Here is a 72,089-nt window from a genome sequence, read left to right as displayed (position 1 = left end):
CCAACCCGCCCACTTCGTTCTGCATCAGCCAAACTGCTGGCTGCTCCCTCACAGCGAGGGAGAACTAATCACTCAACGAAATCCCGACTGTTCACTGTCCTGGCTCCCAAATGGTGGAACGAGCTCCCCATCGATATTAGGATGGCCGAAAGCCTACACATCTTCCGCCGAAGGCTAAAAACGCATCTCTTCAGACTACACCTCGGATAAAAAAAAAATAAATAAATCTTGAACTTGCACTTTCGAACCTGCACTTTCATTTGTCTCTTTGTAGCTTTGCCTATTTAAAGCTACTGTATTTGCACTTACTACTTGTTGTCTGGAGTTTGAACCTTCACAGTTGAAAGCACTTAATTGTAAGTCGCTTTGGATAAAAGCGCCAGCTAAATGACATGTAATGTAATGTAATGTAATGGTTTTGCACAGTTTATATAAATAAAGGAATATTTTTCAGTCATTTCATTCTGTTAAAGAAAATCGTGAAAAAATCATATTGTGAACTTAAAATTGTGAATCGTGAGTTGAGTGTATCGTTACATCCCTAGTAACCAGCATTATCATTCTAAATGGTGCAAAAGGTAGTGACAATTAGAGTTCCAGACTTGAAGAGGACCCCAATGGACTCAGCCCACAAGTCTAGCTAACCCAGTTCCCCTTAAAGGGTACTGTAACTTCATTTTTCTATGTTTTTGTGTCCAAGTGAATGATCCAAACAACAATCTTTGAAATTGGTCCAGTAATAAGCAAGATCGCAGCGAAACAAGCTACAATGTAAGTTATTGGGCAATTGTGCACCTTCAATTTACGTCCACTAAAAGGGCTTGTTTTGCCACTGATAGGCTCAGATTATTGTTCCAAGTGTCTGACAACATTATGGAAAGGATCCCTACAGAGCTCGACCTGTTGTTAAAGAGTAAGATCCTTTTTGTTTAACATGAAACATCCCCGAAATCACTATCACCAAACCCACCAGACTCCATTTAAATAAAACTGTAATTTTATCATCATAAAACACACTTCATTCAAAGTTGGAAGAAACAAAATAAAGCAATATTCATCTTGGTTTGTCTTTCCACTGTTTTAACAATCACCACTCATTTACATGTGAAAATATGCTGGCTCTATACACGCTAAAAGTATTGTTGATTGATTATTTAAATGAAATTTGGTGATGGAGATTTCGGAGCTGTTTCTGGTTAAACAAAAAGGATCTTACTCTTTAACAAAAAGGTCTATCTCTGTAGGGATCCTATCTATATATAATCTTGTCCAACACATTCTCACTCCCATCGCGTCAAATATGGACGCTTGGCCATGTGCCTTTGGCGTTTGTTATTGACGCTAAAAGTCTCCTTTAGTGTCATATTTAGACATGCTTGATCGGGACTTTTGGCGTCACTTTTTGAGGCTCTGGGTCGGGACGTAAGTTTAACTGACACGCAGGACAAGAACGGGATACAAACCCCGGTCTCCTGGGTGAAAGTCCTGTATTGTTTGACCCATCTACCCTCCCAACCTTCCTCCTTACGAGGATTTTCAGTCTTTCATATACTACTTGCTACCGTTGTCGCTCTTAATACTACGTCCTCTTACAGCGCCGCGGTTGAGCTGTTGCTATACCCGGTGCGTTCCATACAGACGCTAAAGGGTGATTTTTGCGTTGGTATCTGACGCTGAGAGCCACTGACCAAGCGTCCGTATTTGACGAGTTGGGAGTGAGAACAGGTTGTGTTGTCAGATGCTTTTAGTGGACGGAAATTGACGATGCGCATTTGCCCTATATGATTACATTGCAGCCCATTTCACAGCTACTGATTACAGCGTTCTCACTCAATACTGGATCAATTAGTCACTTAGACACAAATGCATGGAAAAATAGGTTCCAGGTTGAAAAACAAAAACAAAAAATTGCCCTTTAAAGGTACCCTGTGGATTTTTTTTGTAAACAAATAAAAGTTATGTTTACAGTCAGTGTTACAAACCAAAACCCATTGTGTGTATCCTTGAGTGGTGTTGAATGCATTTCCTTCCTCATAAAACATGTTCAAAGCCAACTTTTCCTAAAATTTTGAATCCTGCATTGTTTAAAGCTTTAGTGAGTAACTTTTTGATATTAATGAATCCACACAACTCTCTATGTATGAACTGAAAATCAATGAGAATCAAATGACACCCACAATGCTTTGCGACTCAGTTGCCACTCGCCAGTTTGTGCTGCCCTTAAGAGACACCTCATGAATCCACAGAGATATGTCTTGTTTATGAGAACCAATAAAAAATCTTGCAAAGTATCTGGCAAAATACTGCACCATGATACAGCACAATGAATGGACATTTCCCACACTGGGTACAACCTGCTCACAGGTTACATTTATCACTCTTGTTTTGTTTGCCATTCTGGAAGCCTTTTCCATTTTATGGGAATGTTTAGCTACCCTTCAGTACAGTGACTACATTACATTACAGTACAGGAGGCCCCTGAGGGATATTAAGCCCTGATCCTGGCAGTGTTTGTGTCCTGCCCTTCCCACTGAAGTATGAAAAAGCATCTACTTTCATGATGGTAATGCACAGTATTAATTATTGATTGACTGATTGATTGATTGATTGGTTAGTTGATTGTCTTGACATTTGAGTCTCCAGGAATGCCAATCTAGGCAGGTGAGAGCTGCTGAGTTAGAATCTGTGAGAGCAGCATCCGGCAAATATTAATTTCCCTTAACCTGGATATGTCTGAGTTAACTTGATTAGAGATGGACTGGGGACTCTCTCTCTCGCTCTGTCTTCATTGCAGGTGCAGACGTGTGTGTGTGTGTGTGTGTGTGTGTGTGTGTGTGTGTGTGTGTCAGTGATGGATGTATTGCAGATGGTCTCAGCTCCATCTAATTATGCTGTGGACACTGGAGAAAGTCCTGCACAGAGGTCACTTAGGACACACACACACACACACACACACACACACACACACACAGAAAGAGAGAATCAGAGAGTGAATGTGCTCGAGGTGCTTCTTTTTAATTTACCTTTTCTTAAACAGAGTCTGCAGTAGTTGGAAATGTCAGTGCGATCTACACACACATATATATTGTATCAAGGTTACCCCCCCCCCCCACACACACACACACACACACACACACACACACACCTTTTACTCCTATTGACTCATTCGCTGGGAATTTGGAAATGTCCAAATTCTTCAACATTGTCGTGTGCTTTGTCTGCACTGTAACTGTTAGACAACAGCTGTGGTGACCAGAGTCAATGCACCTACATGTTAAAGGGATACATCAGAGATTTAGCATTAAGCTTTGTATCAGTAGAAACACGGTAGTATTTTTGAATGACCGTGCTTCTCTCCCTCATGTCCCCCTGAGAGGAGAGATATCTGTATTGTAGATAGATTTATTCATCCCGAAGGAAATTTTAGAACAACAATTATGTGCATTCAAACTACCGCACACATGTACCACCAGGATACATTGGTACAGATCGGAGAATATGCAGGACACTTTATTACAGACAGAATACTCAACACAGCTTCGCCCGCCTGCTATGGAGACCAGCAGTGTTGCTCGATGCCTCTGGCCGGTAAAGGGACATCATCAGCGGGGAACGTTGAACGAATGTGCCGGTGCAAAACTAACACTAGCCAGCCACCTGTTCCATCAATCCTGCTTGCAAGTGTCCGCTCATTAGACAACAAACTGGACTACATCCAACTTCAACGAAACTCCCAAAGCGAGTTCAGAGACTGCTGTGTTTTTGTTGTTGTGGAAACATTGCTGAATAACAGCTATCCAGCTACCAGGCTGGCTGCTCTGTCGCCGGGTAAGACTAGTGGAGGAGGGCTGTGTTAACATGGACTGGTGCTTATATCCAACTAAGTGCTAACTGCTGGTGGAGTTTGTGACTGTTAAATGCCGACCATTCTACATTCCACGCAAACATATAAGTTTATACTCAGTGTTTAAAGCCCACCAAGCGCTAATGCTAGTAGCTATGTGTCTGAACTTTACGGAGCATATGTGTGTGCACTAAATGTAGCCTGTTTCGTATGTCATTTTTATACAATGTCGTTTTTATATATTTTAAATGTGTAACACCACTTGAGCCACGGTGAAACGTTGAAATGACAATAAAACACACATGAATTGATTGCTGCCTCACTGTCTGTCTGTAAACGGTAGACGTGGCTTGGGAGTAGACGCTAAAGCAGCGAAGCAAGTGCATTCTGGGATTTGGTGTCTTTCATCCTTATGAGCCAAAAACACATTTTCTGGCTTTTCTCGGCCTAGAAGCCACCAATTTCTAAATGAAATTCACATTTCTACTACATAAGTGATCCAATTTAAAGATATATTCATCTTTCCAACGGTGAAATATCCCTTTAACATGGCAGAGTTGCAGATTGAATGCTTGGAGATTATGAGGGTGATAATTTACCCCTTCACTGCCCAAAATAAACATAAAGCTGCTCTCAAATACAATAAGCATTGCAGTGTACATGTCTAGGCTCTACATCTTAAGTAGGTTGCATCATAATAACATCATTCATCCTTGAAGTCCAAATGTTGTGACTATTTATGAGAATACTCTGTTCGGCTACAGTGAACCATCTGCTCAACAGCCTCCAGCTCTACTAAATGGACTAAAGGAGTCCAAGTTAAATGATTTTCAACCATAACAGGAAAGTAATGGGACTGTATCTACAGTATACCGCCTTCAGTGCCTTGACTCAATGAAAATGTTGTTGTGCTGCAGCTTAAAATCACAGTGGACTGAATTGAGATAGATTTTTGTCCAGGCATAAATAGATTTTAAGATTTTAATCTAATCTCAATCAACCAATACTTTCACTTACACCACTCACTGATATAAAAATCCATTTTGACTTTATTCTGTAGATTATTGTGATACAAAGCTACCCGCTGTAATAGAAAAATAAACAATAGATCCAATATGAGTTCATGTGAAACACTATCCATCTTAAAGCTGTAGTGCGTAGTTTCTGCCGCCCCCATGAGGAATTCTAAGTAATGACAACAAAACTGTCGCTGCGTCCACATGATACAAGCCTTACGTGACCGCGCACCGGCCTTCTGAGGAACATGAATATTGGTATCAGAGTTTTTGCATATCATTCAAGTCAATGAGATATTTCACTTGATTAGTAAATATTTTAACCTGCTGGTGGAGCAAGATGAAAACTCAGGGCATGACCATGTCAGTATCATTCATCTGGGGACCATGTATTTCTGTTTCATGTCAACTACTGCAGTGCCCGTTCAACAGTGCCTGTTTGGACAACCCGTTCTCACTTCCAACTTGTAAAACACTGACGCTTGGGCAGTGGCTCTGAGCGGCAGATACAACGCAAAAAGCACCCTTCAGCGTATGTATGGAATGCAATGGGCAGTGCAGCAGCTAGACCGTGGCACTTTAAGATGTCGTAGTATTAAGAGCAACAGTGGTAGCAAGTAGTATGAAAGCCTGAAATGCCGCGTAGGGAGGTTGGTTTAGGTGGTGAATGGTTCAAACAACACATGACTTTCCCCAGAGGAGACCAGGGTTTGTGTCCTGTTGTTGTCCCCTGTGTCACTGAAACATACATTTTATAACCCCACCCATGATCTTTTCCTAAACCTAACTGTCCTATTCTTGTGCCGCATGTCAGTTAAATGTATGTCCCGACCCCGTCCATATTTTACACGATGGGAGTGAGAATGTGTTGGTTCTGAATAAACAACACACTCGACACTGCGCATCCTTTGGTCCTGAGCACCTGGCATGACATAGTTGCGTCAGCTAGTAATGCTAGAGTATACGCGTCATTTGCTAACAGCTAGCTATTTGGGAACAGGCTATTTCCGGGAACAAAAGCATTAATTCTGAAAGTTACGTCTGTTAAATGTTTGAGTTTGCTACCATGTAACATATCTCAGGTCTGTCTCTCTTTTTCTGCGAGCCTTTTTCTGCGAGCCGTTCTGAGAAATGCCTGAGAAATGCCTCCTTGCCCTGTGCGTACTCTTCCCCTACCGCGAACAAGCCGGAGCTCAATGCGTGTTGTCGCTGTCAGAGTTACCGCAAGTCTATTGAAGAATGGAGGAGAAAACTCAAACGCAAATGTTGCCACTTGGAACCGCCCGCCCGCCCTGCTCAAAAGGCAAAGAAAAGAAAGGAGGGCCTATCTTGCACCCGGCACAGCGCGGCGCAAGGCCCGACGCAAGTGTCTTTGCTAATTTAAGACCGACGCAGTTGTCAATTTCCTGTCCAGCGCCTGTGTTGTTTATATAGCAAATGCACCTGTGCCCATCTTTGCGCCCATGGGCGTGCTGGTCTTACAGGGAGGTGTGTGCATTCTTGGCATATTGCTATCTTGAGGCAGCGGGAAGTGATCGCACCATTGACCAACAAAAACTTGGTCTAAAGTCAATAGCATAGCATTTCATTGTTATTTTAACAGCACACACAGGAAGCGCAGAAGCACACAAACATGCAAAAGATTACAAATAAAAAGATTACAAATAAAAATATTACGGTGCAAATCCGGCATCATAATAGCAATGCGCCAAGGTACAAACGCGCCTGGCTTTTAAAGGGAATGGGAGATGACAGTCTGATTGGTTTATTGCATGTTACGCCCAAAACACACCTATGAATTCATGAAGACACTAAGTACAACCCTTTTGAACCATGCGCCCGGCGCATGGACCCTTTTTTCTGCCGTCAAACTAGCTAAAGTGGATTTGGACACGCCCTAAACACACCTGTGCCATGTGCTTCACGCCGTGCGCTTAGATTGTTAAATCTAAGCGCACCTGCCCTGAAGCTGAAAAAGCGGCGATGCAGCAGTGCTGGGGCACGTTTGTGTGTGTGCCCCGAGGGCAGGGGTTAGACGGAGCCCCAAGGAGATGCTACTTTCAAATCTTGCTAGCTTTTCAACACTACCAACCCTGCCTTTCAGCGCCAGAGGAAAAAGCAGAGACCATCAAAGTCAGTCCATCTATCCTCAGGGCACTATGAATGTCTGTAGAACATTTCATGACAATCTAGCTTTCCTTCTCACTTACTGCTGGCTTTGCCCTTACCACCATGGTTGTTTGCATCAGTCCATGATAGCGCGAGCAGGTTGAGTTATTCGACATTTTACTGTAGGAACACTTTGCAGCCAAATATATCTTTTAAAGTGTTGAAACAAGGGAGAAATAAACGTGGCGTTCTAATCCGTTACCGATACATTTATCCTCATGGTCACCCAACATCGCACCTTGTGTCAAGGTAATGGGAGTGTCAGTCAGTGTAACATTGAAAATATCCTGTAGGGATGCATCATTTCTCCAGGTTTCATCATAATCTAATCAGTGGCGTCTGACAGATCCTTCATGCATGACATCCACATCCAGCTTCTTAGAAATAACACTGATTTTCATTGGGAACAAGCGAAATACTCTCACCCCTTTGAAGATTTGTTCACAGAAAAACAAATATTGATGACTAAGTGCAGACAAAATGAGTTAAGATGGATAGTTGTTCTTGTCTGCTTAATTTATCTTTAATAAGGAAGGAAGTGTTTCCCACAGGTTGAGAATTTACTTACTACATTTTGTTCCCACCAGGAATCAAAATAATTCAGCAGAGGCAGGGATTTATAGACCAAAAAGGGGGAAATCCCACACATCCCTCTCGGCAAATCGCACCCTGGGTATGGGCTCGGAGAACGGGAGCTCAATTAGCAACCATTAGCTCCCGGTTAGCGTTTAGCTTCGGTCAGCTCTATTATAAAGATATGGAGTGGAGCAGACAAACTCTGATAAATGAGGTTCGGGGAGCCTTCACAGCGGCGTGGCCGCGGTATTTCTGCGGTTTATTAGAACAGTTAATCCCACGGCAAGACCACCAGCAGCATGCTACTGCTAACGATAGCCTCTGAGCCTGAAGTGAAGTGTTGACGCTGTGTCATGCACGCGCGAGACTTCACGAGGGGGAGGGGCTGGTTATTTCCCTGAGTAAAAGTAATTTGATCTATACCCAAGTACATTTACAGCGTAAACTCTCCAGGAACATTTGGGATTAGATGGTCATAAGAAATTCAACTCTCCAACTTTTTAAATTCAAGTTAAGTGATTCTCAAGTGTAGCCTAGAGAGCAATTGCCCCAATTTTTTTTCTCTCCAGCAAAGCTAAAGCCAAACTATTAATGGCTTAGCACAGATAAGCTCAAACGGCGTTAATAAAAGATTGGATAATGATCTTTAAAGAAAGGAGAGGGGACAGCGCATAGGGCAGAAATAATTAATCACCGTGAATGGAGCAAGAGGAAAAAAAGAGATGCAGAGCAGAGAGAGAGGGGGAGATGCAGAAAAGGCAAGAGAGGAAAGGAAGTGAGAGGAGAGGAAAAGATGAAAATGACACAAGAGGAGTAAAGGGAAGGAAGGGCAAGAGGTTAGGAGAAGAGAGCGATGAGAGGGGGGGGAAGATAATGCTAATATAAAAGGAGCAGCAATAATTAATCACCAGGAGTGGATGGAAAGATGAGGAAAAAGTACAAGCGAGAGAGGAAGGTAAAAAGATGGGGGAGAACAGGAAAGGTGAAGGAAGTTAGAGAGTGAAGGAAGAAAAAAAGTGTCTTTTTTGTCAAGAGTAATTCACAGTATAAACTCAAAGTTCAACATCACCAAAATTACAACTATCCAAAAATAAAGGTTATGATGGTCTGGACCTCGGTGCCCAGACAGTACTCCTGTGACTGTATGATCATGGTAATTAGACTGAGAGCAGCAAAGGGAGTGTGATTTAGAGGGGAGAAGGTGATGCAAGCACACCACTATACTTAATAAAAGTACAACACGATAAAAATTGCATAGAGTCTGCTGTTCTGGCTCGAGGGGGAAATGTCATTCCAGCAGAGCAGTTCAGTGTCTGATTTCACCCGTTGAACGCACCTCTGCAAAATGTATCGTGATCATGCTTTAATTAGATCTAATATATAATGTATATTAACCCTCCTGTTGTCCTCGGGTCAAATTTCACCCGTTTTCAAAGTTTCTAAATCAGAAATGTGGGGTTTCTTTCAGCCAAATTTCTCAAAAATAAACTGAATGAAGTTGGCTAGAACCCCAGATGTAACACAGAATTGGAAAATTGAAAAGACAATACAAGGGTTAAATATAATTATATCCAATAACGCCTCTTGTGGCCTACATCTACCGTAGCTGCTGTAGACCTGATGGGTACCCCTTAACAAATAACTTTCAAATCCACCTACATTTATATATATATATAGCTAGATATGCCGTATATATAATAGGATGAAGCGATAGGGCAAATTAATGTAAGACCATAAAGTTGGGGTTATAAACAGAATAGACTATTTCAGTTTACAACGCTGATTTACACATCAATCATAAAGCTATTTCAATATGGAATAAAAGCATAAAGTATTTGTTTGTTCATGGCATGCGGCTTTATGCAGTCTTCTTGATTTGTATGCATACGCGTTGTTTTCTTGAGTCCCACTGTGGGAAAACAAACAAGTTATTACTCCTGCTGCTTTCCCTCTCTGTACCACATATATTCAAACAAATAGCAGATGGAAAATTAGATTTTATGCAGCAATCTTTTATTTACACAAATGTACACATAAACACTCACTCAGCTACACATTTCTATTTGAATGATAAATGTTCCCAGAGACTCCCGAGTTTTCAGGCCTCGGTGCTGTTACATCTGAAAGCACAGAGGCAGCATGTTGGCCTGTAGTGATTAGAGTGTCAGCACTAAAACTGGAAGGTTAAAAGTCCAGCCCTCCATGACCCTCCCAGTCTGCAGACATATCTTTGGCCATCTAACATACAGTAGCAGTGGCAGTTTCCGTAATGGCCAGAGGAGCAAGCTTTTCCTTCTCTGAGAAAATCTTTGCGGTAGAAGTGGACAGTGCTTAGTGGCCAACGTGTAAAAAGATAGTGACTGTACTGGGCAGATTCCAAGTGTAAAAGTGTGTATGGCACACGATATGAGGCAGGACATTGCTGAAAGCATTCAGGGAATCATAACAAGTAGTTCCTGACTAACCCTGATTCAAGGATTATGTATAGGGTAATAACTAGTTTGCAAAGAACAAAACCTGTTTAATTAGTTTCTTATAAAATGATACTGTGTTGTTAGGACTATGGTTAACTGCTCCTCAGATCTCTCCAGGGTAATGCTCTGCAAAATAGCCTCGGGAAGAAACTTGTGTGTACGTTCAAAAGTTGTTTAATCGTGCAACAGAAAACTCAGATTGGACTGATAGTCTAACTAGCTGTCTGAATTTACCCTGCATAGATCTGAGGAGCAGTTAACCATTAGTCCTCATGAATGGACCGGAGTTTAGAATGCCAACACAAAGGAAGTAAAAGGCAACGGACATCCGGCGGAATTTCCGGCAGCAACGGAGCAATCCCAGAAGTTAAATTTGGCACCTGCGGGAGGGTTTCAACAAACAGCTTATGTCACAGAATTTATTTTTTCCCGTATCTTGTTCATTTCATATCCTGCTCATTTCACAATCATTTTGTGACCCCTTTTTGATGGTAAATGCTAGATCAGATCTGCTAGACTTGTCGACGTAGTTAGGTTTAGGCATGAGCAGTGGGGATTGGTTAGGGTTAGGGTAAGAATAACAGGGTAAGCCAATCAGAGGCAGAATAAGGCAAAAATAAGGCGGGCCATGAAACACGTCCTGTGACAGCGACACGTCTAGCGGATCCGATCGAGCAGCTACACCTTTTTGACCCCGGCCTAAATGAGGGACATCACACGGAATTTCCAGCAGCACCGGAGCAATCCCGGAAGTGGAACGTTGTGTATATATACTATATTAAGAGTGACGGAACATCTTAAGTCAGACTGAATAAAGCAATCAGGCAACTGATTATCTGATGTCACCATACTGATATTACACGCAGGGCTATGACAACTTTTATTTTATACAGCAGTTATTAAATGTGTGTTAAGACTAATCAGAGTTGACATGTATTTTAACAAAAATGTTATACCTTGATTTTCTTTTGAAAAATGAAAAAGATTTGTTTCAAGATTGCATTACTTAGTAAATAAGTTGTCAGTGTCGACAGCTATGCTAGCACCTATGTGATGTTTAGCAGGCATAATGTTTTCTTTAAAAATAAAGGTAGGCTCTTCAGGAAAAGATATCAAATCACTTTCCTCCTCATGTTTCTTATTGACATTGTCATGATGTCATCATGGCAGCCCGTGCTTCTCCTTGTTCTGTGTGTTTTTGTTTGTTTCCCCCTTAGTTAAGTTAGTTAAGTTAGTTAAGTTAGTTTCAGGAAGGCGGTTTAACAAACTCGGTTTAACAAACTCTGTGTCTAACCCTGATCTCTGAGTTGATTTACCCTGAGATGGGAAACTCTGAGTTTTCGGTTTCAGAACAGCTGATTTGAGTTGGTTCAGTCAACTCGGAGTAGGTTCACTCAGGGTTACGCGCGTGCATCACCACTATAAAAAGACAGCATGAATGGAGCCATGATACTACGATTCACCATGGCAACCAACAAAACTCGGTCGGCATACTTCACGCCCCTGGAACTCAAAGTACTCATGCAAGCCTACAGTGAGTATGAACCCGTATTACGCAAAAAGAGCAACACAGCTGCAGCAGCAAAAGAGAGAGAAACGGCGTGGGAGAAAATTGCTGCTCGGGTCAACGGATAAGTTCCAATATAGTGTTGTCATTTCATATTTAATTTACACAATCATTTTAATTCATACTTTTTATTAATTCCCAGTGGGGAAATTACATTTTTTACACTGTTTGTTAGAACACACACTACACACGGGCCTGAAATACACACCCATGCTCATATTTAATCACAAATATAACATTATTGGTAAAAACTGGTGGAATGGTATTGAACCTATAATCTATTTCATTTAGGTGCAACCCTGCGGGTGAAAAACGCTCGTGGAAGCAACTGAAAATGAAGTACAAGAACATACTTCAAACCAGTAAGACTTAAGTGTAGTAGGATCATGGCTGCACTTAATTTTAATCACATTTTAAATATGAGAGGAAATATTCATTGGCAATTCGAATGTGCTGTAGTTTATCCCCAACTAATGTTCACATACATAGATGTCCTCTCGCCCATCCTCATTTGTTAATTAAAAGGGCCCATTTTAAATTAACATTTGACGTCTACTAAGCCAACAGAAAGAAGGCAGAGGCCCGCAAAACCGGTGGAGGATCAGCACCACCACCTCTGACAGAGGCAGAGGAGCTGGCCCTGAGCCAGAATGAAGGCCAGTGGCAGAAGGAATCCCTGGGGGGAGCTCCTCCTCTGAGCCAGCCACAGCACAGGACACAAGTGCCTTCATAAGATGTAATAGGCTTATATTTATCTTCTTTTATGCCTATTTATATTTTAGAGATATATTATTCCCCCTTCATGGGTTTGTCATTTATTCCAACAGATTCGGATGGTGTTCTCACACTTGTGGACCCTCATGCAACAGCAGAACTCCTTGCTGTAAGTAGACAACTAAATACTCCAGACATGATGCAAGTAGTTTAATGATGCAAGTAGTTTAAAGTCTAATGAAACAATACTCATCTTCACAGGAGGTAACAGATGAAGAGGACACATTGTCTGCTGCCACAGAGAGGGATCCAGAGAGGCCTACAGAAGTAGGATATCACCACTATGTTACTGATAGTCATCTCCACATTCACAATTCTTAACACTGCTGTGTGGTATCAACCCAGTATCACGTGTGACATGTATGACTGGATATTCTACTTTTTAACAGAACATGGCTGGGCAACAGGAGGGTCCATCAACTTCAACAGCACAGATGAACACAGTGAGATGTGCAGCAACTGCCAGACGTTCTTTCTGTGGAATGAATGTTCATTCTGTATGATTTCCTTTTTAATGTCATGATTTTATGTATTCCCAGTTACCTGTGAAGGACCTGTATAGAATGCATCTGGTCAAAGAAATGCAGAAAACGGACCTAGAAATAGTATTGTTGGGCCGCCAGATCATAAAAACAGATCTGGAAATCAAAAGAAGACAAAATCTGCAGGGTGGATGGGGTCCTCATCAGGGTCCTCTATTTGTAGGGCAGGGTGCTGCTTTCCTATAATTGTGGCAGTATTATGGAGAACAACACAAGCCACAATAATGTCACAGGCCCTCTCAGGGGTTACCCTGAGGTGATGTAGGCACTGGAAACGAGCTTTCAGCAGGTCTATCATCTCCACCCGGGCTCTAGTCCTGCAGTGGGCCACATTGAAGTTGTGTTGGGGGCCTGGCTCAGGGTCAGGGTAAGGGGTGAGCAGAGTGGGCTGGCATGGGTAACCCCTGTTACCCAGCAGAAGGCCTTCAAACTCTCCTGCAATGTATAGTGGATACATTTGAGTGTATTTAAGGAGACAGGTGAATAATACTGTACAAAGCTTTAGGCTGCTTACCACATTCCAGTCTGTTGCTCAGGGCAGACTCACGATATATCCGTGAGTCATGCAGAGACCCAGGCCATTTGACCTCCACATTGGTTATGAGATATGCAGCATCACATATGATCTTGACAGTGCAGAGAATGACAGATGTTACTTGCAGTATTGTGATACAGTTTTGTGAGAGTGGTCAATTTACCTGCACATTAATGCTGTGAATGGACTTCCTATTCACGTAGTCAGCTTCATTTGCTGATGGAGCAGTGATTGGGATTTGTGTGCCATCCATGCAGCCAATCACATTGGGAAATCCTAAAAGAAATTCAAATTACTTATTCTGATCTTGCAGCACCATGTCATTATCCAAATTATAATTAATGATTATTCATTGTAAGGGTTTAACATTATTCACCTGCAATCCTATGGAACTCTTCTTTAATGGCTCTCACTGGTTTGTGTCCAGGGAACACCACAAACATGTTTAACAAACGTTTCAGAGCGAGGCACACTTTTCTGATGGCTCTGCATACAGAGGCTTTACTAATATGCTCGGCATCACCAATGTTGTAAAGAAAACTGCCGTTTGCAAAAAAACGTAATGCAACACAAAGAATCTGCTGGGATGTAAGAGCATGTCCACGATGGGTGACGTTGGTGATATGAGGACGGATAAGGTTATGCACATATCTGATGGACTGTGAAGAAAAACGATAACGCTCAAATAGGTAGTTATCTGGAAATAAATATACATCTAGTCGGGGCCTCAATATCCCTGCGAATACCCTGCGAAGTAATACAGCTTCGTCATCAACGGGATCCTCGACAAAAGGACATACCATGTTCGAGAACAAACCTTTAGTCTACCTAACTGAGTTAATGAAACAACCTATTTTATTGATGCAGATGACAGAACTGCGCTAAAATGCGCCGGATACAGACTGAATGAATGAATGAGGAAATGAGACACCCCGAGAGGGAGAAGACTGAGAGAAACTCAAGGTTTCTTGAAGAAAACCTGCTCCTGACCAGGTTAGGTTCACAGACTCAGTTACCATAGTAACTGACTCTGAGGTTAAGTTACCTCTCTTTCTGAAACAGAAAACCCAGAGTTTCCCTCATCTCAGGGTTAACAAACTCAGAGTTTTCACTAAACCTGCTTTCTGAAACAGACCCCTGTGCTGATGATGTAGTATATGATTTACTTACACACATGGTTCAATTTGGCTAAAACAAATGGTTAGAGGTCACCTTCTAGAGGAAGTGACTTTGCTGGAGCAAATGGGGGCCACTGACTGATTGGCCCCAGCACTGGACTGACATACCCCCATCACCACGTCTCATGTTACACAGGACAGTACTTAACCTCATGTTTGAAGAGAAAATCTTCAGAGTGACCATTTTGAGAATTGAGAACTGTCCTCTCCGGGTTCTGCAGAGCCCGTCATGATGCTGAATCTTTGATGTAATAAACCTTTTTATTATCAAGATCAGTGTTGGCGAATACTTCTTCCATACAGCATCACAGCAACGAAACTAAAGATACCACAATGACTGTGAGCTGTGGGCGCGGCTTAGCTGGCAGGTGGTGCCAGGTGAAGCTCATTCCCTAATCACCCTCCTGCAGTATTTAAGGCTGGCTCTGTGATCCACTCATCGCCAGATCGTGCAGTCTACTAGCGTGGTATAGACTATGTTTACACGTGGCCGGCTATTTTCATAAACGGACATTTAGAACCTCTATGTTTTCAGAAAAGTGTTCGTTTACATGTACCCGTGTATATATGCTGTCAATGTTGTCAAGAGCATGCCACACCTGTAGGTGGCATTGTAACAAGAAGCTCAAGCCCACGTTAGCCAATCACAATCCCGAAAATAGCAACAACAGCAACGACTCACTTCCTCTTTCTCTCTCTCGGCTGCCTAAACCTCCGTTTGTCTCAGTTTACATGCAAACGTGCAAACAAAGTTTTCCAAAATCTCCACTTTGGCCGGAGTTTTTAGAAATAATCGTTTTCTGTGATAAAAACGGGGTTTTCGTGTAAATGAGAAGCCAAACCGCAGGAAAATATCTGCGTCTTCCCTTCGTGTAAACGGGGCTATAGTTGCACTCCTGGCTCCCTGTGTGTACACAACCCCCCTTTACCACCAGCACAATTATTGTATATATATTCACGCATTAAATCACTTAATCTTATTCTTTGTGTTCGTCGTCTGCTTTTGGGTCCAACCTCCAGTGCCGTTCCGTAACAGATATGTCTTTATAAATGTTTTATAGGCGTTTTGGTTATGGTCCAGAGAGCAATACTAACTGTCTTTGTTAGTCATCATTTAGTTCTTGATAGAAGCTGACAGCTCTGTGCTCTGTTGTGTTTTTTTTATGTAAAATGTCTTTTGGTATCAATACTTCACAAATGTTGGACTCCCCCTGCCCCCGAGTGATTATATTTACAGTTCAGCTGTGCCAAATTTCAGTTCAGTTTTTACTGAACACAAATACCCTTTAACTAAATGTAGATTGTTTTAAATACAGCAGCTATTCCCAAATCATGTTGTCTTACGGCGTTTTCACACCTACCTCATTTGGTCCGGACTTTCAGACTTTTCAGTTTGATCCGGACCAAAATTACAGGTGTGAAACCTCCCCCGGACCACGATCCGGATCAAAAGATCAAATTTTGGTCCGATAAAAAGAGGTGGTCTCGGTCCGGACCAAACTGAACCAACATGGTCCGGTTCGTTTATAGTGTGAAAGCATTTTTTGGATGGTTCGAACTTTTCGAACAGTTTTAACTGCTCTTATTTTAACATAAATGCCAATAAAAATGATTATTTTTAATAGAACATTTATTGTAAAAGAACCTTATTAGAACATTAACATCTACAACGTGTGTGTGTGTGTGTGTGTGTGTGAGAGTGAGAGTGTACATGTGTGTGTCTGTGTATGTGTGTGGGTGGGTGTGTTTCTGTGTGTGCGTGCATGCATGTGTGTGCGAACATTGGTGGTTCACATGCACAAGTGGCAACATGACAACATGAACTGACAACATGAAGTATTGCGTGTGTGAGAGTGGGTGTGTGTGCGAGTGGGTGTGTATGTGTGTCTGTTTGTGTGTCTGTGGGTGTGTGTGTTTCTGTGTGTGCGTGCATGCATGTGTGTGCGAACATTGGTGGTTGACACGCACAAATGGTAAATTGCAGTCATGGTGCAGTGTTCCTTGCAAATGGAAGCTTTGCACCTGTGAATGGGTACACAAGCACAGGAAGGTTGTAGGAGTGTGTGTATGGAGATGTCTTTTATCTCCTGGATGAAAAGTATACTCTTTCCCATTCATTTCCTATGGCGGTCATTTTTGACCGTAAACAAAAGAAGTGTGACTAAGTTGAATAAATCACTCAAAATTCACAATGAATGTTATGTGTTCAAATGCCTTTTGTGAAGGATATCATAAGGTCTTGAGGCAATCTGATGAAAAATGCCATATTTATGGTACAGGGAATGTGTAAATCGGGTCATTTTTGACCAGAACAGTGTTAGGTTAATCGCGATTAATCGCTGAATTTCTATAGTTAATCGCGATTAATCACGTTTTATCACATGATTCAAATTCTATTATTTTGCATTTCAGAACTGTTTGTAAGTACATATTAACAATGGAAAGCAATTCTTACCAGTGTATCTTGATTGGGAATCAAATTAATGCAAAGAAAGTTGCTTTATGAACTTGAAAGATTTGAAGAAGATTTGTGTTTTATTATTTATTTACTGTAAACAAAAGAAAAATGTGTGAATCTGTCATTGCACAATTCAGAACATGCCAACTGTAGTACGTCTTAAAGACCCGAGACTTCTACGATGCTGACAGGTCTGCAGTTAGTTGCCACCCATTTTGCAAGAACTGTAGTAATTTTTTGGGATTTCGTTTCATCCACAGGTTGGCAAGTAGCACTCTCCAAAATAGCGCTTTGTCTGAGCCCTCTAGCATCAACCTGAGTCACGTTAACTGTACTATGCTTAGCTTGTATAGGTGGTAGCTCGTGCTTCGGTGATATTTTAATTCGGCTTTACACAATGTGCATATTGCTTTCAACTTGTCTACTGAGCCATCCGGGAGTTTTGGAAAATAAAAAGCGCCATTGAGAATTGTGTTGCTGCTGTCTTTCTCCATCATGCCTGCAGCCTGCAGCAGCAGGGTGTGTGTTACGAGGAAGTATGGCAGCTTGATGATAAGTAAAGGTGCGGCAAAGGGTCAAAATAGTATCCTAGCTAGATTCTAGTGATTTTTAGAACAGCTAAGGGGCGTTGTTAGGCACGACGCAAAGCCAAGTGAAGTGTAAAATAAATTAATAAATGGCGGCATGCGATTAAAAAAAATTAACGCGTTAATGCTGACAGCCCTACTGATAATACATTGTTATGCTCTAGGTTACAGAAGCATCCAGCTCTGTAGCGATGGAGGTCATGGGGTTCCAGAGGGGGCTGAAACACCTGCTGTATATAGGAGTGGATGTTATGACAACAGGCAGATCTCCAGCCATCCGGAAAATCATGAGGGATACCTACACCAAGATCCACCATGAATTTGAGCCCTGGCATGTCAGCAAGAGTAAGTAACATATCTAGAATACCAACATGTTTGACATTACCCAGGAATAATGCACAACAGCTTTTTTATGAATTGATTTTATGTATATTGAGTACATTTACATGCACACTAATATCCCACTATTATTATTTAGAGGGATTCTTTGGACATGTATACAGCGCATTTGGAATATGCGTCTCAATCGGGGGTTTTACCGCAGTTTGCAACAGTTTATGGCTTAGTCAGCACTGTGCGTTGCTATTGTTGTTGTACACAATCCAACTAGCCAATAGCTTGCAAGGCTGCGGTAGAGAGCCATGGCCAAAAGAAAAGAAGCAAAAACACACCTACTTTTAAACATTATGAAAGACATGGATATCAAGGTTTTTGGATATGCAGCAACCTGTTTCAAGAAGGTGGTTGAAGGAATGAAAGAGGGACATTGTATTTGTATGGTCTAACAAGTCCGCCACCGGTGGAAAACTTTGAAAAAAATCCTATTTTGCACGGCTGCATGTAAACGGGAATATTAGAGGACTATTTACTTTTTTTTTTTTATCAGCCATGTAAACAGTCAGAATATTGTCTTTTTTGGATTAAGGGCAATCAGAATAGTCATTGTTGCATACAACATCTTATTCTAACTTGACCTTGATATTTTGTTTGATGATTGTGTTGTTGTAGTTTTACTTAGGTGTGAAGAAAAAATGTGTGGCTGCATCAAAAAAGATTTCCAACCATGGCTGAAATCAATCTCCAATCACTTGTATTGATCATGTATCTTATGTGAAGGTGATCAGGAGGTAATAACGAGATTATTTAGTAATTGAAATACACTACAACTGACCACATACAATCTTTGTAATATACATAATAAAAAAAGATTGATGGGATACTATAACAAATGGTATCCAGATTGTTTTTACACTAGTATAATCCAAGAGGCCCACATTATTTATAGGCTGCTGTCCCAGATCAATAACAATCAATTAACATTTATTTATGTAGCCCTTTACACTCAAGTTCAAGACAGGAGCGTTTAACATGCAGGAATTACCAAAGAAAATTAAGGAAGTTTTGTCACAGCCACAGCTTAATATCATTAATACAATTTAAGCAGAGAGCTAAGTGCATCACTGTCATTTAGCTTCATAGGCAGATCAAATTGCAAATGAAACGACAAGTTGTGCTTGCCTATTAATAATAAACAATATAATGCAATATAATGAAAAGAGACTGGGGCCAAGAATGGATCCCTGTGGTACCCCGCAAGAGAGAGGAGCAGGTGATGAGGAGAGGTCACCGATGAGAATAGAGAAGCTCCTGATGGCCAAATAGGAGATAAACCATTCAACCTTATTAAGGTGAGAGAGGTGGACTGCATGGTCTACCGTATCAAAAGTACCAGCAGGATTCCTGGCATCTACAGACAAAGCAATTTCATTGTGGGCTCTAAACAGTGCTGACTCAGTGCTGTGACGTGATCTAAAACTATATTGCAACTTTTCAAAGACAGACCTTTTCTGTTGTAAAAAGGTTTGTAATTGTATAAAAACAACTTTTTCCAAAACCGCCGCTCCCCTGCTTGTAAGCCCAGTGTTTTTTGTTTTTTTTCTCTTTGTATGTTACTATTTTTACTTATTTGGACTTTGTAATGTTTTTTATTTGGTCAATTGTATTGAGTTAATCAAATATAAGAGAAAGAGCAATGATTTACACCTGTGCTCAGTCAGACCTCCACTCTCTGGCTCATCATTGATTGGTCTCACCTGTGCAGAGTATAAAGGGAGCACAGTAAGTGCAGGAGAAGGGGAATGAGGAGAATAGAGACTTACGTATTTTATTTCTCTTTTGCTTGCTCAGTTTACTGTTTGGGTCTTTAACAATTAAAGGTGTTATATCAAATAAACTTATTATTATTATTATTATTACTACATTTAGTGTACCAGTTTGAAGCTGGATAACTGCACTGCCTCAGGACAAACTTGAGACAAATTTCCGTTTATTAAATTTAAGATAATGAATAAGGATATGCACATATGCATTAATACATACACAGACCCGTGTAGGCAAATCACTCAAGATGCAAAGAAATCTGCAGGATCAAAAATAATGCACACAGGCTCAGAGAATAAATAATAATAGAATCAAAGTAACTGACAACATGTATCCAGCAGGGTTGTTACTTTAGGTGGCCCTATTTTCAAACCAACATCATTAAACCTCTGATCATTACAGTCAAGAGAAAAGAAAAGGAGAAAAACACATCGACAAAATGTGTAACCCTCTACCCCAACAACAAATGGGTACAAGCATTTGTCGATATTTTTAATCCTAATCTAAATTAGCAACTGCTAAAATGCATGGTGCTTTTATACCCAAAATTGGACTCAGATAATTCTGACCCATACTACAACCGCAGTAAAATAATGTGTATATATATTTGAAAGATCTTACAAAACTGGAAACATTATTGGGAAGCTGCCATCGTACCTTACAGAACTTCTTTGTTACTTAACCCTTGTATTGTCTTCCCATCGACCAAAATTGACCTGGTTTGGTTTGCCTGTTTATAAAGCATAAAGTAGCCTGTAAAGTCTCCCCCAGGTCTGTCTTACATCTTCTTAGCCAACTTGATTCCAACTTATTACCACTCGTTTTACATTTCTGTTTGGAATTTATGGTCACTGCACCTCATTTACATGAAATTATGCCTTTTATTTGTTTTATTTTAGTTTTAGTGCACCCGACTCCTGGAACAAATTACAGCACTTTCTTAAAATCAACTCAATTGTGCTTTGGACAATTTAGAAATCTGGTTTTAAACCTGCAAACTTCTACTTGTAACTGCAGTCATATTAATACTCATATTCCTCTAGCCGGAGGGGGGAGTTGCAGTCCTCTTTGACTCAAGCCTGTTAATTAATCCTAAACCTAAACTAAATTATAACTTGTTTGAAAACCTTGTTCTTTATCTGTCACATCCAACTTGGAAAACATTACAGCCAATTCTATTCGTTGTTGTTTACCATGCTCCGGGTCTGTATTCTGAATTTTTATCTGAATTCTGAGTTTTTATCAAGTCTAGTCCTTAAATCAGACAAAGTAATTATTGTAGTTGATTTTAATATCCATGTGGACCGTGATCACGACAGCTTTAGTATTGCGTTTATTTCACTACTAGATTAATTTGGTTTCAGAGTGTGCATAAGGTCACTCACTGTTTTAACCAAACCCTCAACCTTGTGCTGGCATATGGCATCACATTTGAAGATTTAATAGTATTTCCACAGAATCCTTTATTATCAGACCATTCTTGAATAACTTTCGAATTTTTATTACCCGACTTCGCGAAATTATATAAAAGTTTCTACACTAGATGTCTATCTGATAGTGCTATAGCTAAATTTATGGAAGTAATTCCATTGGCATTTAATTCAGTGCCATGCCTTAATATAACAGAGGATTCCTATGTTAACTTTAGTCCCTCCCAAATTGATCATTTTGTAGACGGTGGTGCGGTCTCGCTATGGACGACTTTAGACTCTGTTGCTCCTCTAAAAAAAAAAAGGTAATGAAACAAAGGAAACTAGCACCTCAAACCCGCAAATTAAAACAAACCTCATGAAAACTTGAAAATAAATGGCGTTCTACCAATCTGGAAGAATCTCGTTTGGACTGGCTAGACAGTCTGAAAACATATAGAAAGGCCCTCAGAAATGCCAAAGCAGCCTATTGCTCATCATTAATAGAAGAAAATAAGAACAACCCAATGTTTCTTTTCAGCACTGTAGCCAGCCTGACAGAGTCCCAGCTCTATTGAGCCATCTATCCCTATAGCTCTGAGAAGTGACAACTTCATGAGCTTCTGTAATGATTAAATTATAACAATTAGAGATAAAATTAATCACCTCCTGCCCTCAACTTCTAATGGTTTATTGTTAAACGCAGGACCGCTAGAAACAGCTTTAAGACCTGACATACAGTGGGGAGAACAAGTATTTGATACACTGCAGATTTTGCAGGTTTTCCCACTTACAAAGCATGTAGAAGTCTGTAATTTTTATCATAGGTACTCTTCAACTGTGAGTGACGGAATCTAAAACAAAAATCCAGAAAATCACATTGTATGATTTTTAAGTAATTAATTTGCATTTTATTGCATGACATAAGTATTTGATATATCAGAAAAGCAGAACTTAATATTTGGTACAGAAACCTTTGTTTGCAATTACAGAGATCATACGTTTCCTGTAGTTCTTGACCAGGTTTGCACACATTGCAACAGGGATTTTGGCCCACTCCCACATACAGACCTTCTCCAGATCCTTCAGGTTTCGGGGCTGTCGCTGGGCAATACGGACTTTCAGCTCCCTCCAAAGATTTTCTATTGGGTTCAGGTCTGGAGACTGGCTAGGCCATTCCAGGACCTTTAGATGTGTCTTACAGAGCCACTCCTTAGTTGCCCTGGCTGTGTGTTTCGGGTCGTTGTCATGCTGGAAGAACAAGCCACGACCCATCTTCAATGCTCTTACTGAGGGAAGGAGGTTGTTGGCCAAGATCTCGCAATACATGGCCCCATCCATCCTCCCCTCAATACGGTGCAGTCATCCTGTCCCCTTTGCAGAAAAGCATCCCCAAAGAATGATGTTTCCACCTCCATGCTTCACGGTTGGGATGGTGTTCTTGGGGTTGTACTCATCCTTCTTCTTCCTCCAAACACGGCGAGTGGAGTTTAGACCAAAAAGCTCTATTTTTATCTCATCAGACCACATGACCTTCTCCCATTCCTCCTCTGGATCTTCCAGATGGTCATTGGCAAACTTCAGACAGGCCTGGACATGCGCTGGCTTGAGCAGGGGGACCTTGCATGCGCTGCAGGATTTTAATTCATGACGGCGTAGTGTGTTACTAATGGTTTTCTTTGAGACTGTGGTCCCAGCTCTCTTCAGGTCATTGAGCAGGTCCTGCCATGTAGTTCTGGGCTGATCCCTCACCTTCCTCATGATCATTGATGGCCCACGAGATGAGATCTTGCATGGAGCCCCAGACCGAGGGAGATTGACCGTCATCTTGAACTTCTTCCATTTTCTAATAATTGCGCCAAAAGTTGTTGCCTTCTCACCAAGCTGCTTGCCTATTGTCCTGTAGCCCATCCCAGCCTTGTGCAGGGCTACAATTTTATCCCTGATGTCCTTACACAGCTCTCTGGTCTTGGCCATTGTGGAGAGGTTGGAGTCTGTTTGATTGAGTGTGTGGACAGGTGTCTTTTATACAGGTAACAAGTTCAAACAGGTGCAGTTAATACAGGTAATGAGTGGAGAACAGGAGGGCTTCTTAAAGAAAAACTAACAGGTCTGTGAGAGCCAGAATTCTTACTGGTTGGTAGGTGATCAAAAACTTATGTCATGCAATAAAATGCAAATTAATTATTTAAAAATCATACAATGTGATTTTCTGGATTTTTCTGCAAAATCGGCAGTATATCAAATACTTGTTCTCCCCACTGTATACTTGGACAGCTTTTCTCCTGTTGAACTTCACCAATTAACGCAAAAGATTTCTACAGCTAAGCCATCTATCTGTCTCTTAGACCCCATCCCAACTAGTCTACTAAAAGAAGCTTTACCCTTGGTTAACACTTACTAGATTACTAGATATGATCAATATATCTCTATTAACAGGCCATGTACCAGTCATTTAAAGTAGCTGTGATAAAACCTCTTCTTAAAAAACCCACTCTTGATCCTGAGGTCTTAGCCAACTAGAGGCTTATATCTAATCTCCCCTTTCTCTCCAAGATCCTTGAGAAGGTAATCAGTTATAACAATAGTTTATTTGAGGATTTTCAGTCAGGATTTAGAGTGCATCATAGCACAGAAATGGCACTGGTGAAAATTACAAATGACCTAACTGCTTCAGAAAAAGGACTTGTCTGCATACTTGTCTTACTAGATCTTAGTGCTGCATTCAACACTATTGACCATGGCATCTTCTTACAGAGACTGGAACATTTAATTGGCATTAAAGGAATCGCACTAAGCTGGTTTAAGTCCTATTTATCAGTTCGATCTGAGTTTGTTAATGTTAACGATGAATCCTCAAGGCACGCTAAAGTTAGCCATGGCGTTCCACAAGGCTCAGTGCTTGGACCAATTCTATTTACCTTTTTATATATGCTTCCTCTAGGCAATATTATTAGGAAATGCAATTAACTTTCACTGTTATGCGGATGATACCATGCATGGACATAAAATCCTGGATGACCTACAATTTCCTAATGTTAAACTCAGACAAAACCGAGGTTATTGTTCTGGGCCCTAAACACCTCAGAATCTCATTATCCAAAGATAAAGCTACTCTGGATGGCATTGCCGTGGCCTCCAGCACTATTGTCAGAAATCTTGGAGTTATTTTTGATCAGGATATATCCTTTAACTCCCACTTAAAACAAATCTCAAGAACAGCCTTTTTTCACCTGTGTAACATTGCCAAAATTAGGCACATCCTGTCTCAAAACGATGCTGAAAAACTAGTCCATGCATTTGTCACGTTTGACACACAAGGCTAGACTATTGTAATTCCTTACTATCCGGTTGCTCAAATAAGTCCCTTAAGAATCTCCAGCTGATCCAGAATGCTGCAGTGCGTATGCTGACAAAAACTAAGAAAAGAGATCATACTTCTCCTGTATTAGCTTCTCTCCATTTTCTTTCCATAAAATCCATATCTTAAAGAGCTCATAGTACCTTATTGTCCCACTAGAGCACTGCGCTCCCAGAATGCAGAGTTACTTGTGGTTCCTAAAGTCTCTAAAAGTAGAATGGGAGCCAGAGCCTTTAGCTATCAGGCTCCTCTCCTGTGGAACCAGCTCCCAGTCTGGGTTTGGGAGGCAGACACCGTCACCACATTTAAGAGTAAACTTGAAACTCTCCTCTTTGATATGTTTTGATTGATGAGCTTATACAATAGATAGAGTGAGAAGCTGCAGCGTTTGCTCAGACCAGCTGGTGAGGGTGTATATCTTCAGACACGGCACCCCTCCTCTTCTCTGCTTCTCTTCATAGTTGTCAGATTCATCTACCAACCCTTATAGAGCTGGCTTAGGTTTGCCTTGGACCAGCTCTTAATTATGCTGTTATAGTTTTAGACTGCCGGGGGACTTCCTTTGACACATTGAGCTCCTCTCTCTTTCTATCTGTGTGCATTCCCAGCATGTCACATAAATGCTTGTTACTAACTTAGCTCTGGGGAGCTTATTCCCCAGAGTCCTTATGTTTTTTCAACCCGCAGTTTTCCTTGGATTAGGTTGGCACCTAAATCATGGTTGCAGCTGTCGCTGTGGTCCTGCTCCGCGCCCTGCTATGCCCTGATATGTCCTGCTACGCCCTGCTACGTCCTGCTATGCCCTGCAGTGCCCTGCTACACCCTGTAACGCCCTGCAGTGCCCTGCTACGCCATGAACTACTACAACTACTATTTCTATTCATAGTTCCATTATCTTTATTGTTACTATAATTGCCACTGTTCATCACACCCCCAACCAGCACCGTCAGACACCGCCTACCAAGAGTCTGTCCAAAGTTTTCCTCACCACTCAAGGTTTCTGCCTAAAAGGAAGTTTTTCCTCACCACTGTCGCACTAAATGCTTGCTCTTGGGGGAATTACTGGAATTGTTGGGTCTGTTATGGTTGGGGTCGGCTGGCTGTGAGTTTTTGTTTTCTCCTTTGTTTCTCAGTACCATTTTATTCCCACTGTCAGTTTCTATTTGTTTTGCCTCGTTCTGTGTCTCCTGTGTTGTTTCCCTCCTCCCGCCTGCTCCGGCCAGCTGATTACACGCACCTGTTCGTCATTCCACCATCACCCTTCCCGCTGTACACACCTGCCAGCCATCTACTATCAAGCCAGTATATGAACCCCGGACCCACTCATCATCTTCGCTTGATCGTTGCTTCAGCCATTCTGGTGACACGCTACACAAGCTCTCTGAGAAAGACTTTGTACTTACCTGTCCTTGTCAGTCATTAACCTTTTGTTTCCTCTCCACAGTCAGCCTCTCCACTCGTTTCCCGTACCTCCAGTCAGCTGGCCTCACCATTCGGTCCCCCTCTCTCGGCTCTCCACTTCATCCTGCTCTGCTCCTGCCCTGCCCTGCCCTCGTTCCTGCATCCAGCCATTCTCCACCTCGACTCCCCCTTTTCCCCGGACTCCAGTGCCTTCGCTTCGGCTCCCTTGGTCCCGGTCCTCCCGCGCATTCCCGCTAGCTCCCTCACCATCCTACCCTACAGCCTCCCTCTGCCTTCCCTCACCATCCTAGCCTCACCGTTTCCCTCAGTCTTCCCTCACCACCCTATTCCAGCCCCAAGGCCCCTTCTCCTGTCCCCAGCGTCCGCCTCCACACTCTCTCCTCTTCCCTACCTTAATAAAACTTGTTTATCTGCTGAGCCTAGCGTTTGGGTCCGTTCTGTCTTCACCATCACAGGGTCTTTGTAAATTATAGAGTGTGGTCTAGACCTACTCTATCTGTAAAGTATCTTGAGTTAACTTTTGTTATGATTTGATACTATAAATAAAATTGAATTGCTTTACATAATTGTATTTTCTTTTGCTTTATTATCCTAATGCATTTATCGAATCATTTTCCAATTCTAAATGTTTTACTGTCTGTCTATATTTCTTATGATTGTAACTTTAAGTGTTGTATTTGTCTATGTAATCCTACTCGATGACATTGAAAATGAGGGTTGCACCTCAATGTCTTTTGTGACAATGCTATTGTGTTTCAGAAACACTTCAGAAACCATGAAATGTGTATTTGTCGGATTATTTTCCTTATGTATTATGTATCTCCTTAAAGGTATTGTTTGTGGGATTTTCTTCAGTGTAATTTTTATTCATTGTATATGTGCATGCACACTGTATCATCAGTATGTTTGTTTTGTTGTGGTATCTGCAATGGGATTCTTTTTTATTATCATCTATATCATCTTCTTTGCAGTTGTAATGAATGAGTTACGTTTTCCCCCAAAGGTATTTTTTAAAAGTATCTAGAAACTAAAGGCTCACAAAGACTTGAGCTCCTGTTGCTGTAGGTGGCAGCCATACAAAAAAAACTAGTTTAATTGGTCAACAGTATGTGAGCAGGAACCTCTATGTATGACCCTTTCTGCTAGTAGAGACACAGGCATAAAATTAGACCCGAGTGTCCTAGCTGTGACATTATAAGAAATGTTCTGTAACTACTCCATGTGTTTCACTTTTCTTAGAGGATGAGAAGACATGGAAGGACAAGCTCAAACCTCACCAGCTGGCTGTCAACCCATAAATACACCTTTGACGTCTCCCCCTGTCAAGACCTACCCACAGGAGAGCCTGAAACTGTCACAGTAGAGCTGCAGTCCTGAATGTATTTTACCATCCAAATTTTACAGTAGGTCTGTGACGTGAGGGGGTGATGAAACTTTAATGATCCCTGTGGGGAAATAGCATAAAAACAATGATCTGTACATCAGGGAATCCAACCCCAGCATCCCGCATGACAAGTAAAGATACTTACCAGCAGGAAATGATCAAATGTTGTACAGTGTTACTTCTGTTTGTCAAGAGTCACGTCTTCTCGTACGGCTGAGGAGAAATACTTATTTTAACTTTAATGGGCAGAGACAAAGAATCAATTTTCACAAAATTAAAATTTTATGAAATATGGCATATTTGAATAATAGGACATATAACTAGAAATAGAACATAATATCTACTTTTTTCATGCATGGCCATTTACATTTTTTTTCCTCTCTTATCTTTTTAGTCTGAAATGCACGGGCAGAAAATCATAGGATAACACATCCATCCTTTAGCACTGGTGTCCTGTCCCCCCCCCCACACACACACACACACACACACACACACACACACACACACACACACACACACACTCAATGTGGGAAAGATGCGTACACCCACGTTGCACATAAATGTAAATAGATTAGTTTACAAGCTGTAGCCTGCTGTAAACTGCATTGTGCAATCAATTCACTGTGAGGAAATGAGAGTCATCAATATTATGTAGTGGGCTTTCCATTTTTGTGTGTGTGTGTGTGTGTGTGTGTGTGTGTGTGTGTGTGTGTGTGTGTGTGTGTGTGTGTGTGTGCGCACATCTTGTCTCATATTGATTCCGACTGCAGGCTACAAACCAGTCAACTAACATGCTTCTGAATAAAATAAATCTGGCCTTGGAGGCAAAGGCTCCTAACACAGAGCTGTCATATCCCCTAACTCTCTCTCTCTCTCTCTCTGTCACACACACACACACACACACACACACACACACACACACACACACACACACACACACACACACACACACACACACATACACACACACACACACACACACACACACACACACAAATGCTGAAAGACACATGTACACAGTGATTGCGGCAGAACCACTGAATGATTAATCGCACTTGAGCTGAAGTGTGCGTGTGTGTGTGTGTGTGTGTGTGTGTATAAGACAGAAAGAGAGCAAGATAAGGAAGAAAGAGAAAGATGTGTGTTCTGTCTCAACCTGTCACATGACCTGCAGCCTGACAGAACACACACACACAATACCATCCTGTTAACTAACATGAGCTGTTGGTGAAAAGCTTTGGGCCAGGTTGCACTGCAGGCATTGCATTGCTTTACTTTTTGAAGGCAGTTTGGAAAACACTTTTGGACAATACGTTTCTGATGGGCAACATTGTTGTCTCAGATGGTTGTCTTACTGACATGAGACCTTCTTGAAAACATCTAAGCAGAGATCATGTTTGGTACCAGACATCAGTTTGCCAATAAACATAATGTCAGTACTCTTTGTGTGGTGCACGCAATGTACTAATTAATTACATTTTATGTAATTTCTTTTAGGGGGAGGGGGGCGGGGGGGTGTTATTTCTGTTCCATTATGAACCATAATGGTCAATTAATTGCTTCTTGTTAAAACTACAAGGCTTTTTTTTATAATACAGCATTTCAGTGTTGCCAACAGGAGGCAGTGTGGCGCTTTTGGGACTCCACTGGTTGCAAAAAGAAGTCTGTTTCTTTAGAAGTCTATGGAAATAAAGACCCTACTTCTCACTTGATTTATTACCTCAATAAACATTTTCATAATGAGTTTATGACCTCAATCAGAGGCTTAGCAATGCGTACCCTTGGCACTGTGTACATTATAATAGCTGTGAACTTGTTTTCGGGTGTTTGTCCCTCATTGTGTGTTTACAGAGTTGACTGGAACATTTGATTGCCTAAAAATGTCTTGTTCAGCATACTATCAACTAAGCTAGCTAGTGGTAGCTAGCTACCACTAGCATTAGCTGGTATCTTAAGGGAAAGTTTGACAATTTTCTGTAGTGCCATACATGCAGATGAAATAAATCTCCGCTGGATGACTCGCTTCATAAGGATTGAAAATTGGCAATATTCCCCCTTTAGCATTTAGCTTAGCGCAGCACAACTACAACCATAAACAACACTGGGTTGGCCACGTCATCCTCCCTAGCTCCACCCTCTTGTCCAAAATCGTTCTTCTTCTTATTCTGTTGCAAATTAACAAGATGGTGACACCCATATCGCCAAACTCAAGGCTTCAAAATGGCACATCACAAACCAACCAATGGGTGACGTCACGGATGCTACGTCCACTATTCTTTACATTCTATGGTCATGACTAAACTGTTTGGATTATGACAGTAAGAGTGGTGTTTGTTCACAGGAGCCTGTGACTGCCTATAATAGTTAAGATAAGATATACTTTATTATCCCCGAAGGAAAATTTGTTTTGGACTCTGTCCGTTCCGCAGCTTTACAAAGACAACACAAAATACAGAAAATAAGCATCTCTCAACACATACTCTCATGCAACACAAAACATGCTTTCATATACATTAGACAGGTACCTATATAGAAAGCACATTAACTACTCCTTTCATTGGCATTTTTTAAATGAACAACCCTGTCGGCTGCATTCTCCGCAATAAGCGTAGCACAACTAACATATTGCCAAACCCCAATAGCCTACGTATTGCACAAATGACACAATGCACTGACATAATGCACAACCCACATAGCCTACGTATTGCACAACATATTGCACAACCCCAATAGCCTACGTATTGCACAAATGACATAATGCACAACCCAAATATTCTACATATTGCACAAATGACACATTTCCACATAACCTATGCAGTACACAATGACTGATATTGAACAATCCAACAGCCCATGTATTGCACCACTAACATTGCATAACCCCAATAACCTTTTAATAGTTTACATTTCTTACATTTGTGAGCAGTTATGAAAGACCTTCTTGTAAAAGGTTATTTTTGATTTTGTATTGTTTGTAAAGAAACTGCTTTCTAAACACTGCTGAGTTACTCTACATGCTGAAAGAGTGTTAAGCACATCTGCCGGCAGCATGGCACATTGCGCTATGCTTCATTGTCATTGTTAATCCTGAGCATGCTTAATCTGTTGATTGTGTGAAGTGTTATAAAAGTGTACAGTACAGTAAACTGGAGACAGACTGAGAACACCACCCCACAAATAACTTGTGAAAAGGCCCGTTTGTGAAAGGTCCAAGTGTTTTTTCAAAAAGAAACAGCATAAATGAGATGCTTGCTTTGCTATGCTTGCAGTAGAGATTAACAATTGTAAAGTTAAAGTGGCACTAATTTAACTTGTGATTTGGTTAGGAAATAAAATCAAACTCAAATTAAATTGCATAGAATCATTCTTTTGCATTGTGTTGAATCGCTCATCAGTTAAAAGATCAGTTCTCTTTTAAATGGATGTTGTTTCAACCTAAATTAAATAAATCTAGATGTAGCCTACACTCCATTTCATTAGGATCTGCCCTAAAAAACATTATCACTGAGACACATTTTACAAACACTCAAAACTACAAACTTGTTTTTCACTCAAAAATGACATTATTTTATGAAAAAATATATAAAAAGAGTGTTTGTGTGGCGCTCACATTAGGCTACACAGATCATTTTACCCCATTTAATAAAGTCATGTGTTCACTCTGTCATTTTGTGCTTCAACCTTGGCTTTTGTCATGTTCCCTGGGACTTTAATCTCTAGTCCAGGTGGCTTCTGATTTTCTTCTCTGATCTCTCTCTCTCTCTCTCTCTCTCTCTCTCTCTCTCTCTCTCTCTCTCTCTCTCCCTCCATGCTCTGCATGCTGCATATTTAAGCATATATATGTCATTTTTAATTCCTCATCTTAGTACAGCAGCTTCAGAAATGAACACTGGTGTATTTTAAAGGTAACACATCCTTTACAAGTTCTAAATTGGCTTTTACATGGGTCAATAATAGGCCCCAGTGTGTTTGCATCTGCTGTGTGGTTCAGTATTAATGTGGTCTAAAACACTCAAATCATTAATTTATTTGGACCTGAAATGCATTACTAATATTCTAGAATGTGCAGGCTCACAGACAAATACACACAGCAGAAGAGGAGAGCTCCAGATGCTGCATATGTTGCTGTGGGCCGCACGCACGCACGCACACACCCACACACACACACACACACACACACACACACACACACACACACACACACTCCTAGTGGTATTAATGGGTAACAGCGAATCAACTGAATTAATTATTTTCTCTCTGTATCCACTTTAAGGATAAGGAGATCCATTCTGTGTAATGGCTGTGGCCGTAAGGATGTAAGGGTGTCTAATAGTAGTTTAGAGTTACTGACACTGTTATCATATTGCTAATGATTAAACTATATACAATAGAGCTTCAGCTGTGGATGCTTATTTAAGAATTCAAAAAGCACCTACTGTTTACAATTTTTCTCAATTGTTTACACACAAATACTGGTACTTGAGACACAGTGACCACAACATGTAACTCATGCACCAACCCCCTGAACCAATTCTGCTAAACTACAAGCACAATTCCTGCTTTACACTCAAATTGCAGTTCTAGAAAACACTTTTTTCAAAACACTACACACAATTCTCTGCATTTGGCACAATTTTCATGAAGAAAAGCTCTTCTTTTCACAAGGAACACACTGCCATTCAAATATGCACACTGACTCATCACATGGGCAAACACCTGTCACACAGTTTTAAAATTAGCAATCAGAGATTTTTTTGGAAAGTGTGATGGAAAGTGTATGACCGAAATCCACAAACGCGTATACCCCTTCTCCAAGCCATGGAAGAGCATGTGGAGATATAGCAGTTGATGCTTTTCATGGCTGGATTCGCCATGCTAGGCGATATTTCCCCCGCTGCTTGGCCAGGGAAAACATTGCTTGTGATGTGGATGAGGTGCTGTGGCCAGGCCGAAACAGAAGAGAGGATGCAACATAGTTTTTTATTTTTTTATTTTTATTTTTATTTTTATTTTTATTTTTATTTTTTTATTTTTTTATTTTTTTATTTTTTTATTTTTTTATTTTTATTTATTTTTTTACAGTAAATTCTTCTGTTGTTTTGTATGTAGACCACTGTATGTGCAACTTTGTGTTGGTTGGGATGTACACTGTGTACATTGTTTTTGTGGGAAAAATAAAATATATTTGTTACTGTGTATTTGTGGGTTCTGAGTATAAAAACAATATTCTCAAATATTTTACAACACACTTATGTATGTACTGTCTGTAGTAAGTGTAACACTGAACAAAAAAAATGCCTAAGTTATTATGATGAATGGAGAAGAAGTGTTTTCCATTCATCATAGTGTTTTACACTGAGCACATCAGTGTTCAACTGGTTCTTATAAATGTCTATTCATATGATGGTTTGTGTGTGTCATTTGAAAACAAAATACCATTTTGAGAAGAAATAACATTGTTTAGAATGTAAAGTTTCATTTTGCAGGAGAATTGAGGGGTTTTGCCCATTGTGTGTGTGTTTTTGGTTTTGTGTGTAGAGTTCTGAGAGTATGAGGCATGCTTTCAGAAAATGTGTGTAAAGAATCAAGAAAAACTGTAACATTAGATACAGTATATACAATAGATACAATGTACAATAAGAATCCTTCATTTTTAATTGTGTTTGTGGCATAACTCTAAGAATGGCAGTGTTGTTTGGCTGGGTGATTGGTCATTTGGTCCAATGCTTACGCCCAGAGTGAAATATCTCAACAGCTATTGGATGGATTGCCAACTAAAAATATAACCCCTTTGACTTAGATATCAGCCCTTTCCTCTTACACCACTCTCAGGCCAAATCTTACATTTTTACCCCAGCAGTGGTCTCGCATTGCTGGACCTATCTCCACTTGACTCTAGATTCAAATGTGATTCTAGATTAAATATATAATAAACAAATACAAATCTTAAAATCAAGTTCATAAAGTCATTTTCTTTGCATTCATTTGATTCCCAATCAAGATATACTGGTAAGAATTGCTTTCCATTGTTAATATGTACTTAAAAACAGTTCTGAAATGCAAAATAATAGAATTTTAATCGTGATAAAACATGCGATTAATCACGATTAAGAAAATTTAATTGTTTGTCAGCCCTACTTTAAACCAATCACAATCGTTTTGGGCGGCGCTAAACTCCGGACGCTGCAACGGTGGCTCTTTAAAATGGTCTTGGGAAGGAACTTGTTTTGGTGGAACAATTGCACCCTGCAAAAGAAAACGCCACATACAATATTAAATAAAGATAATTGTTCACACAATACAGTAACGTGAGATATTCATATTAGCTGGATACATGGTTAAACGTCATTTGCTCTTACCAGTGTATCACTGCGTGTACTTCGTCCACAGGGGCAAAGCCTAACATCAGATGTCAGGCTTTATCCTGGAAATGTACTTATGTTGATCCAGACTACCCAAGCAGTGATCTAAGCAGGGGCAGAGACACACAGGGGTAGGGTTCGTCAGGTTGTTGCACCGGAAGCCACATTTGTTTTTCTAGGATGACAAAGTCATGACCCGCCCTGCTCTGCCTCTGATTGGCTAGTACTCGTTGCCTTTGTTGGTTGGGTTGGTTAGGTTTAGGAGTTAGGGTTAGGGTTAGGGTAGTCTACAGTACATGTATGATATGTAAACCAACTGTATACTACTGTCTACACTGCACTGTATTTCTTGTCCTGTCTATGCACCACCTGTCTATACTTTGTATATGGCATTGCACTTTTCTGCTCTTTTTGCACTTCTGGTTGGACGCAAACTGCATTTCATTGTCTTTGTACTCGTATTATGCACAATGACAATAAAGTTGAATCTAATCTATATCCTTGGCGGTCCACTTCCGGGATTGCTCCGCTGCCACAGGAAATTCTGCCGGATGCATGTCTTTTCACCGATGTCCGTTTCCTTCCGCTTTCTTTGTGTTGGAATTTTAAACTCCGGTGGACTTATGAGGACTATGGTTAACTGCTCCTCAGATCTCTGCAGGGTAAATCCAGACAGATAGCTAGACTATCTGTCCAATCTGAGTTTTCTCTCACACGACTATTTTAGAACGGCTCTGTGCAGAGCTTAGCCCTTGACGATTGGAATTGGTTTAAAGAAATGCCAATAAACCAGAGCAGGTTTTTCTCCCATCCCAGAATGCTGTGTTAGAGTAGCCAGACCGTCCTCCGCTCCGCAGCGTGTGGATGGTCTGGCAAAGCGAGACTAGGGTTAGGGTAAGAATATTAGGGTAAGCCAATCAAAGGCAGAGAGGGCAGGTCATGACTTCGGCATCCTAGGATTTATATATATATATATATATATATATATATTAGACATTTTATCGGAATACAGCATAGAAAATCTGCTTAGAAATATAGGAAATAATGGATAGGAACACAATGTAATTCTGCTAAATAAAACATCACATTCATTATTAATTTCATTTGTTTTCATTTAAAAAACAAATTGTATATCCAAATACAATACACATTTTCTATAGACCAATTTGGAGTGGACGTCACAGTTACGTCACTGCAATTGCGCACAAATTGTGGTGGCAGAAAAACAACCTAAACAGTGGTGAATATACTGTTTATCACAATACATAGTTTCCTTATTAAACAGAGAAATACAACCGTAACGTAGCCTACACCTTCTGAATTCCAGTTTCTCACCTTCACCTAACGAAGACTAACGTTAGATTAACCTTCACTCATCCAAAACACACTTCATTCAAACTATAATTAATTAAACTCACCAAAACTTAGTTTTTCCGCAGTTCCAGCAATCACCAACTGTGGTTTGGTCAAAATAAATCCTTAATTCACAGAGTAAAAATATGCCGGCTCTACAGCTGTTTCCGTCAGTGTCACTGCCCGCCAAGCGGCTCGTTCTTCCGAAGCAGAGCATTAAATTAGCTAAATAAAATCAGCCAACAAATCTCTCAGCCCTACTACTCCAGTCTAAATTTTAGTCTGATAAACTGTAAATTATTTGAACTAGCTAGCTGCCCAGGCTAAAGTGGCCGTGTTTTCACCTAAAGTGGGGTGGGAAATTGATAGATCTCACCACAACTGTCACTTTTCTGCCACCAGTTAAGCCCAGAGCCATAGAGAGAGAAGAGTTGAGACACTCTTTTATCTCGCTAGCGGTGTGGTCACGTTGTTCATGTAAGCCAGTATAGTTCCGAAACATGCCGCGCTGTCATGTTCTTCTATGGGACTGACAGCAGCGATTGCGATATTGAATGCTAAATATAAATGAAAACACATACCCAAGTACTTGTTTGACTGTTATTGCATTATTGCATATTTGTAAATGTCAGTTTTACATTTGGAGTGGTAGGGTGACAACTGAAAGCCAGAGTTTTACTACAACATTCACTATAAAAACAGTATAAAGGACAATTAAAAATGAGAATCCACTACATATAATATATCTGTGGTATAATACTGGTCTGTAATACAAAAATTGTTTTCTTAAAGGCATAATCTGTCATTCATGTAATCAATAATCACCCAACAGCAAATTTAAAGCACAAGAATAAAAACCTTCTTTTACTTCCAGAGTGATTACCAGTTCTTTTTATATACAGATGTACACTAGAACAGATAGCTAAAGTCAAAACAGGGCTTTATCTTCAAATGTGATCAAATAAAAAAACACAAGCTGCTTATTTTCCATCTTAAGTCAAACTATAAATATATACAGTTAATAAATGGACCAGTTTGTATTATTATTATTAAAAGTAGCCTAACTATTCTTTATCAATCAAAGTGTCACAGAACATTAATTTGCTACTCTGCTACTCTGCTTTCTCAATCGCAAAGTAGCAACAGTCCATTCAGCATTTGGTGCCCAGCCCACTTCTTCTGATGAGGCATGAGTTGACCACACAACCATGATCATTTTAAGACTAAGCCATACACAAAGTATCAAATATATTAAAGAATAACAACTCATTAGCTTGGATGAATGAATGAAATAGTATTTTTTTTTTTATTAAACAATGAGTGAGACAACAATAATGTGTGTGTGTGTGTGTGTGTGTGTGTGTGTGTGTGTGTGTGTGTGTGTGTGTGTGTGTGTGTGTGAGAGAGTGTATTCTTGTTTAACTATATTTGTGGGATCCAAAAACCGGGAATACAGTATACTTGTGGGGTCCAGACAGCTTTGTGGGGCCAAAATGCTGGACCCCACGAGTTTAAAGGGCTGTTTGACGGTTAAGACTTGGTTGTAGGATTAGGGTTAGAATTAGGTTATAGTTAGGGTGAGGGTAAGGGTTAAGGTTAGGCATTTAGTTGTGATGGTTAAGGTTAGGGTAAGGGGCTAGGGAATGCATTATGTCAATGACAGGTCCCCACAAAGATAGTGCCACGCACTGTGTGTGTGTGTGTGTGTGTGTGTGTGTGCGCGTGTGTGTGTGTGTCTCTCTAACTGGAAAACAAGAACAAAGTGAAGGAACAGGGATGAATATTGTGTATAAGAGGAATACAGTGGGGAAAGGAGACAAAATAATGAATTTGGCGCTAAGAAAGAGGAACGAGTATTTAAATTAAATTGGGGAAGAAATTAGTCACACTACTGTCTGTGTAATAAATTAATAAATTCACAATGTTAAGACCCTGGTCAATGTCCTTTCACTGTTCTGGGTCAGTGAGGCTGTGCAGTGAAGTGATTATGTCTTTAGTGTGCCCTTCTCCATAGAACCGCAAAGTGAAGTACAGCTTTCCCCTGTAGTACTCCTCCAGTGTCTGGGCCTGGTGATCCTCAGTTGCTGATGAGGAGCTGTATTTGAATTTTTCTGGGGCTTTTCTTCGTCTTCCTTGGCCTGGTATCTGTGTTGGTATATCAATGTCCACAGCCTCTGCACTTACTGTGGTGTTTTGGAAGATCTGTGAAAATTGGCCATCACTCTTTAGCTCCTTCTCATTGTGTCTCTGTATCCTAGACTGCAGCCCTTTGTAAGGTCCACTCATATTTGCTGCCCCATCATATCCCTGCCCACAGATGTCTTGTATGTTCAGGTGATTTTCCTCAAGTAGCCTCATCACCATATTCTCCAGTGCTTCTCCAGTTGTTGACACCACGTCACATAGTTGGAGGAAGCGTTCCTTTATAGCCATGTCATGCACATAGCGCACAACAAAGGCCACCTGCTCAATGTGTGATACATCAGAGGTCTCATCCATCAAAATAGAAAATAGTGATGCTTCCATCACGAGTACGCTGTCATATTGGCCAAGCAAATCCACCAGATTCAGGAAATGTCCTCTGTTTGAACTTGTCCAGCTTTCATCACTACCCCTAAAGGCCAAACCTTGTGATGTGATGTCCAAGATAATCTCTCTGTTTTTCTGCCTCTCTCTTTCTTTGGCTGCTTTCATCTGAGAATCGTCCACCGCAAAAGCCATCTCCAATGTATTTCTTTTAAATTCATTCCACCTGATCATGCTTATCATTTGTGATTCACTGCTACAGTGCTCTTTTATTTTGACTTTGGCCTGCCTCCACATGTTAAGCCCCACAGACTCCCATGCTGAGCTGCTCTGATACTTTTCCTTATTCATAAAAAGCCTACAGCTGAAGCAGTACATGGCATCGTTTAGTAGAGAATATTCTAGCCAGGGGTTGTCATCAAACCAGTGTCCCTGAAAAGAACGCACATCTTGGTTTTTTTGGGAACTGTATAATAGGACGACAGGGCCCGACTGAATTTGTGAATTTGACAAAGGCCTAAGTGTACTTGATACTGTTGTTCTGAACATGGTCTGGATCTGTTAGATGTAGTAACCCTAGCAAAAAATCCAATTCTGTATGCATATTCACCCTTGTCTGCCTCACTCTCCATCTCTTCACTATCAATCTCCTGATCCTCCCTTCTTGGCTCTCTGTCCTCACTTTCTGTTTCTGTCTGTCATGTCACGGTTCTGGTCATTATCTTTTGGGCTTGGCTCCTCACCTGATCAATGACATTATTATTATTATATTGTTTCATTTATATATTATTATTGTTTCACTATTTGTATTATTGTTATTATTACTAAGTAGTAGTAGTAGTAGCAATAGTGTTGTCATGCAACTGTCTCTAAAATAATTTATGCTGTCTAATTTTATTTAGATTAACATTATTTCCGCATATCTCACTACGCAACAGCTAGCATGGTCCTTTCATTTCTCATATTTGGCGATAAGCCCTCTCATATACCTCTCACATGTGTCTCCTGATGATCAGCATTCTCCTCTACCTCATTCTCTATTCTGGAGCCTTGTGGTTGCACCTCATCTTAAATTGAATTAAAATCAGAAAACATTTGAACAGTCTGAAAATATAGACCTATTTCACATGAAATTACTTATGGTGGATTGGTTGTTTGACATTTCTATCACAATGCGTCACCTGCTGGTCTGCTGGTTTGAACCCAGCTCTGCAGTGATGCGCTTACCTTTGCTGCCTCATTCAGTTGCTTCTCTCTCCCCTGAATCCTTCTCTTTTTAGGCATTCTACACAAAGTAGCCCACCCAAAACATGCATTGCATTTAACCATTTTGAATATTACAATGAAATAATTATTGTAGTCCTAACAAATAGGCTATCGCAACAATAAATGGATGACCTCTAACATCTTTGCTTGTTAAAATTAATGTTAACTATTGTTAACACATCAGCAAACATGTGTTTTCTTTCAGATATAAGCTATAATGTTCACATTAGCTTGTGATAACTGCCTGGTTAGCCAACTAGTTAGCTGATCATAGGCTACAATAGGTTCATTGGGATACATGCAAACGTGCAAAACGAGCAACAAGTTGAGGAGATTTTAATTCACTTGTAATAACTTTGATGAGAATTAATCATTAATTATTTCTACAACCTAAAAAATCTTGTCTCACTGAACGTTATCACGTCTGCCAACTGGAGAGTATGGATTTAACACTTGATAAGTTTTAACCAACAACTGTTAGGTATACCGCTACCTACTGTACTGGAGTGTGTAACATCATGTCATTTTACAATTATCTTAAATTCTACTCATCAACCCAATTGTGCTTGTCATGTCACGTGCATCACTTTGCATCGTTTTCCCACCTTTTATGAAAAGTTTGAATGATTTGCCGATTTAATCTGCATGCCATTATTCTACAGCCAAGACATTGCGAATTTTGAGGGCAGAGGGGCAGTTGCCCGGGCAACCTTAGTCCTGCCCTGTGCACGTCCCTGTTGTCGACACTTACTCCGTGTTTGTGCATGACTAATTTGTGCCTATTCACACCCACTTGCCTCTTCCTATTGACTTTGTATGCAATTGTGCTGTGCTTGACAATGGACATTACTTTGTGTCTGAACACACCTTTATTCTCAGTCTAGAGCTCAACCTCTCTGGTTAACTGAAAATGCAAGCATTTTTTTTTTACTTACACACCTGATGCCAAGTTAAAGTATGTCATATACAGCTGTTCTAGATACCAATACAGAAAGGTGAGATACATGTAGAATATGGTATGTAGATCACCACCAACAGTAAATGCGTTTCCATGATGAGTCACAATGTTTGCATTAATTAATAATTTCAGACAGGTTTGATTGGTATGTAGCTACAATAACAAGTTAGATACTGATAATAAATGTAAAAATCAAACACATGCAGAGGTGTGACTGAATCAATTTAACAGGTTTCAGGGGATAGATCGATTTTGAGGCATTCCCTTGTTTTAGTTATTCCAATAAATGATTTGAAGGAATTATAGTATGCGTTTTAAGATTAACTCCCCTTAAACCCCACACAAAGAGACTGGTTCTGAATTTATTATTCAGAATTATGAAAAGCAAGTGCATGACACTTAAAAAGGTAAGTCAAAAGTCCATAGTATTGTATCCTGTTATGGCAGCTTCAATGGGAAATTAACATTTTAAGATCCTGAGTCAAGGCACGAGAAGTGTTGTGCAATTGTTTTACAATAGTAGCAGAATAAATCATAATACCAGCAGTGTACCATAATCCCTTGAAACAGACACAGCAGCTGGTGTCAAACGGTGTTAAGCAGGTTATGTAACATGTCATGCCTCTCCTATATAACTGCTACTGCAGTAAGCAAAAGCATGCTTAATACCAATTGAGTTTGAATTTGTGGTAATACTGTACATGTTCATGCTATTCAAATAAGGGATGTCCCAGTGATCTTCATTTGTTGACCCAACTAGATGGCGCTCTTGGTGTAAAGAAAAAGGCTCTTGGAATTCAATTCCATTTTATTTATAGTATCAAATCATAACAAGAGTTATCTCAAGACACTTTACAGATAGAGTAGGTCTAGACCACACTCTATAATCTATAATTCACAAAGACCCAACAATTACGACAATTCCCCCAAGAGCAAGCATTTACTGTAGTGCAACAGTGGCGAGGAAAAACTTCCTTTTAGGCAGAAACCTCAGACAGACCAAGGCTCTTGGTGGGTGGCCATCTGCCGGTGCTGGTTGGGACACAGAGACGGATACAGGTACAGTATACAGATAAAGAGAAATATGATTCACAATAATTATAGCAGTCGGTATGATGGACAGTGGAGATTATATTAACAATAAAGATAATGCAACTATAATTAGAAATAATAGTTGTAGCAATTCAGGGCGTGGCAAGACATAGCAGGGTGTAGCAGGGCGTAGTAGGGCATGGCAATTCAGTGTGCTTTCAACCGAGGGCACAGTCTATTGGGCTTAGACAATAAAGAAAATGCTTCACAAAGCTTCATCATAACATCATAATTAAAATGTACTGTATTATGTAATGTTTACTCAAACCTGTATTGAAGTCCAACTGAAATTAAGTTGCAGTTTCCTTTTGTCTACTATATCATGCGTATCTGCTTTGTAGATCACATGTCCTGTGTTCTCCTTTGAGAAAATAAACAAACCAAAAGGCAGCAATAAATCTGATTGTTTTGTTGAATTTTTTTTGTTTTGTTCATTTTCTTTATGATCATTCTTATTGCAGTTCAACATGGACATGACAGGTTCATTTCAAGGAGACATTCTTACATTGAACATATTGACACCACTAACAAACACTGATACAATAAAAAAGAAGAAAAAAAGGATATTTATAATAAAAAAGACAAATATACAAAAATCACACAAAGCGTGTGTAAAGCGTAAAGTAGGGCCTCTCTCTGCTTCCTACACCCCTACTTCTGGCGCCCTTCTTAAGACCACAACCATTTTTGACACGGCCTTCATTTCTATTTCAACTACACACCTGTAAAGTTTCGTGACTACATCTTGCACGTTTGCGACACTATCACTGTAGAATTGCAGGATCACATATCGCGTGAAAATCCATCCATTAGATGTTGGCTGTTACTCTTCGTTCAAAACAACAATGGCAAATATGATAGACAGATGGTTCATCACCTACCAGGTATTTTTTGCAAGTGCCTATCCTTTCCCAAATAGTTTCCATTGACAGCTTTCTCAGATGGTTCTACGTAACAAACCATGTGACGCATTAGGTTAGCCCGCATGCAAAGACAAGTTGAAAACAATAATGAATAACTAGGAGTTGGCTGGAATTGTGACACATGTAGGTGGAGAACTTCAAAGTGACTGTCACAATTGGTTTGAAGAGAAAAAGTTTTATAAATAACTTGTACCACAGAACTGTACATCTTTGACTTTTCACTACCATGGCTGGTTGTTGCAACAGGGTAATGAAACATTTGGGGAAGCATTTTCAGCTCTCATTTGCAGTTCAATAACACAACTAGAGATTATAGCTTCCTCCGGAATAGCAGTGTTCTGCTAAGCCTTTCTATTCTAAATGATTCACTCAGTGACTCACCCCAAAGCTCAATAGGCCTGGAGATGGAGCTGCACCAATGGGCCTATGGTATGACTCACACTGCCCACTAAGTCTACTCTTAGAGCAGCACGACAGGGATGATTGTCATGTGCCATTAACATCATCAATATGCTTTTCTCCAAAACATAACATTAATTACAGAGATTTACCAAAGCCGGTAGCATATTGTTAAGCCTGGAAAAGAGCAGGCAGGGGGATTTGATGTAATTCTGAAAACAAAAGGTTTTTTTAAAATACATGTATACAAGTTAGGAAATCCCATCCTCTTCTCGTCGTCATTCCTATTCTTAATCACCAACTCGCTCTCTCTCTCTCTCTCTCTCTCTCTCTCTCTCTCTCTCTTTCTCTCTCTCCCTCTCTCCATTTCCAGCCTCTTTGGTATGGGTGCACATATTAAAGTGCCCATATTATGAAAACATTTCTGGTATTTGGGGTGTTATTTTGTGTCTCTGGTGCTTCCACACACATACAAACTTTGAAAAAAAAAAACATCCATGCTGTTTTGAGTGAGATACAGGTTTCTGAATGTGTCCTACCATCAGTCTCCAGGTGAGATGGTCAAAATCTGCACGGCTTTCTACGTAACTAGCCGAGACGAGGGGCCTAGGGGGCTAACCGTTAGCATGCTAGCGCTAGCATGCTAGCTCGTTCTCAATGGCAAAACACTGCTACAACACACATGAATTCACCCTAATCTACAAAATAAATTGTATAGAACTACTTACATGTCCCTGTTCTGCAGGTATTCCACACAAAGTTGGAAGTGCGCCCTCATTTAGAAGAAGTCTCCCGGCTAATCCTGCCTTGTACAGGCCGAAGTTGCAGAAACAGCTAGCCAGCTCATGTAATCCTTACCTAGCTACTGCGCATGTGCAACAGACAACAAAGATGTTACAGAAGTTGCGAGGTCTCACTCTGTAGCTAAAACAGAGACCTGAACACAGGGTGAAAAGAGGAGCTGCAGCAATGTGCAGTACAACAAAAATATGGTGTTTTTTGAAAATTAAACCATGTAAACCTATTCTGATACAATCTCAAATTACAATTATGAACCTGAAAATGAGCATAATATGGCCACTTTAATGTCCCATCCTGATCCAGGTGTGTTTAAGAGATATTTCAACACAAGTTTGTGGTATGTGTGCATGCAGCAACTTAATGCTGTATTGTTCAAATGTTCACTGGATAGGAGTACAACCAGGACAGTACTCCACTTTGATATACTGTATATTCTGCACATAAGGAGAAAAGTTATTTCAGGGATACAGTTAAAGGGGCACTTCACCAATTTTACACATGATGGTCGTTCCTTTTATCTCTAGGATACTACACTCAATCAATCCTGCTTTTGAGGGAGACAAATACAAACAACCGTTAGTAAAGTCTGCTAATCAAGTGTTTGGACGTCTGGATTTCAGTTAACATTTAAATGTCTGGACAGTAGATTGTTCCGTTGTAGACCTGACCAGCTGATTTCAGATAGTGGCTCCATAACACCGCAGGTTACTCTTCGTCTCTCAATAACCTGGTAGGGATTCTGTCAGGACCGGTTGCCTTATTGACGTTTATTTCATTAGGAGATTTATACAGTAAAATCTGCAAATAACCCTCATGATGTCACCTGGGTTATCTCAGTTTGGACTTGAGACTTCAAATCTTTACAGAAAGCCTGTTACAAGGAAGAGGCAACGGATTTACAAGGACGGTGGGTCTAATGAATGTTTGAAGTTTGAACTATGCAAGTGACTAAAGGTCAGGATATTCCGGCCTCTGCTGCTTCAAATTTGACCCTCCTTTTCAAAATTGGTCTCTTTTAAGTCAACTTACTCTTTAAAGTGCAATACTACAGCAGTGGAGTACCCTTCTGAGTTTCGTACAACTAATGCTGACCTTACGAAACGACTTTTCAAGCGATTCCACTCGCAGACCATTTTCCAATATCGGAATGAAATCCTGAGAGTCTTGGTAGAGGTGGGGCACGCTATCGTCATCTCAATCGTTTGTTGTAAGGTGGTCATAAAACTCAATCTGAGTCAGTCTTTTTCCCGTCTTGACATTATGACAAAATCAAATGTGTTTGATATTATCGTAAGTTTTAAGTCTTGGTAGTGAAATTAAATCATGTAAACATCGCCAACAACCAATGGGTGCACTCCCTCCAGCACCAAACAGGAAGCAGTAAATGGCTAGAGCCAATGTTGTTTATGGTTGCTATGGCGCCACGCTAAGCTAAACGCTAAAGAGGGAAAGTTGCCGATTTTCAACCCTTTTGAAGCGCGTCATCCAACGGGAGTTTTGGGTACTGCCGCCATTCATCTGCATGTACGGCATAACAGAAAATCAGTGAACTTACCCATAACTTACCAGCTAACGCCAGCGGTAGCTAGCTAGCTTGGTTAAATTTTTCAAAACAAATCTAATTGTAGTCTTGCAATGTGTGACCCTGCAAGATCCCCAGTCTTTACATATTATGACAGTCTTTAACGTTAGATGTGAGATGGTGTCAGACTTTATTCTTTTCAAAGTCTGTTCGAAGTCTTCTAGTGTATGATAGGCATACTATGATGAATTAGAGATGATAGAGAAAGAATGACTGTCAAAATGATTTTGACAGGAAAGAACTGTATTTATGTATGCATATACACCTGAGGGTTAAGAAAACAGGGCATTTCTTTGGCAGAAAAGATTTGGCACCCAATAGTATTGTCCCTGCCAAAATACCACCTCTAGTCACTCTATCAATGGCTTTGGATATTCATGAGTCACAAGGCTGCCTTGGATAACAGCCAATGACTGTTCCATCTTGACTTTCAATACTGGTTTGTTGACTTCAGGTCTGCTGTATGTCAGCGGCTTTCCTATGCACCAGTGCAGAGGCTGAAGCACGGTTCTTAGTTTGTATTTACTGTCAGCTTACAACAATCACAAGACATCATCACGTCAGATGCAAATAACACCATCAAAGACATATTCAATGGCACTCTCCAGGCTCCACTACACACACTGAGTGATGCATAACTATGCAAGTGATGCCGCAGGCTACCTTTAGTCTAGTCCAGTCATGAGTGCAAAAAGGAGCTGAAGGCTCAGTGTGGTCCCTACAAAAACCTGAAGAGGTAAACGATGGATCAGTAAACCTTAAAGATAAATTTATTATTTATTGTAGCTATGCTGGGTAAAATATGTTGTACGCAAAGTTAGCAGTAACATGGTAATCACTGCTAGGTTACTGCCATTATGCCAGGAACACATTGCACACTGAAGCGTCGCAAATAGCCCTTAAGCGTAGATTCGTGCCTGATCACGATCATACCAGACGCGCAGTTCAACGCGCCGGTCACAAAGCGATCCTTCTCTCCACTCTCAGCTGAGAAATCAAGACAGCCAAAATTGCCATAACCCTGTGTTTTATTTTAAAAAGTATCCAGCCATAGTATCAAGACATAGAGGAGACGCCAAAACGATCACTGCAGCGCCTGATTACAGATTGAATAACATGGGCGTCGAAATGACAATAGCTCCGCTTCACGGCGCTTCGCGCCTTATGTGTCCCTTTTCTCTTTCCAATTTAAGCAAAAGACAATTAGAGAAAAAAAGTGGAAAATAACCTCTACTCAGCTGTAAATTAATTTTGCCTCATGAGTCAGCCATTAATGTTGACTGGTCTATTGAAAACCAGGTGCAAATTGTTGCATTGCAGCCAACTAAGTTGATTTACCTTTTGTTCTTCTAACATCCAAACAAGACAGAGTACATTGCCAATAGATTTTCTTGGTTAAACAAATACATGAACAAAGACAAGTTTGCTGGGATGAACAAAGGGTTGGCTTGGCATGGCCACTATGCAACTTAATAAAGGACATGGTGGATACAAGTTGTGAAATGAATGAATAAATGAATCATATCCACATAACAAAAATCATTTGCATATGGTGTAAGACACTGTTAAAAAAAAGCCAATGTGCGGTTTTCTTTGTCTTTTTAACGTCTTGTTGAAAGCTGTTGTACAGTTAAACATTTAATAACCCTATCTAAACACCTCTTATTCTGAAGGTTAGAGGTCCATATTGGAAGTCTAATCATTCCCTTGAATGCTTGACTGACTGCTCCTCTAAATATTATCTGTCTATGAGTCTGAGTTTATTGCTTTTTTTCTCAACCATATGACCCTCAGAAGTCTGTAGATTACTGATATGAGTATTGTGTATGTACATTTAAGAATGCACTTTGAAATTCTTCAGCTGAGGCAAAGATTCCTGTGATAAAGAGGCAGACAAAGAGAAAAAAGGAATCTATTAGCCTGTAGCGCAGTGTGTATCAATGTGCATGAAAGAGAGAGGGAGGCAGCAGGTGAGTGGGCTGACCTCATTTCACCGAGAACACAGGTTGAGCGTGTCAAACGATTGGTTACCCTTTGCCTCCCCCCAAGGCGGGTTCACAGACACTCACACAGCGAGGTCTGAGACTTCACAGTAGTATACAGTGTGTGTCTGCACTCACTTTCTGTCTGCCTGCTGACTTGCCACTCTCTGCTCTTTCAGCTTGCCCAAAGCCTCTTCAGCACCAAAGCTTGTGCACTGCCCCACGCAGTCCCAAACAACAATTGGCCTCTTTACGGGGCATTCAGACCAAAAAAAGCGATCCGGCGATTTCCCGCAGGGTTGTGTCGCTGAAACAGCCCATTTGTGTGACATCCTGTTGTATTCTTAAACCCCCCAATGTAGTACAAGTAGACTTTATATTTCGCTACTGTTTTCCGTCCTATCATTTATTGGTCCTTGACGTTTCTGACCGCACATGAAGGCAGCTTGATTTCCCAGGAGAGAGAGAAAGAAAAGAGACGAGCGAGACATATAGTGCTCTGTTGCTGCAGGAAAAATTCAGCTATTAACACAAACTCGTATTTTCATTATGATGTATCCACATTAAAGACAGAGTCTGGAAGATATTGCAAGAGCTTTGAGCTGAATGTATTCTTGCAATAATATAGTAAATGTTGCATCACCATATTTGCTCAATATGTTTTTCTAAATGCTGAATGTTTTGCTATTTTTGCTTTTTATTGAGAGAAAAGCAACACAGGACCTATTGTTCCTTCAGGCAACAGAGCATCGCATGCATACCACAAATGGCTCAGCTGCCAGTAGATGGGTAGCTGGGTAACAATCGGAGGCTTCGCACTTAAAGGTCCCATGGCATGAAAATTTTACTTTATGAGGTTTTTTTTAACATTAATATGAGTTCCCCCTATGGTCCCGCAGTGGCTAGAAATGGCGATAGGTGTAAACCAAGCTCTGGGTATCCTGCTCTGCCTTTGAGAAAATGAAAGCTCAGATGGGCCAATCTGGAATCTTGATCCTTATGACGTCATAAGGAGGAAGGTTACCTCCCCTTTCTCTGCTTTGCCCGCCCAGATAATTTGGCCCGCCCATGAGAAAGAGAGAGACATCATGGCTTGAAAACAAGCGAAGCATGGCAGTTGGTCAAGGCCACACCCCCACCCTCCACCTTGCCCCCCCTCTCTCCTCCTCAATAGCATTTAAAGCTACAGACACAGAAATGGCACATCCTAAGGAAAGCTCATTGTGGGACTGGCTCTAGTGGCTGTTATTCTGCACCAAGGCTGAATTTCGGGAAAGAGACTTCAGATACAGTATTAGGGGACCACTAAGGCCTATATAAAAGCATCCAAAAAGCAGCATATCATAGGACCTTTAAGATCAGCAAAACTCTGGTAAACTTAATATGTTTAGGAGTTCTTTTAAACAGCAGGAAATTAACTTTTCTACCATTCATCATGGTCTAGAGGGTGTCTCCTCCCCATCATCTGTGGCTTCACACCATTTGTTTAAAAAAAGTAGGGTAATGATAACAGGTCATAGTCTTAGCATTCACACCAAGGGATGTGTTCATAATATGGTAGGGTGACCAGACGTCCCCGGTTTCGGTGACCTGTCCCCGGCTGGAGCTGTCCCCGGAAATGTCCCCGGTTTTCATTGTGACTAACAGACCCGAAATTGGAATGAAAGAAAGAAAACATTGACCAAACGTATAGTCGTGCACCCTACATGCGCAGGCTCAAGACAGCCAGAGCGAGCACTGCTCAGAGCTCAGAGATGTTTTAGAATGCCCATATTTTACGATGCTAAAATTGCTGTTTATTTACATGGAGTCTGGTGGGTTTAGCGAACGCAATTTCGTGGACTTTTTATGTTTAAAAAAAGGATCTTACTCTTTAACAGAAAGGTCGACCTCCTTAGAAATCCTTTCCATAATGTTGTCAGACACTTATAATATTAATCTGAGCCTGTCACCGGCAAAACAAGCACTTTTATGAACGTAAATACAAGCTGAACAATTGTCTTGTTTCGCCGCTGCCAACTACAGCGATCTTGTTTAATACTGGACCAATGTCAAAGGAAAATATTTCCTCAATAGTTTTAATTTTATCCGATACTCAATGAGCTGTTGCAGAAACAAGCCCAGGTGTGAAGCAATAAAGCAAAAGCTGTCAGATAAATGTAGTGCAGTAAACATGACAACATCTTACAAATATGAATATATATTTCTACTGGTATGCTTCCTAGTGACATTAATGCAAAGATATGAAGAAAAAACTATTCCACCTGTGTGTGCATGGTTAAAATTCTGAAGTGCAAAATAGTTCAGGCTACAGCACAAATATTTCCATCCATAGATAAGAATAATCAAGTCTAACCTCTGAATTTCTTTTCAAAGTGCACCAGATTGATGCATTTAAACGTTAAAATAGACACAATTTTCTTACAGGGGAGCATGCCCATGGACCCCCTAGGGGGGCTTGTCGGGCCACAAGCAGCTCTAGGTCTAGTGACCCCACTGGGGCAGTGTCCCCGTTTTAAGTTTACAAAGATAAAAACATTACCTGTTTTTGAGGTATTTACGCTTCTGAGATGAAAATGTCCCCGGATTTTGTCTCAGAAATCTGGTCACCTTATTATATGGTGTTGTTATAAAATACCCGTGGCAAGAACTATATTCATTTCTTCTGTTCTGAGAGCAATATTTTAAATAAGGAACATACTAAAGCTCACCATAGAGGTGATGGTAATTAAGATATAATCCTTATTCAATTAACAAAAAAAGAACACTCCTTAACTGTGCTTTGCTATCCAACTTGTGATACTATTTATTCATTCACAAGTGCAATACATCACATAGTCGTACGGACAAATATTCTGCTGGAAATTATTTATTCAGTTTTTTATATATATATATTCATAGAACTCTTTAATACCCTGTTGTTATCTGTGTTTTTAAAAGGAGCCATGCTCGTAATTTCGTTCATGCTTTACATTTCTGTGTTTTGCTGAATGACAACAAAAGGAATCATGAATCTTAAACACAGAAATATTAAAACGTGGTTTACTTTTACTTTCAGAAAAGAAAAAAGTCCCGCCCACCAGAGGGGAAAACAATTGCCGCTGCAACATGCAACCGAGGGCTAAAACGATATCAAACTGCCTGTAGCTAGCAAAAACACATTCAATTTCAGCTTGTCTGGATTATTTTAGCAACTAATGTCTACCAGAGAGGACAAGCATGCTGTTAGTAAGCTAATGTTAGCTATGTGTTGGCAAGCCAAGACACTTGCAAACATAAAACTGCATTGCTGTCTGATTTATCCACATTACACAATAACACAGGTTGCATACTGTCAAAATGCTTTAAAGTGCCCATATTATGAAATAAAAAACACTTTTTTCTGGGATTTGGGGCGTTATTTTGTGTCTCTGGTGCTTCCACACGCATACAAACTTGGAAAAAAACCCATCCATGCTGTTTTGAGTGAGATACAGGTTTCTGAATGTATCCTGCCTTCAGTCTCTGGGTGAGCTGGTCAAAATTGGCAGGGCCATCTACGTCATTGGCCGAAACATTTGGTGTGTGCTAACAAGGGACATGTAAGTAGTTCAACACAATTTCTTTTGTAGATTAGGGTGAACTTGTGTGTGTGTGTGTGTGTGTGTGTGTGTGTGTGTGTGTGTGTGTGTGTTGTAGCAGTGTTTTGCCATTGAGAACGAGGTGGCTAAACGCTAGCAGCATTAGCTTCAAGCTAGTAGCCCAGTACCTAGCTACTGCGCATGTACCTAGCTACTGCGCAGTACCTAGCTACTGTACATGTGTGACTTCCAACAAAGATGGGATATAAGTGTGATGCCTCACTCTGTAGCTAAAACAGAGAGCTCAACACACAGAGTAAAAAGAGGAGCTGCAGCAATGTGCAGTACAACAAAAATATGGTGTTTTTTGAAAATTAAACCATGTAAACCTATTCAGGTACAACCTCAAAATACAATTATGAACCTGAAAATGAGCATAATATGGGCACTTTAACTTAACTTACAGAGATAAAGTTAGACTAAGTGGGCTTTCACACCTGAAAGTCTGAACCATCCGGACCAAGGTTCATGTTTTGCATTTGATCCGGTAAGTTTTGGTTTCACATTACAGTCATGCAAGCGCATTAAAGGCGTGACAAAACTACATCCTGCCGTCATCACATACATGAGCTGCGTCTCCCGATACTTGATACCTGATTGGTTTGTAGACAGGCTTCCCCGTCCTCTTGTATCCTATGATCCTCTCTCTGGCGCCTGAGTTTTTTGAACTGACTGCTGCTCTCAGCTGTTGTACCGCAGATTTTTTTGTTTTGTTGCATTGTTGAGAAGCAAGACACAGGAACTTTCTGCAGCATTTATTCAGAGACAAACGGAAACCTACCCTGTACATTTACTAGGGCTACCACTTAACAAGTAAACTGAGTGCTGACACTGTAACACTCTCTCTCACGTAGGTCCTACACACTAAGCACTGAGCTATTCTTTAAAAGGAGCTTCTCCGGTCTTATAACACCAAGATAGCCTGCCAGAGCTCTGTATTTAGCAGCTTCACTGCTCGGCTCCTAATAATAATACTGGCAAAAACAATAGGGTCCACGCAGCTTCTCTGTTGGCCCTAACAATTGGTAAATCTGACCAATTACTGACAAATAAAAAAAAAAAAAAAAAAATACATTTGGCCCAAAACCAGTCCACTGAACAGCAGTGCTCAACTTACATACTGCACACAAACAGTAGGATCGCACAACTTGCCCTGAGCATCTATGTCACTAAATCATAACAATTCCATGCAACACAAGTGTTTTATTATTAATATAACCTACAATTTCAAGAACATGCACACAGAGCAGTAGTAGTAGCTGGTAGTGCCATGAATGGCTATTTTGGTTGACCACTCACTTTTAAAAGTACACCGTGACTGCTCCGCTTAATGTGTTTTTTCTGTCTGTCATGTTAACTGAATACACAGGCGTGAGAGCAGACTGATAGTGGTGTGTGAATGCACTGAAACACGACAGTAGAGGATATTAATGATCGTGTGAGTCAGGCGCACATAGCCTATTGCAAACTGTAACGGCAGCTGAGTGTCCAATAATAATTGTGATGGCGTTCATGAACAATGTGAAAGGCGTAATAGGCTATATTAGGCTACTTTTTCTAAAATACTGCTGATGCCTGCAGTGCAGTATAGAAGCGTCCAATAAGGCGCGTCAATTATTGCTTTCAGTGCGTCTGTGCCTTCATCAGCGTGATATACAAGGTGTGGCGTGTGAGTGTGTGAACTGGTTGAAATGCCTTGAGCAAAATGAACCCCATGGAAAAACACTAGTTGAACTAAAGGTGGGAGTGAAACAATAGTTGTATGCTTTTGATATAAAGTGAAGGACAACCTGTGTACCAGGCGTTGTTTTGCTGAGTTCCATGGAGTTGGGCTGAGGCTATTTTTAGTAACAGGTGTTGACTGCCGATACATGGCTAATGTGGTTGATTTTAGCTGGTGTGTTTTCCATGTGCAGTGTCTTGAGAGTATATCTTTTCTTTGCCAATATGTAAAAGTAAGGGTGCTAATGCTGTAGTTATAGCAACGTTCTTGCATTAAAAGCCTAATACAAGAGTAGGTCTATGAGTCATAGTTAAATAATTGTACTTTAATGCTTGATTTCTTTATTTTATACATTTATTGTATTATATGCTGTACACGTGCAGCGTGGCTGTATCATTGTGCACTGTTAGTACTGATATTACAATGTAGTATAATGTATAAATATAATGTAGCATAAATGAAAATGCTGTGATCTATACAAATGCAAATCAGGGTAGCAGCAGGGGGAGTTTTACCCCAGGTGACATTTTTCTAAAAGGTATTTAACTTAATTTTAAGAAAAAGCTCTGGTATAAATAGATCAGGTTCAGTATAGCCTAATTATAGACTCTTAAATTATAGCTTGAATTGATTTATTTAATGAAAGTATACATTTAATTACTGTGTATGTCATTAGCAATGGCCAATGTTATGTAACAAAACTAATTTAAATTAAAAAAAATTATTTCAACAATTAGTTTTAATCAGGCTTTGCCATAAAGGTAAAATGTGCATTCCATGCAAACAACATCACAGTCTCCTAGAGCTCAACCACTGTGCATAGTGGCTTGACTACAGTGACCTTTTCTTTGGTCTTGCTTAAATGCACAGTGGATGTGTTAACCATCCGTCTCAAACGGCTCACTGTAATTCACCTCCACACCAGTCTGTGCGCTGTGTGCGCCCTGCTGGTTAATCTGCCTCCTCTTTCTTCCCCTTCCCCCCGCCTTCACTGCTTTGATTTGAAAAATGGCAGAGGCAGATGAGTCCTGCGAATCAAGTCCGAAAATTAGACCAAGAGCTTCCAAAGTATAGGAGTATTTAAGGGTGGTCTGTACATTCTGTCAAACTTCACTTGCTTATCACGGGAGCACAACCACGATGCACGAGCACCTAAAAAGGAAACACACAGGAGTTGTTCAAGATGCGCCCACAGAAAAGGAAAAGACAATGCAAGTATATGATTATTAATGAAACGGCGAGCTAGTCTGTACTGTTTATTAACTCTTGAGAAGTACAATGACTGTCTTTGGATGTTAAACAGGCTACTTAGACTTTGGCAGTAATGTTTTAAACCCCGCCATGCATGCAAGTGTAAACGTGAGCAGCACAGCTGCGTGCCTGCCTGCTTTCAGTGCGATTCATTATTAAGCAGAGCTAAGCGGGGCCAGTGTAAGTTGCTTTATAAAAGTGTTTTTTGGTCTTGTAATTTACAGGAAGCAGTACGCCGTCTTCACAACTCAGAGACAAATTGTAGGCGCTACGAACCGGAGCAAGGGTAAGATTTAAAGAATATGCTTTCATTGAATGAATTTCATTCATTCTGCTGTATAAGGACATAGATATGTTAATGGATACCGATCTTAACCATACATTTTTTAACAGACTAACCTCGCCTCATAACCAGGCCGTGACCTCCTATTTGCTCGGAGTTATGTCTGCAAGTCCATATTTTCATGATGCTGATAATGACGCCATTGTGTGTAAGTAACTTTTACTGTGACTTACCTTTTTTTTAGTCATACCACTCTCATTTAATTGTTTTCCAGCTGCCTGTAAGACATATTACGAGACAACACGCAGGAGCTTCAGGTATAAACAACCAGATCTGGCATCGCGGGCGGAAGCTGTGAAAAGTTCAGCTCGGAGTCGGTCGACAAGAAAGAGGGTAAGATTAGATTAGATCCGTTTTTGGTCGATGTGAATATTTTTCTGGTGCATTCATAGATGTGTTGTGTCCATAAGCAGTGCATCGCGCAGTACTGATTGTCTTTATTGATTGATTTTACAGCTGCTGGAAGCGAGACAGAGTGTGCTGGCAAGGTGGACATTTGGAAGTGCACCACGGTAGACCTGACGTCTGATGAGGAAGACGCCATCGTTGACGGCGTGTCTGGATGGATTGTGCGACCTCCGTCCTTTCGCAGCCAGGAGCTCACAGAGCTCTGTGCCACGCTGCAGTCGAGATTAGAGGCGAGTCCGAAATACAGGGCACCGCACCACAGACGTCTGCAAAATGGACCGAATTCAGACAGAATGCCGCCAGGCAGGCAGACAGTTGATGGTGCTGTAGGATTTGGCTTCTCGTGAGCGTGGGAGATTTGTTGTGTGCTGTGTGTCTCCTATGCTTTGTACATAGTTTTTTTCTGATTGCGTTTGTGTTTTGTTTGTTGTTTGGTTTGTGTTTTGTGTTAATAAAGCTCTATCTTTGAATAAACAGCACGTTTCTGGCAAATCATTTTCCTTAGGATAACAATGAATGTACAACATAACATATCATATGACATATTATATATATTATTATAATGTCCCAGGGCAGGGGTCGGGAACCTATGGCTCGCGAGCCAGATGTGGCTCTTTTGATGATTGCATATGGCTCGCAGATAAAACAAAATATTCTCACTTGTTTTAATCCATCCATCGATTTTTCACTGCGCATGTCCTGTTCAGGGCTGCAGGAGCAATTGTCCATTATTTTAATTGGATGATACTGGCCTACGTTTGCCGTTGCTGGGTAAAACAGGTAAACGCCCCCTTTTGAATCAGTCTGAGACTGCGTCTGCTCGGTCATTAGCTCAAAGCTAACCCTTCGACGAAGAAGATGGCGAAAAGAAAAAAAGACACGAGTATCGTACATTTCAGGACGAATGGACCGAAGAATTCGCCTTTGTGGAGAGAGCGGGTTCTGCGGTGTGTCTAATTTGCAATGACAAAATTACATCGTTGAAACGGTCGAATGTAAAGCGGCACTTCGACACGCGCCACGCTACCTTTGCATCAAAATACCCTGCGGGAGACAGCAGAAAGAAAGCGTGCCAAGAGCTTCTGAGCAGGGTGCAAGCTAGCCAGCAGCAACTCCGGCTAGCTTTGCTGGTTCTTTAGCAATAGTGAGGAACGGAAAACCATTCACCATTCAAAAGAATAAATTCAGAGGCTTATTATACTGACATTTAGTTGAATTCACTTTTAAAATATATTATATGGCTCTCACTGAAATAAATTTCCAAATTTTTTGCTTTCATGGCTCTCTTAGTCAAAAAGGTTCCCGACCCCTGACCCAGGGTGACCAATAGCCTAACCCGTGACAGACCTGCCAACCAATCACAAGTGATTTTTCTTGTTTAAAAGTAGTGGTTTCATTCAAATTCCAGCCAGAGCAGACATTATCTGGCTGCTATTCATATGCTAATTAGAGCCATTCACACCTCCGTTGGAGCTCTCCACATACGTCATGGTTCGTTTCCGTCAATATGTGGCACAGACGACTGTTTTCACAGTCTTATACTTCAACCGTTTAACAATAAACTGAGATTTTCTTGACTTGAACATCATATGTGTAATTCCAACACGGTCTCACGGCAGTTCGTGTAATTGTCACGTTATTTTTAATCTATTGATTCGTGTACAACATCACGTTTAGCTCGTTTTTTTTCGTGGTGGCCAGCACGAAATTGGAACCATCCATTCAGAGGTTGGGTTTAGGAAAAAAACAATGGGAAAAGGACGCCTCACACGCCAGGAGACAGCCGCGGGGATAACGGGATGGCGGAGGTTGGGTTTAGGAAAAAAACAACGTGGCCACCACGAAAAAAATGAGAAAAACGTCTCCGTGAACACGAATCAATAGATTAAATAACGTGACCATTTCACGAACTGCCGTGAGACTGGGTTGGTAATTCATGGCTGTATTCAAACGGGATCAAAAAAGAACTTTCCCTGTTTACTACCGTTCATAATTTTTTCCAAATTAAGGTCCCATGGCGGTCCACCAGAAGGGGAGGGACTTCGCCTCTCTATTGACATTTCAATCTGGATTGAAACATTTCTACTTAGGACCACAGGAAACTTAAACTCAAAAGGACCACAAATGTTAAGGGCCACAACAAAGGGACATTTACTGCATTTCAAGTGAACTCATGGGAATACTGTACACGTGTATTCATGGGATTTGTTTAAATATTATATTGTTAAACTGATAAGCACTGTAAAATTGTTATTGTTGAAATTACTGCATCAAATACAGTGTCCACTGTAGAGTACCTCTAAGCTAATTGTTTATAGAGGATCCGTTCTTTTCTTTATAGTTATATATTAATATATTTTCACATTTACGTGAGTACAAGATAATGTCCATAAACTTATCTTGTATGGTGATTTCATGTGTGGTCAATGTGTCACTTAGCTCCTCCTGAACCTAGAGCAAGTGTTTTAGAGTAGGTTACCACGGTTACACTATGAAACAGGAAGTTGTTTTTTCTCTTTTGTGTGAACAGTGTCAGAGATCTTTGTCAATCAGATCATGTCAGGTGTGAGGGCCCGTACGTCTCTGCTTGCAGCTTTAATATTTTTTTTTTTGCACTTCTCTCTGGTATGTTACAACGTCACTTAAAATCTATATTTATTTAGCATTCATGACCTACGTCACACAAACTCCCACAACATTCCCATGGGTGTAACTCACTAACAAACGGTTTCAAGAAACATAAGAAAGGAGTATGCCATGATACTGAGCCAAGGACCTGACAGATTGACAGCATGTGTCCTAAAATATTGCAGCATTGATATTTTATTTTGCATTTCTTTCTGGTGCATTACAACCTCAATTATAATCTATATTTATTTGGTATTCATGACCTATGTCACACAAACAACATTCCCATGGGTGGAACTCACCAGCAACCGTGCCCCTTGTTTTGTTCCTGTTGTTTATCAGTGTTCATCAGTGTTTTTCTAAGGTGAACATGTGTCATCATCACTATGAGTCACATCACTAGCCTTTATTCTGTTCCAATATAAAGGCCTTAACAGATGTGTACTGTCACAGAAGTGAAAAAGGTATGCAATATCACAGATGTGAACAGGACTGAATGAAAAGACACTGAAAAAGTTTAAAACATTGAAAGCAGATAGAAAGGGGGATATATAACTTCTCATCGCATCTTGATCTCTTCACTAATTTATTCTTGGTAAGTACATTTTTATATTTATAGACTTGTCTTGTATACATTGTGTGTGTGTGTGTGTGTGTGTGTGTGTGTGTATAAGATATATATATATATAGAGAGAGAGAGAGAGAGAGAGAGAGAGAGAGAGAGACGTTATAATAACCACTACTTCATAATAGCCATAATTAATGAATGGTAAATTGATTTATCTAGCTATGTAAAATAATTAGTTTATACATTTAAATAGTTAATACATTGTCAATGGTTAAATCATTGTTTTGTAAATTATCTATAAACATTATTTGGATGGCTAATATAAAGTTGCAACTAATTCTAATGGTAATTAGTTCATGATTAATAAGTGGTTCATAGAGCATCAAGTAACATTAATTTGGTAATTATTAACATATGATATAAAATCATATGTGAAAATCACTCATGAAAATGACAATATAGCATTACTAACAATTAGTAAACATTAATTATTTACCAGTTAAATAACATAATGATATAAAAACTATAATAATACTTTACCATTTATTAGCAATGGTTATTTTATGGTTACCATAATGGGTTTTGAAATCATTTAGTTTTGTCTTTCGCTGATATTCTAGTTTTTCCCCACAATGAATTTCTTGTCCATCTCAACTATCAAGGCACCTGTTACCTTTAGTTCTTAGCATGGTAAAAAAATGTAATGTTTTAGCTTCTAACACACCAGTATCCTATTTTTAAATGTACTGGTATAAGTGGGAGAATGGCGGCTTCCAGCTGACAACCCTGCAGCCGACCTAATGACATTGATGGAGGTGCGACATGCTGAATGCCAAAGGAGGATGCAACATCTTACCTGTAAACTGGTCTATTAAAATTGTTATGTGTGCGGGCGCTTGGGTAGCTCACCTGGTAGAGCTCACCCATATATAGAGGTTTACTCCTCCACGCAGGGGCCACAGGTTCGACTACCTGCGTGTCATTCCCCCTCTCTTTACCCTTTCATGTCTCCAGCTGTCCTAGGCCTAAAAAAATAACCTTTCCCTTTGGATGTTTTTTTTATGTCTTGTGGTATAAAGGCTAAAGGTACTGCTATATTGACTACTGTCATTTGGAGATCAAATAGTTTGCAAAAAGTAATTAAAAAGGAACAATTCTAGTAAGTATATACTGTAGTACAAAAGCTTTCCACATGCTGCCTCTGTGAGTAAGTCTGTATTGTTTGATTTCATAGATTCGAAGGAAGACAAGATGGCTGTCACATGGATCATGTCAATTTGCCTGATTCTGATAGGTAAGCTGAGTAATGCTAAACCGATTGTCTTAATTTAGTATCACCGGAATAACATAATTACTTAATAAAGGCAAAAGGTAAAATGTTTTTTTTTTTTTTGGGGTACTTTTTAGCTGCAACAACACCTGCTGATCTGAAAGGAGATGTACCAGCTACAACAGCCGAACCTACACTCGAAGTGGCTAGGGTGTATTTCAGATCTGTTCAAAGCACATTTACAAATGACTTTCTGAATCCATCAACTACAGCTTTCATAAATCGAGCGGCTTTGACAGAGAGAGAAGTAAGTCTCCCCCTTAGGCCCGTTTCACACTGGCTGCGTGGCGTGTCTGTTTTAATTTCAGCTCCCATGTTAACAGGTTAGAGCTTACACACTGCCTGCGTGACACGCAGATCTCAGGCGGGGCTCGAGCCGCGCCGAAAACGCGTGCATGCTAGAAATAGGACCGACGCCTATTTTTCACGCGACACGCAGGCGTGTTGAAAGTGTTTCCAGGTAAAATAGAAAACAAAAAGATGTTTATATGTCATTTTGACACGAATACATATTAATAAATGACATTTTGATGTGTGTCTCTAAAGTCTAAAGTCTAACTCTAAAGTCTCTAGGTTTTGACATAAATGAGATATAAATGTAATTTAAAATATTAATATATATTGCACCTGTCAATACAGAACGAAATATTCTGTAATCAAATCAGTATATATTAATGTTTAACATGAAGTATACTACTGCTTGAGTGCATTATATCAATGGGAAACATACATGTGTACAGACAAGGCTAGCAGCAGCAGCGCTGCGTCAGACACGTTTCTTGTGTGAAAAGACAGAAAAATCCACGCAGCCGTCACGCAACTGACACGCTCACGCCACGCAGCCAGCGTGAAGCCGGCCTTAGAATAAAATCTGCTGGTACACTTACTGAATGACTTTATCAGAGAACTCAAGCACCTGTTGAAAAAAACGAACAATTACTCAACATATGTCTACATATAAAATGGTCACTTATTCAAATTTCCAGAACTAAGTTGACGACAGAGACACCGAGGGGGATATATTAAGACAGATTAAACTACACCCCCAGCTCACTGTACAACTTATCTCATATACAAACAGTCCTAAGCCCAAAGTAAAAGTAAAAAGTCTTCAATACAACTTCTTTTGTTTCTGCAGCTTACACCTATTTTCCAAAGGGCATTTCCTTGCTCCTTCAAGTCCTTGAGAGTGCGGGCTTTCAGGTAATTTATTAAGATTTAATAAGTATAAGTTGCCTAAATCTGACATATTTTTAACAAGATGTTTTTGCTTCTTCTTGTGTAGGAGTGGATCAGTCATCACCTTCGTAGACCTAAGCTTTGTAAGCACGCTACTTCCTGATCACGTACAGATTGCATACGCTTTGAAGAGCTCAGCTTCAAACGTCACCGGCTTTGACATTCAAGTCAGCTCCATCAACGTGAATGGCATTAGTAAGCAATATTAAGTCCTACTTTATCAAAATTTCCAAAAGTTGCAAAACTTTTTGTTAAACTCAATGTTTCCTTTTTCCTCCTTTTTTACAGATTCAAGTGGAATAAGTCACAATATCAGTCTCATCACCGCATCCTGCCTTGCTCTGTTGTCATGGCTACTGTCAAGCCAACAATAGCATCCATGCTGATTTCCATTGGAATTGGACATCACTGGCACGAAAACGGACTTTGTTGTCAGTAAAAATTCAATATTCAGAAGAAAAAACATCCAATATTTATGATTGTTTTTAATTCTTGTACAGCTTTGGATCAATTTACTGTTAAATTCAGCTTTAACAACCTGTTATATTTAACCATCACTAGAATAATTAGCGACACCATATAAAATTAAGCCCTGGGAATTTCAGAAAATAAATGCTTCACCGAGCACAGTCCTATGGCAAAATGTACTAATACAGTTAATAACAGTTGCTAATGCTGTTTGTTGAGTCTTGTTTGGCAAAGAAGAACAACCAGTCACACTGGTTTACAACTGTCAAACCACTCCCCACTCTTTGAATGCAGTTGAGAGCATGAGAGCACATTGCAAAGGGAACAAGTGTCTTACATTAGCCTGGTTGACACCAGACCCTTCTCAGTTGTAACTGAGAGTGGGTCTGGGCACATTCACAGCCCATTTCCAAAGGGGCGTCACCAACGGACGCCGCTCAAATGCCTCTGGGCGCAATTGGATAGTCCTTCAACCAATCAGAGCAACGATCCGGGTGACGTAGCAGCAACAGCGGCATCAACAGGTTGCGGCGATTCGGTGGCCGTCATATTGAATGTAAACAAAAAGCTGCTTGCCGTCGCTGCGCTATCATCATCGTGTAAAGCCCGCCTCAACAGTTGTGATTGGTGCATCGATTTGGAAAAATTGGAAATGGGCTTGAATGGGCTCTTGGCCAGACTGACTTGCAGAGCAAATCTCAAATTTGCCGGAAGTTTGTCAGGGTTTTCCCAGGCTAGTCTTATGTTAAATGTAGGAACACTTGCAGCTAATAGTGTACAGCACATCCCAACCCTGAACTAATGCATAGTTTTATCATTATGGTATAGCTACATGATAAATTCTTCAAAACAATGCACTGTACATTTTCTTATTTATATATATTTATGTGAGTTTTTTTTGCAATTTGCTTACTTTCTGTGAGAAACTTTACAATGATCAGAGTACAAAATAAAAAAGAAATAGAATTGAAATCTTCTCTCATGTGATGTTTTGCAATTTTGGTGTGTAATGAGAAAGTGTATCAGTTTTTTTTTTAATTTTAATTTTTTTTCAGTTTTTTTTAATATTACGAGCTTTCATTAAAGTGCACCAGTATGTTTACGAACAAGAGTGAAATTCTGAATTTGTGTGTGTGTGTGTGTCCAAAAAAAGAGTCAAAAAACAGACTTTGATGGAGCAATAAGATACCACATGGTCAATAAGGAAGAAATAGCAGATGAATTTCAGGGGTGGGGCTCAAGTTCAACAACATGGATCTAAACGCCAGATCAAATCCCAGAGGGCTGATGTTGCAGAAACCTTAATAACAGCTGTGAATAACTACAGCACTATGTAGTCTTTAAGAGCTGCTCAATTATGCAGGGTACACACCACACGAGAGCCAAGCCAACTCTGAGCCTGATTCCCCCCTCCCAACAATCAAATAATTTAAACATGTTCAATATTTACTACCTAGGGGTGCACTGGTAGCTCACCTGGTAGAGCGTGCACCCCATGTACCAAGGCTCAATCCTTTCTGCAGCGGCCATGGGTTCAAGTCCGACCCGTGGCCCTTTGTTGCATGTCATGCCCTCTCCCAGTTTCCTGTCTTAATCTGTCCCATCCGATAAAAGCCCCAAAAAATAGTCTTAAAATATTTTCGACCTGATGTCTTGTTGTGAGCGGGGAATGCCAAGGATGCAGTCTAGTCTTATTTTACCTGGGCCGGGCTCACAGCCAGCAGGACCTGCTGGCCGGGATGGCAGCGTTATCAGTGGGTAACCTCCATATGGGCACCAATCTCCCGCAGAAGCCCAGCCCAGACAGCCCAGTACTTCAGTCGTTGCCATGTTTGTATACTCTAAATTCACTTTTGATCGCGCAAGATTTCTGGTTTTGAGATTCGGGACTCTGGTTGTTTGTTAATGGAATCAGTAAGTGTGTAGTCTATATCCTGGATGTTCCACTTCCGGGATTGCTCTGGTGCCGCAGGAAATTCAGCCGGATGCATGTCTTTTCACCGATGTCCGTTTCCTTCCGCTTTCTTTGTGTTGGAATTTTAAACTCCGGTGGATTTATGAGGACTATGGTTAACTGCTCCTCAGATCTCTGCAGGGTAAATCCAGACAGATAGCTAGACTAAAACAACTTTTGAACGTACACATGTTCCACCAAAACAAGTTCCTTCATGAGGCTATTTTGCAGAGGCGCCGTGTGGAGTTTAGCACCACCCGTGACAATTGTGATTGGTTTAAAGAAATGCCAATAAACCAGAGCACGTTTTTCTCCCATCCCGGAATGCTGTGTGGACTAGCCAGACCCTCTTCCGCAGCGCTGTGGAGGAAGGTCTGGTAATGCGAGACTATTGCTTACCACTCATGTTAAAGAACCTTAGGCCACCAAGTTTCTAGTGTTTTCTAGTGTCAGATTTTTGATACTTCTCTTTGCTTGTCACTGGACTAAAACCTTGTTTTTTGCTTTGTTTTCCCTCAAGATTGCTGCGTCATGCCTGTCCCCTGCTCACCTCACACACACCCGGCCTTTGCCTTCATTATCTGCGGTTCAAATAAATCCTGTTACTTGTTACTCCATCTCCCATGATCTGCACCACGAGTCCTCCTCTACCCAGCCGTAACAATTGGTCTGTTACTGCCAGGTTTTACTGATAGAATTGCCAAATGTTTACAATTCTGATGCCATTTCAAGCTACTCCTCTCCAACTATCCACAAATCTAACTGCTCGTTGATTCTGGCACACAATGCGGTATGCAGCCCAGTCAAAGCTGCCATTGGTGTCAGTGATTGATACTCAATACTGTTTGTTTACAGTAATGACATCCTAAATTTCATGTCAATTATTGGTGTTACACTTAGAGCGATTTTAACTCTATTTACAGCCAACGGTGTTTCTTTCTTGACAGAAGCACAATAGCTGAACTGAGAGGCAAATAACTAGATGGAGCCTCTCACCCTGACTTATTAAATCATAGCAGCGGCATCCTTGTCATGTTGAGCCTCGCTAACAAATAACCCTGCAGACCATTCCAGATATTGACCAGTATTTTGAGAAAAGCTCAACTGCATTACATCCATGTATTTTTGGGTATTCCTCGTCTGCTTCTGATGTTTTCCTTCAGCGGTGCAGCAGGCATTCAATAAAACATCCCACTCTGAGGATACGTAGAGATTTATTGGTCCACATGGCTGACTGATGGAGGGAGCTACAGATTGGGAGACCTCAGAATGTCAGTTGACGGGAACACACACAGTACACACACACACACACACACACAAATAGTTCCACCATCTATCTCTCTCTCTCTCACGCACACACACACACACACACACACACACACACACACACACACACACACACACACACACACACTCACTATCTCCACCTTGTTTCTCTCAAACACAATCATACTCTTCCACTCTATGCTTATCAGTAGCATGTGCACAAACACTAAAATGCCAACAGCCACACACAAACAGATCATGTATCTCAGGAAGTGAAAGGTGTTTGCGCTAACATTCGTATCTACATTCAAAACCAAGCAGCAATTTACCTTAAAGTGCTCATATTTTCACATTTTCAGGTTCATAATTGTATTTAGAGGTTGTACCTGAATAGGTTTAAATGGTTTAATTTTCAAAAAACACCATATTTTTGTTGTACTGCACATTGCTGCAGCTCCTCTTTTCACCCTGTGTGTTGAGCTCTCTGTTTAAGCTACAGAGTGAGGCATTGCACTTCTGTTTCATCTTTGTTGGGAGTTGCACATGCTCAGTACCTAGGTAAGGACTACTAGCCAGTCAGAAGCAGAGTATGACAGCGTGCCATGCTTGCAGCTAGGCGAGCATTATAACGTGTGTTACAAAGTGACGCACGTTCATCACGGAAGTAAAGGCTGGACTACAATAGAGCTGTTTGGAGCAGTTTGTGAACAGTGTTCTCTGTAGGAGATGGAGATGGTTAGTACCTTTGGGGGCTGGACTTTTTCTCTTTGTAAACCTATAACGTGCACAAAACAGATATATGACACAGTAAAGGTAAGGGAAAAAGCCAAAAAGCATAATATGAGCACTTTAATGTCACCAGCAACATTTTCCTTGCCACACATACAAGTCTCAGTGTGAGTGTACATGCACACGCCACAGGTGAATAAAGTGCCTAATTGTGTGTGTGTGTGTGTGTGTTTGCCCTTTGCAGTAATCCATTCTCCAATGCAGAGTATTTTTAATTAGTTGGGAGAGAGGAAGGGAAGGGGTCTCAGGGTGTTCGTCAACAGCATACACAGTGACATTAAACAAATCCTCAACATCACACACACACACACACACACACACACACACACACACACACACAGACACACACACACACACACACACACACACACACACACGCACACACGTCAATATTACCAACAGTGGACTATCGGGCTACACCAACCAAGTGTGGACTTCAGCAAAGACTTTTATTTAAAAGAATTAAACACACATACACACACACACACACACACAAACTTCCTGCAGACATACAAACTCACAGTCGAATCTTCGCAGCACCATAAAGTCCAGTTCAGACCAAAGATCTGGACGGGACGAGTGTAAACCTGCAGCTACTTGCAACAAGCCGGCCTGCAACGTTCTAAAAACCTGCCAGTTCACACCAATGCAACAAGATGAAATGGTGTATCATCTCCACAGCACAACGACTCTTTGTACTTTGTACCGTTCTAACATCCAACTTTTTTTTTTTTTTTTGTAGCTGGATATCATCTGTTGTGTCTAAATATGAATGTTGACAATTCTGATTCGACAATCACTCAAGCCTGGTAATAAAAGCTGCTACATAACAGCTTTGTCTCAAGGTGAGTTCAGTTTCTCACCAACGACCCCCAATGGGCCCTGTTAAAGTACCTTAAGGTGTGTGTGTGTGTGTGTGTGTGTGTGGTTTGTGTGCATCAGTGAAGATTTGTATATTGAGTTACTGACGTAATAAAACTTCCCTTGTTTGTCATTTGGGAGCTGGAGGCCCTCATCACTGCTGGGTTCATGCTCATTTTATTAAGGGATTTTAAACCATCGCTTTGCAGAAGACATCTTTTTGCCAGCGCTGTTTGTAATGCCAACAAGGAGACATAAAACTGGGGTTTCAAGAGAATACTTTTTGACTTCAGGGCTTCACAGATTTCATGATGAGTACACCAAATGTCTTTTTTTTCCATTATTAGGACATTTGTTGTACTCCTCAGTAAGTACTGTCCCCCTTTAATGTGTACTTAGATATTCAGGCAGTTTAAAACTCCTCTAAACAGGAACTGAGGAACAGGACAGTTTGGCAGGTGTGTCAGGGGAGCAGTGAGAAACTGTAGCTGAAGAAAAAGGAACAATATACTTTTGATGATATTATGTAAGTATACGCGTTATACAACTTCAATAATACATAGGATTGTGACAGAAACTGAGATTGCATCAAAAAGTATACACGTCTAATGTACTGTACACCAAAAGGCAAATAGACTAAAATAAATCGGTGAATGTGGACTGGTCCATCAAGGTACTCTAAGTTTGCAATGGAGAAAGCTATGGCTAGCTCATACTGTAGCATATAACAGCTTTTAACTGGAATATCATTTTCAAAGTCCACGTTCCCAAGACATACTTGTATTCCCATGAAACTGAAATGTAAAGAGATTACTTACTTAATTTGGAAGAAAAAGAACAAAACCTGGCACCATTATTATAATTCATGTACAAAGGTTGTGATTTGCTGGGAGGGTTGTGTGGGATTTCCCCCTTTCTGGTCTATACTGCCCTACAAAGGCAAAAGACCTTAACTCGCCAGAGTGTGGAACTGAGAAAAATGACTTTAAAGTTTTTTAGTTGTCCAGCCAAATGAAGTATAGGTAGGACACCGGAAATCTGGCAATTAGATGCAATGACTCTACATAAAAAATTGAGCTCAAACTTGACTTTTGACCTCTATTTTGAAGTTACTGTACTCTGCCTTTATATTGTCTGCAAAAAATGAAAGGTCACGCCAAGGCAAAAGGCAGTAACTTCCAAATTATCAATATTTGGTTGCTGATCACCATTTACAAAATCATTATAGTAACACGTCTATAAAATGTAGTGATCATGGCCTATATGTCTGATGATTTACAATTACTTATAGCCATTTACTGTACTTATTGCTATCCTGTACCGTAACTCATATTGAGCATTCCAAAACAAAGTCAAATAGCAGTTACTCGTGTTATGGTGTTCTGCCTTGGTTTCTCCTGGGCTTTTAGAAGTTACTGTTAAGACAACCCATTATTTTCTCGAAAAAACAAAGAAACTGACTCGAGATACTTATCCACATGATAAAGGATGTCTTGAATGTCCCAAAAAATATCATTAACTCCTTTTCAACAAAAACAAAGTTACTGCCTTTTGCCTTTGCAGGAATATATCCCTGCCTCTGCTGAATTATTTTTATCTCTGGTCGGGACAAAATGTATCCCCCCCCCCCTCAAAGTGACCAATGCTACTTCACCAATAGACCATATATTATATACCTAAAATAGAAGTATTTTAAACTAAGTAAAGCGCTGTAACGTGAACAATCTATAGTGCCATAGAACGATAACATCCGAGCGTCAGTTGCTGGTTGACGGTCCTTTCATGGGCCGTGGTAGTGGAGTTTAGTCAGAAAAAGTGAGCGTCATGCGGCGATGAAAAAGATTGTGGTTTGGATTAAGACATTCCAGAGTAACAAATGGGCTTTTCCTGGGAGAACGTATTTTGTTTTCCCTGCGAGGTGAACTCCGCTCTCCGGCTTGAAAGCGTTGTATTTTCCATTGAATATTGACTAGCCAGACCATCCTCCACACGCTGCGGAGGAGCGTAGCACTCCTATAAAGCCCGGATGGAATGATCCTTTGTTTCATAACCACATTTTCCGCAACTGCGGCGATCCGACTGCAGTTCAACTGGCAGCTGAATCAGGCTCCTTCGATCGTATCATTGTCTATTCAGGGTTACTCATTGGCATTACCAGAAACTAAGAAATCCTAGTGCTTGAGATGTATCATACAGATGTTAGAGTACCAACTCCATCAACCCCACAAATCACCACAACTGTAAAGTGCTGCTTTAAATTCTCTGGACAAAAATGGCAGAAGAACCAATACATGTTGTGCCCACACTTCTCCACCGGTAACATAAACAACAGATTATGTTTTATTTCTTCCTACACTTAAATCTGTGCACTACTGCACATTCCAGCAGCCAGTTTGAAGGGTTAACTGGCTGACAGGTGGACTTAGGCGTATGAAAGTCAACACCCTGTAATTACCTGAGCAGAAATAATGCGAAACCAGCCTGAAGTCAGCCAATCAGACATAATGCCACACTTGTGCCAAGCATGCAGAGAACAGTTCCCTGCAGATTAATTTGTGTTCAAGTTTAACACGTTCAACTTCAAGTTTAGTTTCAAAACTTTCTAGACCTTAACAGAGATCTCACTTTGGGTGTGTTTATGTGTGCATGTGTGCGTGTGTATGTCTGTGTGTGTGTGTGTGTGTGTGTGCTCACTGCCCCATGCTGTGGGTTCCAGTCCTGTTATTTCAGTGGCCATTAGAGAAATGGTGACCACTTATACAGCAACACACACACACACTTTCACACCGAGAAAGCCTTCACACACACACACGCACACACACACACATTAGAGCAACACCTATACGCATGAGTTCACACACAGTAGGAACTAAATGTTGTACATTCGCTTCCTGTAGCTGAAGTCCTCTCCTGCAGTACGGCAGCTTGCTGGTTATCTACTGTCCTGTGACTGGAAGTTGACCAGTTTGTGCAGAAGGCGGAGGCATACGTGAAACCAGATGCAGCAAATTTAAAGATATAGTATCTACTGTCTAAATTAATTTCACTGACATCCTAATCAATAATCACCTCTATCATGCAACACAAGATACTGGTTTGTTGTTGCCTTCCTGAATGAAACATACTGTTTGACGCTGTGTTTACACCGAACATGAGTTTTACCGTTACATGATTTGTGTTTATTTGCGTTACTTGCGAGAGACATACCAGAGAGGATGAGGGGATACATGTAGATACCTACAATGATTTAATTTCTTTCACTCATCAGCCATGGGCAAAATAACCACTACTGCTGATTTGTACCGGTTGTGGAAGTCTGAATGTGGGTTCATAACATCATTCGGAGGCGCATAGAGCTTGGAAATTCTCACCGTCCACAGATGGCTGTTTTTCCTCCATTTCTGATTCAACAAAGTCAGTGACATCGGGAGAATTAGCATTTAATTCTGACAGCTGAAAATGAACACCTGAAATGCTTCATGATCAACTAGAAAGTTTATAAAGATTGACAGATGATCATACTGTCGTACTGTGGATCGTACAAAAGCTGTCAGCAAAAACCAAGTGACATAAAATAATGAGAAATCTCAGTATTTTTCCACCCTGGTTCTCTTTGCCCTTTCTTTTTCTGTGTGTCAGTGTGTTTCTGTAGCTATTTGAACTTGTGGTCAGGGGTCACCAACTGCTCTGGAACAGCCCAATTTCTCTCTCTGAAAGATGCATCTGTCTTCTCTTTCTCCTGTACTTGCGCTGTTATTTTACTGTATATGTCCTTGCAGCAGTTTTAACATTTAATTTATATTCAGAGGAACAGGACTAGGTTGAAACTGAGTATATGGCTGGACTGTGTACGGTCAATGTGTTTCACTGTGGCCAAATTGTTACAGAGATAGTCAGCGTTAGTGTCTATACTGTGAATTCCTGGATATTAAATGGTCATCTGCATTGTTGTAGTCCCAGTAACATTTTTTTTCTTAAAGTGTAATGAAGTAGCATATCATATGACATCTAAGACAAATAAATAAGGACTCTGGCACATGCACAGATAGACCTCAAAGACACCTTGAGCACCTGCAATTTGGCCTCCGAGAGAGTGATCTTTTTTTTTTTACATTTATTTAAGAGATAAATTCCTGTTTGTGTACAGCATGCCCTGACGGACAGATTATTATTAATTTAATCGAAATATCAGGTCGGGAGATTGGTGCTCCCAGTCGAAGCCCTCTACGAAGCTGGATGAAGCTTCCAAGCCTAAATAAATGAAGCCAATGAGGAAGTGCCTTAAACCTGCATTCTATCTAATTTCCAGCAGGGGGCGACTCCACTGGTTGCAAAAAGAAGGCCGTTTCTATAGAAATCTATGGGAAATAACTAGGGATGAGCGAGTACAGCATTATCTGTATCTGTTAACCATATGAATTATCTGTATCTGTATCTGTACTCGGACTGGGCGGGGCCTAACCCGGAAGTGGGCAGGATTTAACCCGGAAGTGGATCGGGTTGTCTTGAAATGGGTGGGGCTTTAACCAGTATGTTATTTTAAGCATGCAATTGATATGGGTTGATCAGAAATTGTTATATTTATTGCTGATTAGAAAACTATTTACATGACAGCATCAGCATTGAGCTTCAGATCAATGGTTTTGATCACGATAACAAACGAACTATATACAGAACAAGTTTTGCAACAATGAATACAACACATGCGGTTGCAATTATGAAGTAAAATGTAATGAACAAGAGTTTTCATACTCAACATAACTTTCTTTCTTAACTTTTAATTTTTTTATCATCAGTGTGATTTATTTATTTTTTTGGTTCTTTTTTCTTTTTTTTTTATTTCCACACCAGGTACGTGTGTGTGTGTGTGTGTGAGTGAGTAAGAGAGAGACAGAGAGAGAGAGAAAGAGAGAGAAAGAGAGAGAGAGGGGCGGGGGGGACTGTGTTATTGACCCTTTGCAAACACGTCACACGACCACGTGACGGCGCCATGACAGACGGCGGAAGCACAGGCTAAACAGTAGTGGACGAGCGGAAAGTTTCATAGTTTCAATCAGTTTGAAATACATAACACTAAATAAACTGTATTTGTGGCTTTATATGGCTTTTTCTATTGAACAACAAGTTGTCGTGCCGTTATCGGTCAAGGTAGGGCATCTGGTAGGTGCTCACAAAGAGCAGTATTTGGAGAAGTTGGAGATAGCAGGATTGGATACCGACCCTTAATTCGTTCTCCCTCCGTTTTCACGGACCTCATTAAATCACAGAGTCTGCCCGACTTCAGTCCACACGATCTGTACCACTATGTGGTAAACGGGGTATCCCCATATACTGGTGCTGATCTCAAAGCTTTTAAAAGTCTGGATGCTAACCAGTTCTTTGTAGCTGGCTGGGTTAGAGGTACGTGATGCTACGCTAACGGTGGGGGGAGGTACCTCATAATGGCAAAGATCTCTTCTCTCCTTCTCTCTGTCCTCTCTTTTCTTTTGTTCAGCCCCATTCTTTTTACCTAATATATTTCACATCTCATATCAGCTAGATTGATGCTTTTTCGTTCTATGCAGTGTCTGATAATAATACAAAGTATTTCTTCTTTCAGCCGTTTTAGGTAATTCATTTCAACTTTCATCTTTGACAGTATTACAGTTCAGCTTCAAGCTTTTCTAACAATGTATTTTAGCTCTTCACTTGGGTAATGCAGTTTAGCTTCCAACTCTAACAATTTTCCTGATTTTTTAGCAGTGTAGTGCATTTGAGCTTTAAGATTTTTCGTACTATTTGTTTCATATTTCTGCATTTGTGAGTGATTATCAGTTAGAAAATATACTCAGACCTCACAATGTTCTACGTCTTTTGTCATTCAACTTTTGAAGCCAACAGTTCAGTTTAGCATAAGCTTTTAACTTTTTAATGAAATTCATACGTATTAAAACGATTTCCACTTTTTCAACTCTTCTCACTACTTCAACTTCTTCTTACTGATTTAAGCTATTCAACCAGTTTAGCTTTAGCAATTCAGCTATTCAGCATTCCCACGCATTTTCCGCATGAAATGCATTTTCTATAGAATAGAATGTGTCTTATTTTATCAGTAATTATGATCAAACAAAAGAAACTGTAAAACATCATTAGATAATGTATTTATATACTGTATGTACATATTTACATATCTAACCCTATAACATATACAACAGAATAGAAATAGAAATAGCTAAAAACTGAAAACATGCCACTCAGTGACATATCATGTTTGAGAATTGTCCTTCACATGAGGAGCGAGATCCCGCGGATCCACGCGACTACGCAGGTGAAGTGTGGCTCCCCGTGTGAAAAGCCCTTTATTCCCACAATGGGGACATTCTCACTGTTGCAGCATCGAGGGAAAGAGATAGCTTCATATTTCACTTCCTTTACGACAACTTTTAACATGTACAAGATAAACATGAGCAGGGGCTAAACGGCTTTTCAAATCCAACATGAAAAGTATTGGACAGTTTGAATAAAAGTAAAAAAATATATATGTTATTGTGGTAAATGCACATCTTAAATATTAGGTAGTTGCTGAGCACACATGGTTATTGGAGTTACAGAAAATGGCGTCCCAACTGGCGCATACTTGGGTGTACTGCTCTTGTGTAAAGACATCCATCTTTTTCCTTTCCATATTTCGTAAAGTGTTCTTTCTTTGCCATATTTTAGGAATCATCAGAAATCATAACATTCATACTGTATATTCAAACATAAACAAACTGGTATACGATAGCAACAATAGAATCAAAGATAGAATGGAATAGAATCAATAACCATTTGGATTGAAAACATAAGAATACATGTTGTTGTTGTTGTCATAACGACACACTATGAATACTGGGACCCAACTTTAGTTCTGACACAAATTCACTCAGACAGCAGTTTGTATCAGAGAGTCATTTGACTGTGAC

At 40.4% G+C, this 72,089-nt stretch overlaps 2 long non-coding RNA genes across 3 annotated transcripts; one reads left to right on the top strand and one right to left on the bottom strand.

Moving 5' to 3' along the window:
• Positions 1 to 50,388: 50,388 nt before the first annotated feature.
• Positions 50,389 to 50,536, bottom strand: LOC116036525. The gene is made up of 2 exons (XR_004101638.1): positions 50,486 to 50,536; positions 50,389 to 50,448 (listed from the first exon to the last, which is right to left on the bottom strand). It is a non-coding gene; the product is annotated as an uncharacterized LOC116036525 (long non-coding RNA).
• A 2,533-nt stretch (positions 50,537 to 53,069) lies between these two features.
• Positions 53,070 to 54,461, top strand: LOC116036590. Of its 2 annotated transcripts, XR_004101652.2 has the most exons (5): positions 53,070 to 53,580; positions 53,688 to 53,785; positions 53,852 to 53,970; positions 54,094 to 54,149; positions 54,293 to 54,461. It is a non-coding gene; the product is annotated as an uncharacterized LOC116036590 (long non-coding RNA). The 2 variants fall into 2 exon arrangements; XR_004101651.2 differs by having other exon boundaries at positions 54,094 to 54,461.
• Positions 54,462 to 72,089: the final 17,628 nt, after the last annotated feature.

This window comes from Sander lucioperca, chromosome 1, assembly GCF_008315115.2.
Source record: "Sander lucioperca isolate FBNREF2018 chromosome 1, SLUC_FBN_1.2, whole genome shotgun sequence".
NCBI classification, from domain to species: domain Eukaryota; kingdom Metazoa; phylum Chordata; class Actinopteri; order Perciformes; family Percidae; genus Sander; species Sander lucioperca.
Note: the sequence above shows the minus strand (reverse complement) of the source record. Positions and strands in the feature narration are given on the sequence as shown.